Source organism: Plecotus auritus, assembly GCF_963455305.1.
Source record: "Plecotus auritus genome assembly, chromosome: 10".
NCBI lineage: Eukaryota > Metazoa > Chordata > Mammalia > Chiroptera > Vespertilionidae > Plecotus > Plecotus auritus.
This window is the reverse complement of record NC_137785.1, coordinates 48,921,119-48,992,441: the sequence shown is the minus strand read 5'-3', so window position 1 is coordinate 48,992,441 and position 71,323 is coordinate 48,921,119. Positions and strand designations below refer to the sequence as shown.

The 71,323-nt window shown below is 54.3% G+C and overlaps 1 protein-coding gene across 1 annotated transcript; it reads right to left on the bottom strand.

The window, feature by feature from the left end:
* Positions 1-35,883: 35,883 nt before the first annotated feature.
* Positions 35,884-36,783, bottom strand: LOC308236435 (electron transfer flavoprotein beta subunit lysine methyltransferase-like; the record flags this gene model as incomplete). Its single annotated transcript, XM_080646110.1, has 1 exon — positions 35,884-36,783. Exon 1 carries the CDS (start codon positions 36,682-36,684, stop codon positions 35,884-35,886), a length of 801 nt encoding a protein of 266 aa, XP_080502236.1. The 5' UTR covers positions 36,685-36,783.
* Between the last annotated feature and the right edge of the window lie 34,540 nt (positions 36,784-71,323).

The window sequence follows — 71,323 nt, the reverse complement described above, 5'->3', positions numbered from 1 at the left end:
GCCCAGGGGTCCTCAAACTTTTTAAACAGGGGGCCAGTTCACTGTCCCTCAGACCGTGGGAGGGCCGGACTATAGTTTAAAAAAAAAAAACTATGAACAAATTCCTATGCGCACTGCGGGCCCGGGACCAGTCGGCTGCTAAGCAGGACAGGCAGCGGCACCCGGCGGGCCAGATAAATGTCCTCGGCGGGCCGCATGTGGCCCGCGGGCCGTAGTTTGAGGACCCCTGGTAGCCTCTTGGAACCTGAATGTCTTCATCTCAGAAACGGAGGTGACTCTCAGGATTATCACAGAAATAACATGGCTCATTCAAATCATGTGTGGTTCATGTCTGTTACCTATACCCTTAGCGTATAGGTAACAGCTTCCCGTCCCTCATCAGATGCCACCTGTGCCTAATCTGTTATGCAACTATTAATCTGCAGCCACCTTCCATCTTACCTGCTCCATCCCCTTCACCAAGTCTATAGAAACTGTCTCGTAGAAAGAGTTATATGACATTCATGGGAAAGGCATGGGAAAGATTACCGTTTCATCAATGAATTCCAATGACTTCCCTCCATGACATTTCAGGGCTGGCAAGAAATTGGCTTTTCCTAGCGAATCAAATGACATTTGGAGAATTATATTATCTGTCTTATCACGGGGAGATAATCCGTCTAGCCTTTAACTATCTGACAGTCAATAAATTCCAGGAAGAGACCGATGGAGAGGTAAGCCCTCCAGAACAGCCTCTGAGACCTTGTCTAGACGGAGTCACACTGGAGCCCGGGATGGGCTGTGGAAGACACTGAGCAGGATGGGGCCCAGGAGCACTATCCCCAGTGGATTCTCATCCTCGGGGGGCTTCCAGAGACGTTCTAACCCTCTCCTTATATTGCACAGAGCGGGAAGCTGGGGGGCCCCCAAAGGGGAAGTAATGTATCCACGGAACTGCCGTACCTGGAACTTGAACCCAGGGCTCCTGACTCCTAGTCTGAAGCTTGCCCCAGCACATGCTGCCACCTGTCAGTTAGGAACTGGGATTGCCCCATCATCAGAGACAAATCTTGGCTCCACCACTTAAGGGCGGGTGCTGGGCCCTCAGCAGGTTGTTTAGGCTTAATTTCCTCATCGGTAACATTGAAATGATAAAGTCAGCCTCCCCGCATTTCAAAAGATGAGGATGTGAACAGCCTGGCACAATTCCCAGCCCTCATTGGGCACTCATATGGGGTTCCCATTTTCTTTCTGTCTTCACTTAGGTTCCCCCCAGAAGCAAATCTTGGCACAAGGATTTAAATGCAAGTAGTGAAGGCCTGGAGTGGGGGGCAGGGGTGGGTTGGGAGAGGTCAATGCGGGAAAAAGAGGGCATATGTAATACTTTCAACAATAAAGATTTTAAATCTGACAAAAAGTTCATAAAAACTAATAACAGTAAATAAATAAATACAAGTAGTTTATTGGGACATGATCCCAAGAAGCACCCGTAGGAGAGGAGGGAAGTGAGACAGGAAGGGGATAGAACAAGCTCATCCAGGACATGCAACTAAGACATCGTTGATACCACCAACGACCTCTGGGAGGCAGTGCAGAGCATGCCTCAGAGTCCCCCAGTTCCATCCCAGTCGAGGATGAAGAAGCTAGTTTATCAATTCTTCAACGCATCCTTCATTAGCTAAGAACCGACCTTGGGGGCATCAACTCCCAGCACTTCCTGCCTATCCTGAGCACAAGCTGAGATGCCAGAGGAAGCCCTAGGGAGGACAGTTGCAGAGGGGAGCCATCTGTGTGCTCAGGAATAGGAAGTGCCAATGGAATGTGGGCGGGGCTCTGCAAACAGCTGCTACAGTCCACCCCTTGCACCACTCAGATCTAATTCTGCTCCACTGGAGTTCATTCTGTTCCGGCACTGATTTTCCAAGGTGGTGACTGGCCACAGTTTCTTTTATAAATAAACTAGGAGCCCAGTGCACGAATTCATGCACCTTGAAAGGAACTGTGGGCCGCGAGACTGCAGTGGGCACAGGGGCAGATCTCGGCCCATCCTCCGCACCCCCACCCGGCCTCTCCTGCCGTGGCCCCCGGTCTCCTGTGTGCCGGCAGCCCCGCTCCCACCGCCCCCGCTCCCACACACCGACAGTGCCGGCCCCGCTCACAGCTGCTGATAGCGCGGAGCAATTGGGGCCAGCACCAGCAGAGCAGTGGCTGCTGCCCTGATTGCCCCTCAGGAGCAGGGGGCAGTGGAAAAGCCCTCAGGGGCAAGCGGGCTGGCAGCCACCGCTTGCACCCACTGACAGCGCCGAGAGATCAGGACCGGCGCCAGCAGCGGGTGCGAGTGCTGGGCGGGACCTCAGTGCACAGAAGCAAAGAATTTTCAGTAACCACCAGAGGCTCACTCCGATGACAGCAACCAGCGCCCCATCTTGGTCTGGAGCCTCTGCTCACCTGCTCCACCATCCCACCACAGCCAACGCCCACCATGTTCCTTGTTCTGCCACCTGCTGTTGATGCCCACCATGTTCCACGCACACCCCTGGTGGTCAGTACATGTCATAGCGACCAGTTGTTCAGTTGTTTGGGTGTTCCGCCGTCCGGTCTATTTGCATATTAGGGTTTTATATAGAGAGATAAATAAATACACAACAGAAGGATTAGTGGAATAGGCTACAGCTCCTGCTGGACCAGTTGGTCCTGAGGTTATAATTAATAGGCATCATAAATCTCCTTGTTATGGGCTAAGTTGTGTTCCCAAATAATGCATGTGTTGAAGCTCTAACCCCCAGCACCTCACAACATAGCTATTTTGTGAGGATCTTTAAAGAGATAATTAGAGTAAAATTGGGTCATTAGGGTGGGCCCTAGTCCAGTATGACTGGTGCCTTTGTAAGAAGAGAAATTCAGACAGATAGATGCTGGTACAAAGGAAAGACCACAAAGAGAAGCTGGCCATCTATAAGCCCTTAGAAGAAACCTACCCTGCCAACACCTTGACCTTGGACTTCTAGCCTCCAGAACTCAGAGACAATCATTTTCTTTGTGTGAGCCACCCACTCTATGGCCATTTGTTATAGCAACCCTAGGGAACTAATACATTCCTCTGTGGCCCTTTCTAGAATGCCCTGGGCCAGCTCTTGCACTGGTCTAGGCTCTTGCCACTCCTTCATTCCTAAGGGTCTGAGTCCCAGGTACTGTGCCCTGGTACTATGCCTATTATTGTTTGTTCCTGATTCTCTCCAGGTTTGCAAGCACCAAGAGTAGCCCCAGTAGGTCCCCTGAATTCTAGACACACTCATTCCTGCCCCCACTATGTAGCAACCACCCTCCCTCCCTGTGGTAACCAGTCAGAACCCTGCCAGTACCACAACCCCTCTCCCCGGCTGCTGGTATGCCACCAGCATGGGGAGCCCAGCATGACCAGGCAAAGCTATAGCTTTAGTGGAGCTTTAACTGTGCCATGCAGTGTGGTTCTTTGTACAAAGGAAGGGGAGGCGCCCAGGCGATGGCGATGACAACTGCCTCCTCCCACCCATCCCCGATGCCAAGGTCCGCGTCCCCTGTTATTGAACCCATTGATGTCCTCCTTGGTATTTCCACCAAAACATGTGCTCAGTTTGTCTGAACAATGAAATCTGCTCCAAGACGCCCTCCGCTCTGCTGAAGGGACCCCAGCCTGAGGAACAAGCTCCGAGAAATCTGGTGCTGGAGCTGGGCTGGGCGGGGCGGCTGGACCCCCCTCCCCCCGAAAAATGCTCTGCCTTTCAGGGTGTGAAGTTAAAAGGAGCTTTCTGGAAATGGCTGGGTTTACTCGGAACCAGAAACGAAACATTTGTTCCCTTTCTCTGTATCTTTGAGGCAGTAACAGCTGTGAAGGCGACTGGGGCGACATTTATAATCATAAGCCGGGTGGTGAAGTTTCATCTGCCAAGGCGTCTCGTCAGGGGATGGAAAAGAGCTGTCTCGAGGGTGACGGGATGTCAGCGGCCCGCGCCGTCCCCCAGCCGCTGGGTGGCAGGGCTGCGGGAGCTCTTTGAAAACATGAACATGCTGCCGGCACACTGCCTGACCTCTGCCCTGTCTCCACGTGGGTGACGGGATAGAAGGGCTTTCGATTGATTCTGACATCCTGCCTTATTTAATGGCCTCCATAGGACCCACTCCCTAACTCTCTTACGGCCAAAATGAAAGAGAAATAGGCCTGGGGATGAGCTGGGCGGTGTCAGACGGAGGACGGGAATCCCGGGGCTGGAGCCGCAGTGAGATCTCTGTGCGTTTCCTTTCGTTGCCCAAACAAGGTTCCGGGTCCAACAGCTTTGATTGAGGAGGGGCAGCCGGGCTGGTCTGTAACTGAACCCAACTGCTCTCCAAAGCTGAAGGCTGGGGAGGAGCGTGAAGGACACTCCCAAAGACTGAGAACTGGGAAGGAAACTCTTATTTTGACACAGGACGGGATCATCCAGGATAAAGAGAGAGCTCACACAGAAGGGAACACAGGCCTGGCCCCACCCCGCGGGCCTCAGGGGCTCTCTTCAGGTGAAGGGACCCCTCCCTCACAAATGCTCTGTGCGGGGGGCCGGCCTCACCTTACAGACCTGGGCACAGAGGCTCCGAGGTGTGAGTTCACCAGGTGTCTGGTGCATCTGGGCATCTATCACAGAATACTGTAAGCTGGGTGGCTTATAACAAAAGAATTGTGCTTCTCACAGTTCTGGGGGCTGGGAAGTCCAAGATCAAGGTGCCGGCAGACTCGGGGCTGGTGAAGCCCCCTTTCTGGTTCACAGGCGGATGTCTTCTCAGGTGGTAGAAGGGGTAAGGGAGCTCTTTGGGGCATATATATATATATATATATATATATATATATATAGGCACTAATCCCATATACAAGAGTTCCACTTTCATGACCAAATCACCTCCCAAAGGCCCCGCCTCCTGATACCATGGCATTGGATTTCAACCTATGACTTTGGGGGAGGACACAAGCATTCATAGCAACAGCCGGCCACTGCCAGAGTCGCAATGCAAGTCAGGGATGGGGAAGGGGGGAGGAACGGGGTGGGGAGGAAGTCTTAAATGTTCACTAGGAATGTCTGAGCTCAGGTTCCCAGGGAGCCAAAGGGACCAGCAAGTTGGAAGAGTGGCCGACGCAGAGCCCCAGCAGGACTGCCTGGGACCTCACCCGTCACTGCTGCCCACACGTCAGTCCCTGTCACTGCCACCTCAGCTAGGACTTCCGCACCCCAGATGCTTTAAAGGCTCAAGTGAGAAAGGCGCATCTCACAGGCAGCATCTTAGCTCTAAGCTCATACCACCTCGGGGCTCTGGGGAAGCAGGACACGCTTCTTGTTAATCACGGCTCTGTCAGCTGTGTTGGAGGTCACAGCTGTCCGACCCATAGCCGGGAGCCAATTGCATTAGGTAGAAAATGGCCAAACTGGGTCGTTGGGTGCAAAGAATGAATGTTGTCAGCTGTGGACCAGTGTTTGTTCCCGAGCTACAGTGGGCGAGACGAGATTTCTCAGGGGCCGCAGTGGGGAAGGGCGATGCGTTCGTTTCCCGTGACTCCGGGCAGCGTGTCAAGCCCTTTAGAAGAGGATTCTCAGACACTCCAGCTCTCTGTAGACCAGCGACGGGGCGGAGGCCAGGAGCATGCAGCACAAGCAATTTGCAGGATGGAGCGGTTCTGCCAGCCCACGCAGCTCCCAAGCCCCTCCGCACACGTGTCACCTCGGTGCAGGGGTGTTCCTCTTTCCCCGGGGCTTCTGTGGACGGCCATGCCTGGTCAGTGCTCCAACAGGCAGCGCGTCCCAATCACACAGCTGCCGGGGGCCTGTTCACACTGCAGAGGCCGGCCCCGCCCAGACCCTCGGACTCTCCACGTGGTTTACAAGCATCCAGGTGGTTCTGGTGACCTCTGATGAGAAAACAGCTCTTTCTTTTTAGATTTTTTTTCATTGAGTTTTAGAGAGAGAGGAAGGGAGATGAGGAGAGAGCGAGCAAAACATCTATGTAAGAGCGAAATACTGATCAGCAGCCTCCTGCACGCCCCCTAACAGAGATCGAGCCCACAATCCGAGCATGAGCCCTGACAGGCGATCGAACCGGTGACCTTTCGGTGCACAGGACAACGTTCTACCAACTGAGCCACACAGGCCAGGGCGAGAAAACAGCTCTTTCTCTCTTATGCTTGGCTCAGGCTCCAGGACCCCAGACCCCAACCAAATTTCTCTTCTCCTTGGTCGAGAAACGCATCTGTAATGCCTTCGAAAAGCAGCTCTCACTCCTGACTTTTAACATGACAGCAAAAGGAGTCAGCGCGCATGAGCGAGGCCACATTCTGCAAGGTGAAGACGTTGCTCAACTTATTCTCCAGGACTTACAGGCAAATCTTGTTGCGTGAATGCTGCAGGGCCTCGGTGGTTTCCGAGCTGCAGCTCTTCCCCTCTGAGAACTGGTAATGACCGTAGCCAGGACAGCAGAGGGGACAACCTCCAAGATGACCTGGTCTGCACATTTCTGCATGAACCACACTGTCTATGCTGGGACGTCTGCCCCTGCGTCCTGTGTGCTTGCACATCTGTCACATAGGGCAGGCTCCAGGGACCTCTGCCTGACAGTAGGCACTGCCAGGTGCTTTGGGGCAGCCCACGTTCCTCTGCACTCGGATCTGCGTTCTCTCAGGACCATCACCAGCCTCCCGGGTACTGTGGCCCAGGGCTGTGCCACCTTAACCCTGGAGCCCAAACTGAAACCCACGGAGGCAGTGGTCCCTCCTGTGTGATCTCATTAAGCACACCCACGAGCAATCCCTCCAGGCTAATGGTGAGGTAGTGAGTTCCCTGTCGCTGGAGGTACCAAGCAGAAGCCGATCTACGTGCATCAGGGTAAACTAAAGCGCTGGCCCTCTTGGCCACGGAAGTCCTTCCAGCTCCAGGTGTGTTTGATTCTGTGCATTTCACATTTCGCTCCCGCCCCTGCATCGTCAAAACATCCAACCTCTGCCCACCCAGCTCTCTGAGACACGCAGGCTGGCTTTGCACAAAGTGGTGAAATACAGTTTGACTATCTCCTACGTGTCGGAACCAAGAGAGAGAAACATTATCCAACAAAGAACTCCTTTTCTGTGATTTTTAAGCCACCTTGTGTCTGAAACCAAACCACACATAGAAATGCTAATAAAAGCTTGCGGCAACGGCATAAACTTCTTTTTATAAGGAAAGGTCTCCTGAAGGATCAGAGGTCCCTGCTAAATGGCAGAGGGATGACCCGAGCGCCCCGGGGGCGGGTGTGAAAGCGGCTTCCTTGGGTAACCTCGCGGGAGGGGTCCTGAGAGAAGCAGCAACCCGCAAAACAACAGTAATGAAGTCATTTCGCCCTTTAGCCTAATTTGAAGAGGCCAGGCTGTGGGACCTCGCTCCCGCTTCGCATACTGAGTGCGAATTGCAGCAGAAGAGCTGATATGGCGGCTGCACCCGTCACAGCCAGAACAAATGCAGCACAGAAGCATAGGAGCTGGCCCCCTGCTGCCCCTCGGCCTCATGCTGCCCTGCACCCGGGACTCGCCTCTCTCAAACATGCAGTGACTTTCTGTGCATCCGTGCTGCTGCACATGTTCTCTCTGCTCTTCTCTCCTCATCCACCTCAACCCTGCTCTAAACCCAGATTCCAAAATCACCTCCTCCAGGCTGTCTTCCCTGACGTGCTGTGTCATGTTGAATACACCCTGCTGGGGACCCAGGAGCCTCCCAACCTCTGCCCATCCCGCCTTAGCACATCCCTCACTCTGCCGCCCCGATGGCCTATCCTGCTAATCCGGAAGCTCTGTAAGGGTGGGGACCACACCACAGGCACCCAGTATTCCCAGTGTACAGCAGGCCAATCAACGCTGGGGATGGAAGGTGAGGGCAAAGGTGGAGTTATCGCCCTACGCAGCCACTCAGCCAAATGTTTGGACACAGGATCTCCTTGGAAGGGATGCAGATATAAAAGGATGCGCTCTAACCATCTGCGATTTTCTGGAACTTCCAGAGATTTAGGTACCAGGCTCATGGCCCGACAGGCATAGCCACCTCCGCTTACACTTGGGGAGTCAGGCAGAATCAAAATTTCAGCCCAGCTGGCCACCTTGCTGTGTGGTCTTGGGCAAGTGACACAACCTCTCTGAGCCTCAGTTTCCCCAACCAAGATACAGAGAGAACAACAACTCCTCCCGAGGGGTGTTGAAATGGAATGAAATAAAGTATGAGCGGGAAAGCACCTGGCACCAAGGTTCTCCATCCATGCCAGGCTCCCCCGTCCTTGCAGGAGGTGTTAGACCACACGCACCTAGATCTTTCCGTCTATAGAATAGGCAAGCATGGTGTCCGCCTCTTATTTCACCACTCGCAGAACAAGCTTATGCAAAAAAAAAAAATAAATAACGTTTATAACGGGCTTCATTTATTCCAAGTGTCATGTCAGTGTGGAAGAGTCATCCATCCTCCCTAAACAATGCCGGAATTACCATCTGTCATTTCTAAGAGGATTAAGAGATTGTCATGGGCGTGCGATTAGCATGGAAAACCAGGGCCCCTGGAAGAGGCACGTCTCCCCAGGGAGGGAGGAGGGGCTGTCCTCTGCTCCCGGCTGCCCAGTGGGCCCCCAGCATGTGTGTGAGAGGCTCTCCTGTAAGGCCTGCCACAGCTTTTGAGGCTGGTCGTATACACTCCACGTTTCGCTGATGAAGACACCAAGCCCTCCGGCCCCTCGGCCACGCTGCTGCAGACGGACAGCTGCGTCGCGGGAAAGGTGTGAGATGCGCCATGCCACAGAGGAGCAGCCAAGGGTGGGCATGCCTGGAGCATGTGTGCCCTGCACTTCTCAGAAGGGGAAGGGGAGCCGAAAGGGGCCAGATTCACGCCACCCTCCTACAGCCCTCCTCAGTGCTGTGAAGGGCCCATGTTTGCAGCCACATAGAAAACGAAAACAAAAACCAGCTATGACCATGTACTCTTAGAAGACAACTCTCAAGGGTGTCTCAAGGTCAAAGCAAGGTGATCGTGCACCCCAGACTGCCTAGGCCAGTCCCAGTTTACGCCAAGTAACGGTTACTACAGCCCCCACGTGCTTGCAAAAACTCCCCCAGGTATAGTCATCCCAGGCCTGTGGTTTTTCACCGTGGCTACACCTAGAATCGCCTGGGAGCTCTGTAAGTATTGCCATCAATCAAAGTCCAGGGGGCGGGATCCAGGCGCTGGTCACCGTTTTTAAGCTTTCCCCCAGGGTTCTGATGTGCAGCCAAGGCTGAAAACCACTGGCCCGGGTGGAAGACACAACCTTCCCTGGTTGAATCAGGTCCCCGGACAACAGTGGACAAGGGGACCCCAACTGCCCTGCCCCTGGAGGAGTTGGGGCAGCGGAGGAGGGAGCAGGAGGCTGGCCCCGCGGACCCCATGCATGGCCCGCTCTGCCGCTGTTTGCTCGCCTGTTGCGCTTACCTGCGTCTGGAGGCACTGGAGGCTCTGTGGGGGTTCCCGTGGGGCGCCTGCCCAGCCATGAGCAATCATGAGCGCTCACCTGGCTCCCAGAGAGGCCACGGGGGAGTCACATGCTTCACCTTGAAGTGAAGGAGGCATGAGTGGAGAGAGAGATTCTTCCACGCATTGTGGAGAGCTTCTGCCAGAGAATCCCATCGAGGAGTGAGGAGTCGGGCGCAGAGCAGGTCTGTAGCGCCGACGGATTCTCTCCACTGATCAGGCTTCATGCAGGAAGGAACATAGGTCTCTGGCTTCTCACCACAGACCAGGGAGGTCCCTGGGGCGAGAGGGCCTGCCATACCCTGTCCCAGCCACAGAAGTCAGGTCCCCAGGCAGCGAGCCTGGGTTTGGGATCACGTTTGAAGCTCTGGCGTTGATGCTCCCGAGGGAGACGCATTTCCGAGAGTAGAAAATGAAGGTGGAGCCCTGACCGGTTTGGCTCAGTGGATAGAGCGTCGGCTTGCGGACTCAAGGGTCCCAGGTTCGATTCCGGTCAAGGGCATGTACCTTGGTTGCGGGCACATCCCCAGTGGGAGGTGTGCAGGAGGCAGCTGATCGATGTTTCTCTCTCATCGATGTTTCTAGCTCTCTATCCCTCTCTCTTCTGCTCTGTAAAATATCAATAAAATATATTTAAAAAAAAAAAAAAAGAAAATGAAGGTGGAGGTTTGAGAGAGTCTGCTTCTTCCTACAGAGGGAGGCAAACATCGCATCAGCTACACCTGGACAGTGTCAGTAGCTCTGATAGGTTCTAACTGCATAATACATCACACCTGCCAGCGTCTTTCCGCCTACCCCTTCAATGGTAAATTAGGAGAACCTGTTCCATGAAATACTGTCTAGGAAACTTCAGTCTCCATGGAAAACCTGTCATTTGTGGGCGCAACATTCACAATTTTGACTCATATTACCAAATATGTTGCTTCCCCATAAAACCTATGACCACTCACACTACCACCTGCAACATCACACACACGCACACATCCCTCACTCTCTTTCATTAATATTTTCTTGTGTGGCTTCTGGGTTTTATATCACACTTCAGAAAGCCTTTTCATTGTGCCTTCAGTATGAGATCTTGAAAATATTTGATGGAAATATAGTCAAAGAAAATCGTGAGCTAACGTCGTTCTTTCTGCAAGGGATGATCATGTGACCAGGAGAAAAAGTCGACAAAACACATCATCCATTTTCAAGGACTGTCCACCATCGAGCTTCCCATCCAAGAAACGGTTTCCTGTAAGATGTTCTGTAACAGAATCCCCAGCTGTGTAATTAAAGACCTCTGCATAATACACCACACCTGTTGAGCATCGACCTATGAACCAGGAGGTCACAATTTGATTCCCAGTCCGGGCACGTGCCCGGGTTGCAGCCTTGATCCCCAGTGGGGCGCATGCAGGAGGCAGCCGATCAATGATTCTCTCTCATCATTGCTGTTTCTATCTCTCTCTCCCTCTTCCTTCCTCTCTGAAATAAAATAAAAATAAAAAGAAAGAAAGAAAGAAAGAAAGAAAGAAAGAAAGAAAGAAAGAAAGAAAGAAAGAAAGAAAGAAGGAAGGAAGGAAGGCACGGTTCCTACATCAGAGTACTCCTAGCCAGAGTGATGCTTTATTGGTGCAGGAGGAAGTTACAGCACAAAGGGAGGGTGGGTGTTGCCCAAGGTCAACAGCTAACTAGTTGGTTTCCAAGCCAAAACCAGAGCCCACGCTTGCTGACCCCCAGCCCAGCGCCTCTCCCCGCTACACACACACACACACACCCCAACCCACTATGGCTTCCAGCCCACTTCCCTGGGGAAGTCTCCTGCTGAGAACTCGGCTTTTCCATTCTATCTGGGATGAGAAGAGAACAGGGTGACTTTGTAATGTCATCAAATATTAAGCTTGACTTTCCCAACTCCTGACATCCAAATTGCTAGCGAGCTTGAAGGCCCCAGGGGAGCCTGCTGGCTGTGCTCATAGAATGGGGGCGAGCAGCTAGGGAGGAGGGGCAGCCCCTCTCACATTCGGGAGGAGATGAGGAGGGAGGGGGAGCCTGCAGAGCCGGTGACCAGGGGCAGGAAGCCAGGGACAGGGCAGCAGACAGATGGGGCAGGTCCTCCATTACAATGTTAACCCACGGGCATCCTAAGACCACACATATTTGAAGTGCCATCCCTGGAAGATGGAGCCCATGAGGCTGTTCAGGTTACGGTGTGATGCTGCCAAAACTCGAAGACACCGTGCATCTCTCGTCCTTTGGAAATATTTTGAAAGGGAAGTTCTCTGTGACATGGAACACATTGTTGGAGGCAGGAAAATAAACTTTTCTGAGAATAACACCAAAGTGTGATCATGATGTGAGAGGTTAGAGTTAGAAAAATCTCTGGAGTTTAAAAATAAAAATGGGCTCTAGAATTAGACAAAACCTAGACTCGGTCTCTGGCTTTGTAAATGCTTCCACTGTGCAGGGATGAGCCTCTCAGAACCCGGCTGCCCCGTCTGTAAAAGGAGGCCAATGGCCTTCCTCCAAGGGTGGAGTGGAGTGTGTTAGAAAGCACCTAGGCCCGAGCCGGTCTGGCTCAGTGGATAGAGCATCGGCCTGTGGACGAAAGGGTCCTGGGTTTGATTCTGGTCAAGGGCATGTACCTCGGTTGCAGGCTCAATCCCCGGCCCTGGTCAGGGCGCATGTGGGAGGCAACCAATAGCTATGTCTCTCTCACATGGATGTTTCTCTCTCTCTCCCCCTCCCTTCCAGTCTCTCTAAAAATCAATGAAATAAATGTCCTCAGGTGAGGATTAACAAAGGAAGGAAGGAAGGAAGGAAGGAAGGAAGGAAGGAAGGAAGGAAGGAAGGAAGGAAGGAAGGGAGGAAGGAAGGGAAGAAGGAAGGAAGGAAGGGATAGAGAGAAATAAAGAGAGAGAAAGAAAGAAAAAGAAAGAACCTGAAATATAGCCTGGCCCCGGTGGGGCCTTAGGAGCTGGTCATACCTCTCCCCTCTCGGAGCTTGAAATGGACCTGAAGGCTTACTTATCTCAATGCCTTGCTGTTTCATACGGGGAAACTGAGTCCCACCTGGTGAAGCGTCTCCCCATGGCCCTCAGCGCGCTAGAGAGAGAACCAAATTCAAGTCTGTGATTCTCTGGCAATGACCTTGCCCCACCTCCTCTGAGGTCACGGTTCGATTCCCGGGCTTGATCCCCAGCATGGGGCGTGCAGGAGGCAGCCAATCAATGATTCCCTCTCATCACTGATGTTTCTATCTCTCTCCCTCCCTTCCTCTCTGAAATCAATAAAAATTTTTAAAAATGTTTTTTAAAAAAAATGTTTTTCAATAAAAAAGAAACACCTCCTCTGGAACATCGCCTCCCTTCGTCTCCACACAAGCGCAACACCTCTGAAATATTTGGCGGGAGGGCCAGGCTGGCAAGGGGCTATGCATTGCTGCTGGTGAGCCCGGCATCCTCGCTTTCAAAGGCAAGGCTGACACCCCACCCTGTGAAGTGAGGTGATCCCCTGTGACCTCCCCAAGAAGTCTGGGTCTGGTGAGAGTGAGGCCAGAGGGAAAGAGAAAGCAGGGCAGAGAGAGAGGGGGCTCTCAGAACCACGAGGGATCGCAGGGAGATGAAGGAGATTTGCCATGACACTGTTTTCAAACAAGCGTGGAAGAGAAGCCGCAGACACTCTGCCTGGATGCCAGAACCAGAGAGGGAGGGCGAGAGCGCTGTGAACCCGGAGATGCACCGCAGTAGAGGAGTCTGTGTGGACAGACACCGCGAATTTGCCAAAGGGAGCGGAGCCCCAGCCAGGCCACGAACAATGGGATGGTGGGCGTCATCCCACCCAGAGTAACGGCAAAGCGCTCATGCTGTCACTTCTTTCTATCCTCTACCTGCGTGGAAATTTTCTGATCTTTGCGTTGCCAAATACAAGTAGAATTTAAATAGCAATTTTTGTGCACTTTTGTATAGATCTAGTGTTTCTAATAATTAAAATATTTTCTCTCTAAGAAGCTGCAGGATGGGGTGGAACCACATGCTGCCCCCCCCCCATCCCACACTCTGCCCCAAGGGTGACCCTATTGCTATGCAACCTGAGAAACTCCCGTGTTTCTCCTCTGTGGCTCTCACACTACTGTCACACTCAGGACACTTCTGACACCAGATGTGTGGGTTTCCACACATGGAGCAGTTCTGCAACACCAGCTGGGTGCCTACAATTCAGTCCCGTTCTGACACCATCTACCTGGAAGCAGCATCAGATCCGCCGGTCAGGGCTCAGTCCCTCAAAACCGCTCCCGCTTCAGGTACCAACTGCAAGTCCAGATTGTCCACTGTACTTCGGGCCAACTGGCTACAAACCGAGGTTCCTGTGACCCCTCTCCTGCGGTTCGATAATTTATGAGAATGGCTCACAGGACGCAGGGAGACACTGACATGTTTACCAGTTCATTGTGAAGGATATAATAAAGGATGCAGATGAGCAGCCTGTTGAAGAGAAGGGGGGAATGCACAGGCGAGTGGAGGTGCATGGGGAGTGGAGGTGCAAGGGGGAGTGGAGGTGCAAGGGGGAGTGGAGGTGCATGGGGAGTGGAGGTGCACGGGGGAGTGGAGGTGCAAGGGGGAGTGGAGGTGCAAGGGGAGTGGAGGTGCACGGGGGAGTGGAGGTGCATGGGGAGTGAAGGTGCAAGGAGGAGTGGAGGTGCAAGGGGGAGTGGAGGTGCATGGGGAGTGAAGGTGCAAGGAGGAGTGGAGGTGCAAGGGGGAGTGGAGGTGCACGGGGGAGTGGAGGTGCAAGGGGAGTGGAGGTGCACGGGGGAGTGAGGTGCACGGGGGAGTGGAGGTGCAAGGGGAGTGGAGATGCACGGGGGAGTGGAGGTGCACGGGGGAGTGGAGGTGCAAGGGGAGTGGGGGTGCAAGGGGAGTGGGGGTGCAAGGGGAGTGGGGGTGCAAGGGGAGTGGGGGTGCAAGAGGAGTGGAGATGCACGGGGGAGTGGAGGTGCACGGGGGAGTGGAGGTGCAAGGGGAGTGGAGATGCACGGGGGAGTGGAGGTGCACGGGGGAGTGGAGGTGCACGGGGGAGTGGAGGTGCACGGGGGAGTGGAGGTGCACGGGGGAGTGAGGTGCACGGGGAGTGGAGGTGCACGGGGGAGTGGAGGTGCACGGGGGAGTGAGGTGCACGGGGAGTGGAGGTGCACGGGGGAGTGGAGGTGCACGGGGGAGTGAGGTGCACGGGCAGGTGGAGGTGCACGGGGGAGTGGAGGTGCACGGGGGAGTGAGGTGCACGGGGGAGTGAGGTGCACGGGGGAGTGGAGGTGCACGGGGGAGTGGAGGTGCACGGGGGAGTGAGGTGCACGGGGGAGTGAGGTGCACGGGGGAGTGGAGGTGCATGGGGGAGTGGAGGTGCACGGGGGAGTGGAGGTGCACGGGGGAGTGAGGTGCACGGGGGAGTGGAGGTGCACGGGGGAGTGGAGGTGCACGGGCGGGTGGAGGTGCACGGGGAGTGGAGGTGCACGGGGAGTGGAGGTGCACGGGGGAGTGGAGGTGCACGGGCGGGTGGAGGTGCACGGGGAGTGGAGGTGCACGGGGAGTGGAGGTGCACGGGGGAGTGGAGGTGCACGGGCGGGTGGAGGTGCACGGGCAGGTGGAGGTGCACAGGGAGTGGAGGTGCATGGGGGAGTGGAGGTGCATGGGGGAGTGAGGTGCACGGGGGAGTGAGGTGCATGGGCAGGAGGAGGTGAGTATAGGATCTGAGGACATGAGCTGGCAGAGAAAAAGGACTTGGAGACTGTGGCTCTCCACTTCCCGGGGTCTGTGGCAGGCGTGGTATTAAGTAACGAAAGTCTCGCTGGCACACATGACAGGCTGGCAAAGCGCCAAGGGATGTTCACTAAGTGATTGCCTTGGTGTCCCAGCAGCGCGGACCCGGTCTCACTCCAGCCATTAGAGCATCGCATGGAGGACACGGCCCGCCAGGTCTGTGCTTCCCTGTAAGGCTGTTTGGGGGAGGGCTCTCCATTGTGCTGTAAACATGTGTGTTCTTGTGACTTGGCACCATGGCTCACCTTTCACCCTCAACCAACAGAGTCCACCCAGCCCCACAGCTGGCCTGCTGGACACTGGCCAGGAGGATGTCTCTTGGTAGTTGCAACAAAAAATAAACTGTCCACATTGATCAAAATGTTCTGGCATGCTGGAGCCAGGGACCCACCGAGACTACCCCTCACCCACAGGTCCACGAGACGGGGGTTTTCAACAGCTGGCATTAGCAAGTGGGGGGCTTCCGCAGCTCCCGCTGGGCTCCTGCAGAGGACCCAGATCATGTGGAAATGGCCGTGGCAGGCCGACATCCTCCAGAAAAGGCTGTCCTCCGGGGGACGCTGATGATTTGTAATCAAATTGTGTTTCATAAAAGAGAAAGTGTCCAGAGGTTTCGTGTTGGCTGCATTCTTGCGAATTAAAGGTAATGGAGTTAACAGAGAACAACTGTAAGTCAGATGCCAGGAGGTGAGATGAGCCCAAGGTAACCACCTCTTCGGATGCTCGTGCGTGGAATGCGGGTCCTGCTCATGCAGCAGCCAGGCTGGAGGCTACCCTTGCCCCAAACCATGGGTTTACATTAAAACCATCTCCGCTGCACCCTAGCCATGTGCTTTGAGCCAGTCTCTGGCCCTGCTTCTCATCTTTAAAACAAGGAAGGTCTGCAGGGTAACCAGCCGTCCCTGTCGGCCTGGGACTGGGGGTGGGAAGGGGAGATGGGGAGGGAATATTCCCAGGGCACAGGACTTCAGTGCTAAAATCAGGAAAGCTTGGGACAAATCAGGACAAGGTGGTCCCCCTATTGGCCTTCCCAAGGTCCCTGTGGTTCCAAGGTTCTGCCATGATCTGACTAACTCTAATATCTTGGCAATTGCTAAATTTCAAGAACCCTTGAGCCTCCAACAAATGTGTTCCGAGCCCAGGAGAGTTTCTAGCACACAGTAGGGACTCTGCAAGTGCCGCCCCTTTCTGGGTTCCTGGCCAAGCACTGTCACCTCTGACCTTCGAGTCCTGTGCCAGTGAAGCCTCCAGAATGTTACAACCCACCGTCCTCAGTGCCACCCCAGGGCTGGCAAATTTCTATCTTCCAAGTGAAAAAATGGATGCCTGCCAAAGCAGTTATGAGATTTGCTTGAAGCCACAAGAATCCTATATAATAAAGAGGTAATATGCAAATTGACTGCCACGCCCTTGCACAAGATGGCCGCCCCCATGTGGTCACAAGCTGGCTGGCAGGGAAGGGCAGTTGTGGGCAATCAGGCCTGCAGGGGAGGGCAGTTGGGGCGATTGAGCTGGCAGGGGAGCAGTTAGGCGTCGATCAGGCTGGTAGGGGAGTGGTTAGGGGGTGATCAGGCTGGCAGGCAGAAGCGGTTAGGGGCAATCAGGCAGGCAGGTAGGCGAGCAGTTGGGAGCCAGCCGTCCCAGATTGTAAGAGGGATGTCCAAGGGGTCCCAGATTGGAGAGGGTGCAGGCTAGGTTGAGGGACACCCCCCCTCCAGTGCACGAATTCCATGGACCAGGCCTCTAGTGTTAAATAAAGGAGCTAGGAATCCACCCCAGGTCCTCTGTCCCACGCTTAGTGGCTCCTTGGCCAGCCCAGGCTGTTGTGTGCCTCACATGCACACACCAAGGTGTGGGCCCCTGTGTGGGCCCCGGTGGCTGCAGACCAGTGAGCTCAGGCCTCTAATGCATTTGGGCCCCCCATACCCAGAAGCACCTGCTCTCTGCCTGATCCTTTTCTCCGGAGCTCCCCAGACCTCCGTGCCCACTCACAGCTACATGGGCATCTCACTGCCCAACGGAGGAGGCATGGTCAGCTTCCCAGCAACCTCATGTCCAGGTGTTGGCCTTGCCCCACAGCATGTGTCACCCGGGACTCAGTTCTTAGTCCCCCTCCTCACTCCCAACAACTGCCCAGGAGGAAGGGAAAGGACCTAGGAGGGTAGACAGGGAGAGGGAAGGGCAGGCTGCCCCGCCCTGCCATAGTCAGGGGCTCTGGGAGCAGAAACCCCGGCAGCAAGGCGTCCTCCGAGGCCCAAATTGGGCTAGAGAACCCTGAGACTCCAGGCGAGGGAGAGGGGACCCCAGGAGGCACGGAGCCAGGAGGAGGTGGCAGTGTGTGATTTTTAATTTACTTTTTCTTGCCCTGAGACAAAAATTAATTTGAGTTGGGGAAAAAAAAAAAAAAAAAGAGTAACTTTTCACTTGACTTTTGAAAGTAAAATTTCTGCAACTCTTTTTCCACTTAACAGAACATTTCCTCAATTTCTAAGGCACAATGTTAATATGCACTGAAGATGGGGAATTCCCTGGGCTCAGCTCACATATCACTGAACTGATTTTTTTTTTTCTTAATTTTCTAGTCATACTGGCTGGGTTATGCTAACAGGAGAGTTAACAGCTAATTTTGCTACAGGGAAGATAATAACAGGAAATGATCTTTAATAATGAATTAAAGAGACTCCTTGGATCCTGATTCCTTTTATTAGATAAGGTCAACAGCATCTTAAATGAGCAAATCTATCCTAGGCCAGCAACGAGATCGGAGAAAAGTGTCAGGCTGACTTACAGGATCCAGCGTGAGCTCCTCGACCAGATGGTAGAGCGTCTGGCACAGCGGTAAGAGCAGGAGTTTCAGGTGCAAAACCAGAACTAACCCACACTGGTGGTGTGACCTTGACCATGCCCCGCCTCTGTGACGTTCTCTCTGGAGCTGTCCATGGGTATTATAATCCCCTCCCCCACTCCTTCTGCAGCTGTGTGATCATCCTGAGGAAATCGAGAAGCCCGGCACCGTGCTTGGCTCACAGTGGGTGCCGCCCGTGGATGGCACCATTGTGCCTGGCCCACAGATTAGACAGAGGATAAAACAGTTTCGTGTGCACTATGTATGATAGCCCGAGGCTCACCTCCCTTAACACAGACCCTCCAGACCAGATTCGCCTCATTGTAGGACAAGGAAGGTCAAACATCTCCCAAGGCGATGCTCTGAGCAAGAGGGAGGACCGTGATCCTGAGGCAGGTCTTTGGACTGCAACTTATTTCATCTGCAAGGTTCTCATTCTTCAAACTGGTTGTCTCCACTTCATTTTTTATTTTATTTTTTATTGATTTCAGAGAGGAAGGGAGAGGGAGAGAGAGACAGAAACATCAATGATGAGAGAGAATCATTGACCGGCTGCCTCCTGCATGTCCCCTACTGGGGATTGAGCCCGCAACCCTGGCAGGCACGTGCCCTTGACCGGAATCAAACTCAGGACCTTTCAGTCCGCAGGTCAATGCTCTATCCACTGAGCCAAACTGGCTAGGGCTGGTTGTCTCCACTTCAGACCACACAAATATTCTAGTAAAAAGCTTTTTCAGAACACATCACCAATCTGAGCATCATTATTTATTTATAAGGCATATATGTGTTCTACTCTACCAATAGCCACACACACACACACACACACACAGAGTCAAACATAGCAAAACAGAAGAAACAGATACAAACTAAAAGTAGATGGAAGTTTAAAGTTCGGGCGGGAGGAGGAAGATGTAGATAAACTGGAGGAAAGGGGAGAGCCAGGCAGAGTCCAGGAAATCAGCACTGCCTGGGGGCCGGGAGCGGCTAGTCCTGCCTCCTGGTTTCATCAGGGAGGCAGCGGAGGGTGGCAAGGTTGGGGGTGTGCGCAGGCCATGCACAAGTCACCGCTCCAGGCTCCCTGCCTGGTCCCTTTCTACCACCAGATAGAGGAGGGCTGGTGCTAATGCCAGCTGGCCCTGGGGAGCCACTGAGGATGTTAGAGCGAGGGCAGCGCAGCACACAGGCTGCTTCTGAATGCCTACCCAGGATCTTCCTCGGGCAGTTGTTTCATCCCAGCCAAAGCGCTGGCTCAGGTCCTCTTAGCCAAAGCCCACGTGTGGAGGTTCCGGCTCCCAGAAGTTTCCAAAGCGGGGGATGTAATTATGATGTTTTAAAGCAAACAAACACTCACCCGGGTGGGAGGAATGCATATTTATTTGACTAATTAGAGGGAAATTCTCTGAGAGGAGACACAATAACATTGGCTTTTTCTTTCTTTCGGTAATCCTAATTGACATTTTCCTTTGACATTTTATTAGTAGCCCATCTTTATTTTTATCGCCCTCTCAACAAGGTACCAAGCAAAGCATCACACCCACCGGCAATAAACGCGTGTGACTCACGCACCGCGGAAATAGCAGTGGCTGGAGCCCACGAGCGCCAGTTATCAGGCCGAGGCAGGCGGGAGGGCAGCACAGTTTATCGTGCACTGTGTCTGCCAATTTGCTGCCTGGCTACCGAGAGCGCTGGTTCTGCTTGACCCGGCTCCCAGAGAGGCCACTGTCAGCCCCCCCGCACCAGGGCCCAGCGCTGCTATCACACCCCAAGGACCGAGAAGGACACGCAAGTCAGCAGGCATCCAGCCCCTCCTGCTACTCCCATACGCCTGCTGTTCATCCAGGGAAACTGTGGTCTCAATTCACGCAGTTAACACATGTTTCTGAGAACCCAGGATGCGTCCAGCTAAGATGCCAGGCACAGTGTGCCTGAAAGAGCAACTTGGAATCCAACAGATCTGGGTTCGGGGTAGTCTGAGCCCCGCTTTTCCATCCATAACATGGATATTAAATACCTACACCTCATGGTGTTTCTGAGAATTGTCGGGAAATTACATGAAGCTCTTAACACACGGCGGATGCATTCACACCTCCCAGGAAGAATTACTGACAGCCGGCGGAAAATACAATTTACATAGCTCAGGGAACCTCACAGCAGGGCACAGTGGGTACATAATAAGTGTCCTGTTAGATCCCATAAAAGCTCTTAGTGTTGGACAGAGAGGCAGAAACACAAATCATTATAACATGCAGCTGGCTCCGAAAGGTTGGGCAGTAGGGAGCCACTGAAGGTCGTTGAGCAGAGGCGTGTGATAAGAGCTGTCCTAGGCAGAGAACCAATACGGCCTGTGGCTAGGCCACATGTGTAAAATACACACTGGATTTCCATGACTTCATACCAAAAGGAAAAAAAAGAATATAAACCTCATCAATAGTTTTTATATATCGATTACACGATAGTATTTTGAACATATCAGGTTACATAACATATTATTAAAATAGTTTACCAACTTCCTTTGTGGCTACTGGAAAAGTTTAAATGGCATGTGGCTCATGTTATGTTACGATTGCACAGCATCGCCCAGGAGTGTTTGCCGGACAGATCAGAGCAGAGAGCAGCTGGACACACAACATCTGGGCCATGTCATTCCAGCCAAGCTGTGCTGTCCTCTCGGCCCAGCCCGCCCTCCCCTGCTGCTGGTCCAGGGTTAACTGCAAAGACCCAGCCCCTGAGTGTGCTTGACCATGCTCGGAGGTTTACAGAGAGCATCGCGCCGTGCTCTCGAACGCCGTGTTATCCAGGACAGGGATGGGCGCCTACGTGCCTGGCTGTTGGCCTATGACCTGGTGGCCGTAGCCCACATGAGCGGCAGCCATGTCACAGGTAAATGACAAAGCAGCGAGCCTTTTCCTCTCCGACGGGCACCAAATGATTTGTTTTCCTAGGAGCATTTTCCTTGTGGAAAGCTCTCCAAAGCCTGCAAGACTGATCGATCCCAGCAGATCCCATGTGGGGTGCTCCCAGGGACGGAGAATGGGCCAAGCACATACTGTTCCCCTGCACTTGGCTTTGGTCTGCACGCCCCAGGCTCAGATTTGAAATTAAACTAATAATGCCGCTGTCCTCCTGAACCTAAGCCTCCCCCTTTCTCCCTCAGCAAAATGTGCAAGCTGGATCGCAGGGTCTGGAACGTTCTGGGGAAGGCCTGTTACCAGATTGGTGATGTGCCTGTACTTTGCAGTCAGGGGACCTCTTTGGGAGCCCCAGCTCTGCCACCTGCTGGGTGCACTACCTGGGGCAAATTACTTAGCCTGACGGAGCACCTGGGGATGTTTTGTAAAATGGGGATGCAGAGAGAGGCCATCTTATGGGTTGTGGGGATGGTTAAATCAGATAAGGGGAGAAAGAAGCAGAGTGCAATCGTTGGCACCTCGTAAGCACCAAATAAAGTCATCAATAAATGAAGACCCACGGTGTGTCTTAGAAATGTTGGTCCAGGCCTCAGAAGGCATTGGTTAGCACTGGGGTTTGATATCTCTCCCAGCTGCTAACTCGCCCTGAGGGATTCCGAGGGTCTGTACCCGGAAGAGGCAGGGGCAGAGGGGTGAAGGTGTCTTGGGAGACAGTCAGCCCCATGGGCACAGCTGGGACTGGGAGGGTGGAGTGGGGGTCGGTCAGGAAATCTGGACAGGATCTGAAGTAGGATCAGGAATGTTGGGGACGGAGCATTGACACTCACCCATTGTTAAGCAAGAGCTAAGATGGCTACTGAACCACGCCCCCAATGCACACACCCAATTAATTCCCCCTCCTGAGTGTGGGCAGAACCTGGGAATATGGCGGTACCCACTCCCCCGACTAGGTCACATTACCTGGCATATGCTGTCTTTTAGTTCATCACAAGGAGCATTACCTTGGTGGGCCTGGCCTAACCAGGTGACTGTGAGACGAGGGTTTGGAGGTCCGAGATGGAGGAAGTCAGAGAGAGGTGCCCTGCTGCCCGGAAGGAGCACACAGCGGAGCTGCGAGGAGGGGCCAGCGGCAAGGACCTGCAGGCAGGCTCCAAGAGCTGAGCGCGGTCTCCTGCCACCTCCGAGGTGACAGGGACCTCAATCCCACGCACAAGGACTGCCGGACACCGGTGCACTTGGAAGAGGTCCCAAGGCTCGGGTGAGGACAGAGCCTCAGCGGACCCAGAGGTCTCATCCATGGAACCTGAGATAATAAATGTGTGTTGCTTTAAGCCATGTGTTTGGTGATTTGTTACGAAGAATAAAAAACTAACACACCCATTCTGGACTCCATTTCACCCCTCCCTCTCGGATCAGAGAGTGTATTTGGTCAACCCTATTTGCCTAAACCCATCAGCTGAATCCCACCCTCTCTCACATCAGTGGTTGGTCCACGGTGGCCATGTGACCCAGCTGGCCCAATCAGAGGGCAGCCCAGAACATCAGCCAGGTGGCTGGGGAAAGAAACCGCCTCGGGGTGTAGGGTTGGAGGGAATGAACAGCTGCTGAGGAGGGCAGCCCCACAACCTCCTGGACTTGGGAGGCACACTGCTCCTAAGGACCCCCAACCTTGCACTCTCCAGAATTCTTTTAATCTCCTGTATTGCTTAAGCCATTTCGGTTGACTTTTCTATCTTTGACACTAAAAGCATCCTGGCTGACACATGGGGTGTATGAGCATCCCAGGTGCAGGCCCTGCTGTCCCACCAGCTGCCTCACAGCTGCCTTGCCTAACAGCAATAGCAATAATGCCTCATGCTGTCCTTTGTCCATTCAACAAGGGCTGATTGAGGACCTATAAGTGCCAAGAACTGCATGGCTGGGATGGAGCAGGGAAGGGCACCCCAGCCCCTGCCTTGCAACGTCACAGCCAGTGGGACGGCTGCCATGCAGACGCCCAATTACAAACTGTACCCCTGGTGCAGACGCACACGTGCCTTGGCCAAATGGCTGAGTGTCGAAATCCGGATTCAGTCCCGACTGACACCAGATGACACAGTCCTGGAATGCACTTCTGGGATGAGAGGACAGTTCTGGCATCTTGCTGTAAAATGTTGTTATTGTTACAATTTCATCATTTACGCTTTAGCAGCTTGAACATTCTTAGGGCAGGAACCATAATTCCTCCGGACTGTCAAAAGTCAGGTGGCTTCAGGGCCTCTCAGCTCGAAGTTGTGATACCAAATAAATGCTCCCTCTCAAATGAGGACAGGAGAGAAGCAAGATATTTGGGGTTGCCTCATCTTTCCCCAACACCTTCTCTTTTCTTTCTATGCTATATTCTTTAGTACATCTTGAACAGATCAATCAGGAACTGCACATAATTTTAGAATTTGTTTCTCCCTATTCTGAGATAGCAAAGATGACACATTCCACTTCCAATTCATCCTCCCAGGATATGAAAAAATTCCCAAATATTCTCTTGAAATCCTCATGACCTAAATAGAATCCTAGGTAGGATTAAATAACTAAAAATTAAATGCCATTATTAAAGTTTATTTTGCTATGAATATATAAAGTTTTGTGTAATTAATTCAGGTACAATAGCAATTCTAGAAATATTATAATTGCGATATAATCTAATTTCTATTATTCTGCTCTGCATTATTATTTAAATTTTATAAACGGTTGGCTCCGAAAGAAAGGAAATAATATTCTTTTTAAAGTTATCTCATTAATACTCTCAATATTTGCATTAATTGTTTCACTATCTCCCTATTTATTTGTCAATTGAAAGTATGTTAAGGTGACTTAGTAAATAAAATTAACTTTCATAGTCAAAATTAATTATTGCAGTACTTTACTCTTACAATAATTTACACTTTAATTTATAAAATTTCAAAATATAAACAAAAATAAGTGACCCTCTGATAGCTCAAGAATGCTTACCTATATCTGAAAGTGAATATTTACATATTAACCATAAATACAAAAGCAATATAGTCTCACATTATTACTTAATATTTATGTAAATTAGATAGGATGATAGCCTGCACTGATGACTCACAATTTCACAGATTCCAGAAATGGCACTGCACTAAGCATTTGCCTGTTCAGCCACCCAAAGCTGAAGATCAAAGTCAAACCCTCTTTCATCCCTGCATCAGTGAGGGTCCAGCCAGGGAAATGGAAATCCCTTGAACAGAACGAATACAGAGAACTGGTGATACAAGTGTGATGGTTCATTGTATGTGTCAGCTTGGCTGGGCCGCAGGGTGTCCAGATATTTCATTTAACAGAATCTGGTGTGTCTGTGAGGGTGTTTCCAGATACGATTCACATGTGAATCGGTAGACGGAGCGGAGCAAATCGCCCTCCTCCGTGTCGGTGGGCCTCGTCCAATCCACTGAAGATGGGAATAGAACAAAAAGGTGGGAGAAGGGGGGATTCTTTCTCTCCGCCTGTCTTCCAGCTGGGGCATGTGTCTCTGGACTCAGACTGGGGCTGAAACTATACCATCTGCTCTCCTGGGTCCCCAGCTGGCCAGCTGCTGATCTTGGGTTTCTCAGCCCCCAAAATCCTGGGAGCCAATTCCTTATGACATATATCCTATATAATAAAGAGCTAATATGCTAATGGCCGTGATGCCCTCACGCCGTAATGACCGATCAGCAGGAGGCTGCATGCGCAGCGAGGTGCACGTGGGTGGGCGGGAATTGACACTGCGTCCCTGCCCGGCACCCACCGGGGATGTGACGCTGCGTCCCACGGCGGCGGGGCGGGGCTTGACGGGGGTGGGGCTGGCCAGGTCTGGGTCTCGCTCAGTGGCAGTCAGACATCTCCTGAGAGGTCCCGGATTGCGAGAGGGTGCAGGCCAGGCTAACGGATCCCCGCCCTTCCGTGCACAAATTTCGTGCACCGGGCCTCTAGTTTTATATATAATTGTATAATTAAACTGGGACCAGTGGCATTCGGAGGCCACACGGGGTGTGTTTCACCCAGGGGAGGGGCAGACATCACCAGGAGCCCTGCAGAGCCAAGGGCTCGGAGGCCCCAGGAGAGCAGGAATCAGGGTGTAACACCCAGTGGAGAGGGAGGGAAGGTTCCACAAACCCAACCTTGGCTGCTTGGGCTCCCTGAGGTCACTCCCGTGGGTACCCAGGTATTTTACCCAAATGCCAATGAGAAAATGACCTTTGCAAAGCTGTGACTACAATCAGAGCCTGTTCAGAACGGCGCTGAGGAGACCCCTGAGTCAGGTCCTAGGCGCACAGGGACTCTGGGCAAATGTTTACAGAATAAATAAATCAACAGAGTGGGGGAAATTGGTTTGGGATTTGTCAAAAGTTCTGATTGAACTGAACTCTCTTGTCAAGACTTAAGAGATCATTAACGGATGGAAAAATCAATATGTTTTAACTGGCTGTTACGTGCAAGGTACTCTGTTAGACACGTGGAGACAACAGAGCAAAGAATGAATGGGCCCTGCCCTCCATCTGCTCCCAGGGTAGGGTCATGGGGAACAACCCAAAGGCCCTTGGGTTTGAGTCTTGGCTCCCCAATTCAATAGCTGAGGGCATGTAGGCAACTGTCACAGTTTAGAGTCTTTAAGCCTCGGTTTTCTCATCTGTGAAATGGGGGCAGAAACATTAACCACCCGGCAGAGCTGAGTGAGACTAAACTCGATGATGCTCGAAACATGCCTACCAGTGCGTGGATGAGAAAGGCAGCTGCTGTTTGTCTAGGGCAGTGGTCGGCAAACTCGTTAGTCAACAGAGCCAAATATCAACAGTACAATGATTGAAATTTATTTTGAGAGCCAAATTTTTTAAACTTAAACTTCTTCTAACGCCACTTCTTCAAAATAGACTCACCCAGGCCGTGGTATTTTGTGGAAGAGCCACACTCAAGGGGCCAAAGAGCCTCAAGTGGGTCGCGAGCCGCGGTTTGCCGACCACTGGTCTAGTGTATGTGTCGCCACTTCACCGGCCCCCGGTGAGCCCCTCTACAGCAGGCCGACCAACTCCAGGCTTCATGACGGTTGGATGTAGGGCCTTCCTGTCATCTTAATTACATCTTCAAAGATCCTATGTCCAGTGCGGTCATACACACGCACCCCACGGGTTAGAAACTGAACATGTCTTTTTCAGAGACACTATTTAACCCGCAACAACCAGGAGCACCCTTTCCTCCGATGTCCACGTGGTTCACTCTTTCTTTAGATTCATTTCAGACTCTGTTCCAACCTGAGCTCCCCAGAAAAGTGTCTGGACCCACCTCAGCTGTGGCGGCCCTCCCCACGCCAGGCCCTCGCCCTGCTTCACTTTTCTTTACAGAACTTGCCACTCGCTGCTATGTTACATGTATTCATGTTTGTCATCGGTCTCCCCGCTAGAACATAAACTTCCCAAGGGCGATGGTTAGTCTAGTATATAGTTGGCACTCAATAAATGTCTGTGGAATGACTGGGTCCATGAGTGATGGTACGTTAGTGACTCCACCGGGCCTGGCGTGTTTTCTAAGAGAACCTGAAAGGAACTGAAAGCCAGCCTCATACACCCACAATTTCTCTGACACACACACATACTTACCTGCACACAAACACACACATACACACCCTAACACATACACATTCACACTTACACAAAATCCTCACACATATACTCCTCGAGATCCATGTATGCACACACACGGAAGAACACATGCACACACATTCACACACAACGCTCACCTGCACTAACAGACATTCTCACCCTCACAGACTCACACACAGACGTACACACGTGCACACTCACACGTGTGCGCACACATTCCCCGACATGAACTCGCACGCACACGCTCACAGCTGGGCCATGGCCCTGCTCCTGTGCCTCCCCTGCTTGTCTATTCAGGAAGATGAAATAACCGCTGGCAGAAAGACAGACTGTAAAACCCTCGGTCTAATCCGGGCTCCCCGCCCACCCATTCCCTTCTGATGCTGCCATCAGGCGCGTCTATTTCTGCAATGTGCCTCTGATCTCGGCGAAACCGCAGGATCAGTCACCCGGCCTCACACGCACCCTGCTCGCCCCGATGGGGCTCCCTGGGCCTGATGCCATCTCTCTGGCGTGGCTGATTCTTTCCTCCCGCACAGGACACGGCGCGGAAGGGCTGGAGCACCAAGGCCAGGAACGTTCCCCAGCGGCCACCACGGGCGCGGGCACCAGCATCCTGGGTCTCCCTGCTGTGACATGGGGATAAACATCCCTGCGCCTCGGGACGCAATGGAGAGATGAAGCTGAAATCTACTGGAGTCCAGAGAGCAAGACAGAAGGAGCCAAAAAGCAAGTGGAGACCGGCCGGCGTGGCTCAGTGGTTGAGTGTCAACCTGTGGACCAGGAGGTCGCGGCTTGATTCCCGGTCAGGGCACGTGGTTGTGGGCTCAAACTCCAGCGTGGGGCCTGCAGGAGGCAGCTGATCGATGATTCTCTCTCATCACTGATGTTTCTCTCTCTTTCTCTCTCTCTCTCTTCCTCTCTGAAATCAATAAAAGTTTTTTTTTAAAAAAAAAAAAAAAAAAAAAAAAGCAAGTGTAGGCGACTGCAGAAAAGGTGTGGGAGCGGGGCAAGCAGAGGGAAAAACGGGAGGCCATATCTAATTTTGCGTCTGCTCGGCTTCTCGAAGTCTGAACATTTGCCAGGCAGTTCTGAACCCCGGCTTTTTAAAGAGCCTTGCCGCACCCCACTCTCGGCTACTCTGTGCTTGATGGTCACCTCTTAGGGACCCACCAGTGTGAATTCTGCATGTACATAGAGACTAATATGTCTAAGTTAAACCACATAAGACCTGTCTGCCAAATGGGTGGCATTTTGAGGCTGTGCGTTCTCATGAGATGCAGTCACATGACAAAGCTTAAAATAAATGTTCGGCGACCTGGGCCTGGTTCATGACCCTCCCGGGGGCCTCGGGGCGGGCACTCCGCAGGCCCTGGGACGTTTTCTGAATGATACTCCTCCCCATCAGCCAGGTCCTGGCACCTGAACCAAGTGATTCAGGAGCCTTAAGTGAAGGGACTTGTATGTATTCGTTTCCTAGGGGTGCTGTTCAAACAACAGAAACTTACTCTCTCTCAATTCCAGAGGCCGGAAGTCTGAGATCCAGGTGTGAGGCGGGACCATGATCCCCCGGAGCCCAGGGGAGGGTCCTTCCTTGCCTCGCCCAGCTTCTGGGGGCTTCCACGCCCCTTGTCTGCAGTGGCATTGTTCCCATCGCTGTCTCCCCTTCATATGGCCTCTCCCTGTGTCTCGGTGTCTCCCTCCTGTTCCTACAAGGACTCTTGCCATTGGATTTGGGGCCCACCCGGATAATCCAGATGATCTCATCTTGAGACCTTTAACTTAATTACATCTGCAAAGCCCCCTTTTCTCAATAAGGTCACCGATTCTGGGGCTTCAGGCACGGACCTCTCTTTGGAGGCCACTATTGGATCCACTACAGGACAATTGACAGACCTAAGGCAGGCTTAAGGCAGACCAACAAGGGAGGAGCCAGCAACTAGCACCCTAGGCCTCATGGGGTGATGGAGAGAGGGGGACTGGACCATGGAGAGTGTGATGAGCACGGTTACCTCTCAGCTCAGCAGTGGGGAACAGGGACGAAACCCCCAGTTCTCTCCCTTCTGTCCCTGGTCCCCTGCTGCTGCCTCCACTGGTCAAACTGAACCCCAGTCCAAGGGGGCAGGGATCCCAGGTGATCTGGCCATGGTGGGCAGCACCTTGGCACACGGGAGCCTGGAGAAGCATCTGCAAGGGCGGACGTGAGTATCCTACGCACCCCGTTTCTTGCTCTGAAGCCCTCTGGCACAGGCAGTTTCCCCGTGAATGAGCACCGCATTCTAGGAGAGACGAAGACTGGGTATCGGTGGAGTTTGCATCCCTTTCAAGTTGCTCAGACTTGAGCCTCTTGTGCTAACTCCTGAACCTTTTCCCTTCCCTGTCCTAAGTCATGATGGCACCTCGTGGGATCTGGCCAGACCCCCACCCCAGCCACACCAGAGAGGAAGAGGCCGAATGAGTGAGACTGATGGGGTAGGACAGGAGAGTCCGTGGTCCTGGGACTGAACTGGGCTGGAGCCAGCTGCCCGGTCCCCTTTATGGACCGAGCAGGGAGCCTGGAGCCAGAACACAGCCGGGCCGAAGCTCACGGCCAACGCCAGGCACCCCGCCCAGCACACTGCCCAGCATCTGGAGCCAGGACATCAAGGAGCTGCTAACACTGAACTCGATGGCCTAGGACCCACCTGGCAAAGGGGCCCTGCCCCCACCAGCCCTCCAGGATTCCACCCAGAAGTGTCACCTTCTCCCCCAAGGCCCAGGCGCAGAAGCCCCGCCCCCTGGGCTGCTCTACCTGCTGCCACGGAGCCGCCCGGCACATCACATCAGCCGCTGGTCCGTCAGATGCCAAGGAACAAAGGCACCGCCACCATCACCCCCGGCTCAGCGGAGGGGCCTGGTGGCCCTCCGAGGACTGTCACATGCCCTTCTCCAATTTGACCTCCCTTATCTCATCTGTAATAGATAAATGCCCCGCTCCCGGAAGGGAAGTGTTTTCACAAACCGAGCATCATAAACCAGAAAAGAGCCGGCCGTCAGGGTCAGAAAGCAGTGCCCGGGAGGGGGCTCAGAGCCATGCTCACGGCCCTCACCCGCGGCCCCTGTCCAGGGAAGAATGTTCTGGAAGTGCCCTGCTCACTCGGTGAGCACGTTTAAGAAGGCCTGCTCTGTGCCAGGTGGGAGGATGCAATGCCTGCCACCCTCCCGCAGCTCCCAGCATGCGGGCAACTGTCTGAGCTGCTAGCAGCCAGCCCAGAGAGATGTCCTTGTCGCCCGGCATGTCCTGGGCACAGGTCCTGGACTCTCTCTCCCCACCGCCTGTCAGCCTCTTGGAAGGGCCGGGGCAGGCTGACCAGCGGGAAGCGTGGTTAAATCCGCCCTCTCCGCGGGAGCTGCACATTCTCATTTTGCCTTGGCAGGGACGTGAGCGCCAACGTGCCAGGCCATCGTGGGGGACCGAAGCACAGAGCCAGGGGCCGAGGGCGGGACGCGGAAAGAGGACGCTCGCCCGCCCGTGGGACTGCCTTCTCCCCCCTGCAGGTGAGCGCTCAGAGTTAACTCCTAAGACCGAGGGCCAGGGCCCTGCTCTGGGGGCCCAGGACTCCAGGGGAGAAGGGAACCCTGAATAAGACACCAAAAGCGAGGGGCCTCTGTCCTGAGTCCGCTCTGGCTCCCACCACCGGGGCACTGCTGCTCTAATGGTGAGCACAGGCCTGTTCACATCATCCCATCCGGTCCCTGTGAACCTTCACCTCAGGCTTGGAGTCAAAGGGCAGAGCTGCCAGCGAGAGGGTAGCCCCCCTGCTTGCCTGAACCCAACTCCTGATTGCGCCTCTCAGACAAGTTGCTGAACCTGCCTGAGTCTCAGTTTCCTCGTCTGCAGGGTGGAGCTGGTAACAGGACCGACCTGAGAGGCCTGTGGGGTCAAACGGGCTGAAACCGGAAGGCGCACATAGTAAGTGCCCATTAAAAGACAAATGTTGGTATCATTGCTACTATCATTGTGGTTTTCAAATGAGGAGCTGAGGGTCCACGAGTGACACCCAACAACACACAGTGAGCTGGGAGACCCCGACCCAGGGTGCAGGGCAGGCCCCCCTGGGTGCCTCCCGCGAGAAAGCCTCCACATTCTGGTAGACAGGGCTCCATCACAAACAACATGTCTTCCAGTCACCCAGAGAAGGCTGTAAAACACGGTACTGGGCACGGATGAACACACAGCCTTCTCTCTGAACACACAGCCCTCCCTCTCCGTGTCATTTTGGGGGGAATCCTGGCTGTGCGACTTGAGGGAGGTGACCGTGCCTCTCTGGGCTGGTTTGCCACCTATGAGAGGGTAGAACTAGATGGTTCCGCCACAACCGGAGACAAATCCATTTCAACCCCACACCCCCATGGCCCCTGCCACCCCACATCTCCCAGCCCCGAGCGAATCCGACACTCAGCACTATTTAACGAGGCCTGTTGCTGCTGAGGTCAAAGCCAGGGATGTCAACTTGGTGGAAATTTTTAAGTCATGGAAACAGAACTTTCAGGGCTGAGGGCGGAACACGAGCCGTTTCGACATGTATTTTTAGGACCCTGTACAGGCTCGAAGTGCCTTTGGTTCGCTTAGAAACAAAACCATGTGTGCCTCAGGTTTGCCTGATCCAGGCATGGGCGTGCCCGGAATAAAAGTGGTTTCCCCCACCGGCTTTTCTGATTTGTGGGGAAAAGCCAAAAGGTTCTTCAGAACAAAGAGAAGGTCCTCGCCTCCCCCTGCCCGTATTCTGTTCTCTCCTTTCTCCTTGGCCTTCAGTCCCTGCTCTGAGGGGGTGTCTGAGGGGCCCTGGGAGGTCTCCAAAGCCAGGGCAGCCAGTCCTGACCGCAGCCTCAGCCCCGCCCTGCAGCTGGAGACAATGGCTTCCAGATGTGCACAGGCCCGGAACTGCCCCGGCAGCCAGGCTGGGGGACCCTGCAGGAAGGGCCCAGCCCAGGGGCAGGAGGCTCCCAGGACCCACCCGCCCACCTCCCTGAGCCAGACATCCCTCTGGACCATGTCAGGGAACACTCCTGAGATGGGGTGTCGTCCCAGCCTCTGCTCTCACACCCGCTCGCACCTCTCCCACAGCCCACTGGCTGGTTCTGTCCCCCAGGAAGGCTCGGGCCCCAGGACCGCTTTCGGATCTGTAGACAAGAGTGTGGGGCCACGTGGTGTGTATGGCCACGTCGTGGCGCAGCGATGGCTCTGGGTCTGCCCAGGCGGAGGCCCCTGAGGTCTCCTCATCGCCACGAGGCCACCAAGCACAGAGCCGCTTACAGCGCACACACCTTCTCTCCTTGGCACCCAGCCAGCACCCCACTCAGTAGATATTCGCTGCCCACTTCCAAATAAGCCCATGAGCTCCAAACATTAAAGGGCTGGGAAGCAACAGAGCCGGAGGGGGAGCCACGCCTGTGTGACTCCACAGCCTGAGCCCTGAGACTCTGGCCCAGCCTCCCCGGGCTCCAGGACACACGTCGGGCGAGCAGCAGATGTTGGGTGCGCAGGGCACCGCCCCTCAGCCGCACCTGGACGGGCACAGTGGGCACCTGCTTTGCTGAAGGTCCCCACGTGGGCACAGGCAGGCCGTGGCTGAGGGACATCAGAACTTGAGGACCCAGAACCCACACGCATACACGGGACGACACACGCGCACACAGGAACCTCCTCCTCTCCCTCTTCCTGTCTTTAAAGCCTCCCGGGAAGGTTCTGGAACTTCCTGTCTCTGCCTCTTGGCTGTGAAGGACTCTGGCCTTTCTGGAAGTGGACAGCATGTTAGTGATGGCGATTACAGCGTATTCACACCCCCAGGCGGTGCTTGCACGGAGGCGCACGGACAGGAAGTGCACGATCGATTGCATGGACGCAGCTCTCCCACAGGCAGACAGCGCCTGCAGGCGACTCAGACACACACACTCCCGGCCGCCTGGCCTCCTGCAGGCCCTGGGCCCGGTCAGCCCTGCTCACCACAAGCCCAGAGTCTGAGCAAAGGGAGGACAGAGGGAAAGAAAGTCACAAGAGAACAAAGGATGAGAAGAAGAGAGAGGAAGGTGGGAGGGGATGGGGGGGAGGTCTGCAGCAGGCCCCCATCTCCACCCCAGGGAGTACACCAGGGGCAGCCCGTTAGCCTCCAGGTCTGGGATCAGACCTACAGTAAATCGGGTTCTTATGAGCTGTGTGACCTTGTGCACATTACTTAATGTCTCCGAGTCTTGGTTTCTTTTTCTGTAAAATGGGGAGAGTGGAGCAGCGTGTCAGGGAGACGCACAGAACACACAGAACAGTGTGAGGCACGTGGAAGCTGCGTGATGAGTTGGAGGAAAGACCCCACAGGGCTCCTGCAGGCCCCGGTGAGGCCACACGGGTGCCGTGCCAGGCAAGGCGGGAAGTGCTCAGGATGTTCACCGCCACAGTTTCCAGTACTGCAGTCATCTTCAGCATGCGCTGGGCCCCCTTCATCTCCGTGGCCATTGCCTCATCGGACCCTCCCACAACCTTGCAAGGGCTTATATCTTTATCCCTATTATGCAGGTGGGTTAGGCCGAGGCCCGGAGAGGTGGAAATCGCTGTTCAAGGGCACACAGCTGGCCAGTGGTGAAGCCAGGATGGAGGAGGCCCCTGGAGCCTGCATCTTTTCCGCTACATCACTACAGGGTGGGGCGTTACAATGTAAGATGTGATTTTTAAATATTAAGTGAAGGGATGATGCTAACAACTAACCTTTACTGAGCAGTTGCTGTATGCCAGGACCTGTGCGGAATGTGTTTGTCCATGAACTCTCACGACGACCTCATGAGGTATTAGTATTAGTCTTATCATCCTTATTTTTTAAATGAGGAAACCGGAGCACAGAATGGTTGAGTAATGTGCCCGGGTCACCAGCCAGTAAGAGAAGGACCCCATTCAAGCGCAGGCCGTGTCCCCAGACCTGTGCTCTCAACCCCTCAGCTGGAGACAGATCAGCCTCAGACATACGGTGATACGGAAATCCCGAAGACGTTTTTAAAAATACATCGCCGAATCAAAAGCAAGGTGCAGGACAGCCTGTGTAAGGTGCCGCTCGGTTAGCAGGGGGCACGGAGACATGGGTGCTTTCATCTGCCCAGAGGGTCCGGAGGCTACGCAGGAAGCTGGGGTACCTGCCGCCTGGGGACGAGCCCCCGAGAGTCTGGGTTCGGGGATGGGGCGTGGAGAAGGGTGCGGGGGGAGATTCGCACTCTGCACCCTTTACAATTTTCATAGATGCCTTGGAAAGTGCGAATGTGTTAGCCGCTCTTCAGAAAGAATTTATTTTCATTACGTCGTCAGCTTGATGGAAAGGGAGGCCTGGGCAGGTCGAAGGTTGTGCCCCTGTCTGGAGGCCCCTCCCCTCCTCCCCAAAGTTGAGCAGTATGGGGTGGCTGGCCATGGCCTTTCCCGGTTACCTCTCTCCAGGCCAGGACTCAGATGACGCAGAGAGGCCTGCATGTGTGACCTGCTGCGCTCCCGTTGGAGAAATGACCTTTGCATCCTGGAGAGCGCTCTAGAACTTTCTATAGCTCACTCTCGCCTCTCCTAGGCAGGCGGACAGTAGAAGGCCTCTGACCTGCAGGGCAGGGCCCCTGGTCCAGGCTGCCTGCCCTCGCTGGCGGTTGCCCTCGCTGGCGGTTGACCCCAGCAGGACCAGCTTCTCTATCAAGGCAGTGATCATAGCCTGGGCGGAGCACCCCAGCTCTAAAACAGTGAAGACCCGAGGACTGCGTGCCCCCTGCCAGCCTCAGGCCCCACAAGCTGCCCACAGCTCCAGGCCACACAACCTTCCTCCTCAGGGCTCCCCCCACCACCACCACCACACACACACACACACACACACACACACCCTTCCCCAGAGCTTCCCCTGCCCGCGACCCTGAGCCTCTGTGGCACCTCCCGGGGGGGGGGGGGGGGGGGGGCCACACAGACTCCCACCTGCTGCCATTTAGGTCTAGTCGCAAACACCGTACAGTTTCACACACTTCAGAGGCGCGTGCTCTTTGAGGGCCCACAGCTCTCAAAGGTCTGCATCTCCAGGCACTGGATCAAAATGCACATCCGAGGCCCACCTTGGACAGTGGGCTTCAGCGTCCGGAGTGGAGCCTGAGCGTGCACACTGAACTCTCCCTGGCTCTGATCCAGCCGGTAAGCGGGCTCGGGGACAGCCCTATCTGGTTGGTACTCGGAAGCCCCAGGGTGCCTGTGGGGGTGTCCAGGGAGAGGGGTCTGGGGCAGGGTGACAGACAGTCCAAGGCATAGGAGAGCGGCTCCTCCAGAGAGGAAGGAACAGAACCAAACCCAGAGTCTGCTGCTGAACCGCAGCCAGAAAGAAGGAGACGGGAGAGAGGGGAGGGGGGAGGGAGGGCAGCTAGCTCTGACCTGGCACGTAGAGGGACCTGGATATGCTGCACACGGGTTCCAGGACTCGGACCCAGAAGGCTTGGGGCAACGGAATGGCAGATGTGCAAACTGAAGGGCAGTAGATCTCAGCCAGGTCCCACCTTCGGCTGGTGGGGCAGCTAACCCCCCACAGTGAGGGCCCGGTGGCCCGGGGCTGGTGCTGGTTAGAGCAGAGCCCAGGCTGCACTGGGCTGGGTTGTAGCGGCAGCACTGTGGGAAGGCAGACAGGCAGCCGGCCGCGTGGCCACAGCGCCCCCTGGCGGCCCTCGGGATCCCAGCGCCCTGCCGCAGCATCGCGACCTCCCAGAATGGCACTCTGACTGAAGGTCACCACCTGCCTGTGCTGGCCAGGGCATCCCAGGCACCCCGCCCCGCCCCACCCCACCCTGCCCCACCCCGTCCCACCCTGCCCTACTCCGCCCCGCCCCGCCCCACCCCACCCCGCCCCGCCTGACGAGCAGTGAAATGGCTGTCATCCGGTGTCAGGCCGCAAGCAAACAAAGTCCCCTTTTCTGTATATTTCTTTTTATTGTTACGGCATTATGACCACTGGGTTTTTATTATATAGATAGCAGTAAAACTAGAAAAAAAATTACAGATAAAGAATTGTATATTTGGCATAATACAGAACTAGTTACATGACAAAAGTCTAAATCTTCATATTTTGAAAACAAGATTTGCCATTTCACAGGAACTGCATTCTTCAAACTGGAAAGTCTTCTAGGGTTGAACCCAAACATAGGTCAACCCATACTTGGAAGCATTTTGACAATTCAAGGCTGGAAATCCCACACTGCGCTTGTTGTCAGTCTATTGTTTTCCTGCCTCGTAGGTTCTGGAAGTGAATATTCTACCACTTTGTGCAGCTGATGCTGAATGCTGTGTCCTCTGAACTGGGGCCGGCCAGGGTCACCGATCAGTACTTGAGTTTTGTGAGTCCAAAAGCAGTCCTTCAGCCATCGATGAAGACTATCTGCAAGGTCTTCATCATAAAACATATCTCCAAGCACAACAGGGTCCCACTTACCTTGTTCCAAATCCAAAGTGTTTTTGGTTAAAATGGGAAAAGGTTTCAGTTGGTTCAATTCACAATTTAGTGTGATAGCCATTCCTGCAACAGGGTCTGTGTCGTTGGCCAAGATCCTCGATGCCCCACTCATCTTAGCAGCGATAGCCGTAGCTCCGCATCCACCCCCGAGATCTAACACAGATTTTCCTCTGACAACATCAGGGTTATCCAAAAGATACCTAGGCAGGGCTTGGCCTCCTGGCCGGTAGATCGCCCAGTAAGGATCTCTGCGGGGCCACAGGTCAGCTCTTTCCCACCAAAACTTGCATCTGGGGGTCAAAAGCCGCAACCGGATTTCAGGGGTGAGGCTGCCACGGCTGGTGACTTCAGTGTTCTCCTCCAAGAAGGCTTTCGTCTCAGGGTCCAGAAAGCTCCCATTCCCTCTCCAGGGACAGTGGCCCCAGGGAAACAAGGAAAGACCGCTGCTTCTCGCGGCCTTCTGAAAGACACCACAGGGGTTCACTGGAAACAGTGCCAACGTCCTCCAACCTGGGCTCAAAGCCATCAGTCCTTTTCCAAACCACAGGTTCTGTCACCGCCGCTGATAAGAGCTGCTCCTCAGGGGCAAAGTATAAGGATCTGGCTGCCAACTTGATCCCAACTGGAATCTCTACATTTCTGGCTTTGCTAACCGCGCCCTGGGAAGCTAGCATGCAGGGCTCGTCTGTCACTCGCCGTGGCGCGTCTTTTCCTGCACTTTTCCCAGGGGCATGCAGGCCCCCTCCGTATATTTTTAAGGGGCAGCAGGTGCCCTCTCCTATCACCGCCCCCCACCAGTGAATGGATGTTCCTCCTTGTGCCATTTTACTTCTTCTCCAAAACAGTGGTACCTAATGTGGAATCTCAAATCCCCCTGTCCTCAGAGGGCCCTGGTTTCATCTCAGGCAGTACAGGGCATGTCTAAAAACTCCCTTTTTTCTGTGCTGAGTTTAGGCTCCTCAAAGGACACAGCCCACCTCCTGCCGGGCATTTTAATAACAGCTAACACCTCGCACCTCTTCACTGCTAGGAGCTACGGTAAACCATTTCCAAGTATGATTTCTCACATCAACTTATTATTATCCACATACGAATGAGGTTGCTGAGGCACAGAGAGGTGAAGGAAGTTGCCCAAAGTCACACAGTTAGAGGGGAGGGCAGGATTTTAACTCAGGCAGTCTTGATTCCAACAGAGAACAGGGGATACAAGGAAGGGAGGGTGGTAAAGAAAGAGAAAACTCCCTTGTAAGACGGGGCAGGGCTGGAGGGCCCGGTGCCTCCTTTCCCTGTGAGGGTCCAGAGCGCCTTGTTCAAAGTCTCTGACTCCTTCAGAGAGCCTGGCATCAGGGATCAGACTAGGAAGCCGGGAATCCCGGAGTGGGCTTGCCCACCGTGAACAGCCCAGGCCGAGGTCCGGGCAGCGGAAGGAGAGATGGGGAGGAGGGGAGTTCTGCCCCATCCCCACCCGCCCACCCAGGCCTTACTGTCCATCCTGGCTGGCTGGGGATGGGTCCACCATGATGGGGAAAGAAGGAGGCTTTGGAGAAGAATGGAACATGAGGCTTTTGCCCGTTGAAATTATTTCTCCAACCTCCATCAAATGCCTGTGGCCCGGTGCCTCGCTGTGGCTTCACATTCAGCAGGGTCCTCCCCGCCCCTGCCCCCAACCCCTACCCAATGAGATGCAAGAACAGAGTCCTCAACGCCATCTGATAATTCCTTTGCCTGACTTTGAGCACGAGAGGTCCAGAGGCCATACCTCTCTCCTCCTGGCTGAGATCTGAGATCTGCATGGTCTCGCACACACCTCTCCTGGCGGCCTGCTGTCAGCAGGCTGCAGCGCTGAGCCCTGTGCAAACGACAGGTCAGCAGGGGAGGAGGGGGAACGAGACCAAGACGGGGCCACTGCAGGACGGGGCTCCTCGATGGAAGACTGGAGCCCTCTTTGAGGTGAAGAGACTAACGTGGGATCCAGCTCCCTGCCTGTGGATGAGAGGGGTACGAAACCAGGCAAGGCCTCCACGGTGCCAAGTGGGCCTCAAGCCCCAAGACCAAGAGTGGGGTGAATCTTGGGGAAATCTCCAGAGGGAGGGGGCAAAGCGAGGAGAGTGTACCATTTGCGCACATCCCAACAGTCTGATGGCTCCCTGCTGTTAACCACCAACTCTATCGCTTATTAAAACAAACTACCGGAGTTTCTCTGCCCTTCTCCCTTATGGTAGCTCACCCACTAATTTCCCCAGAATACCCCAGAAATGAAATAGGAACGTATTGACACTCAGATATATTCCCCACCCCCAACTACCACCACCTTGGTTATAAATGGCTGGGCCGTGGTGCAGGCATGCTGGGATCTTAGTTCTGTGGATCTGTGGGGACAAGAAGAGTGTGGATCCAGCAGAAATAGAGGTCTGGCGGACCCTTTTGATGTCTTCCAAGAGTAGCCTCGTGCCTCCTCTTGCCAGCCTCAGGGCCTCTGCACATGCTGCTCCCTCTGCCTAGAACTGAGCTCTGCTCACCCCTTCCCTTCCCATCAAATGGCGAGTCTTCCTTCAGCTGCAGGGAGAAAGTCACTTTTTCAAGGAAGCTTTCCTGGCACTGGTCTCCCCTGAGTCTATGACAAGGCTTCAAAGCACTAGGGTTCAGGTGGATCCTGTGGGGTCCCCAGAAGGCGCAGCCTGAGGCCAGGACTGGAGTGCAGGTCGTTTATCTGGGAGAGGTTCCCAGGGAACAGGAGTGGGGGAGTAGCGAGGGTGACAAGAGGAAGAAGAAATGAGTCATTAGAGGATGTGTGTGGGCTCCGGGGCTCTGCTCGGGCCTCCTGGGGGGCAGAGAGAAGGCCCCAGAACTAGTTCCCTAGAGGAGAGGAGCATTTACCCCCCAGCACCTGGCCCCACTGGTTGAGAGTTGCCCTGGGGGGTAACCATATTTTCAGCCATGTATCAACCATATTTTCTTCTTTTCTGTATACTTGAAGCTCTGGCACGTGGGGCCTTGATCTTGGAGAGACTTCCCCTCCCAGAGCCAGGGAATTCCTAGAGAGAGCAGATGCCTCCCCTGAGAGCCGGCCTCTGCTAACCAGACCAGTACAGAGCCCAGACCCGCAGCCGTCTCCTCTGGCGAACTCTCACACGCCAGCCAGGACCAGGTGCTAGACAACTAAGGACCACCCGTAGCCCAGAGCCCAAAGCCCGCCAACATTACTCAAATGGCCCTACCCTAAACGTGCTCAGATTTCCCACCTGCCTCACCCATTCCTTCCCGTGACAATCATCCCGGTGTCCACGTGGCTGAGCACACCTGATTAAAGCACACCGCAGGTCCACTCTCACACCTGCCCACACTGCCGGCGTGCACGGGCTGAGAGGGCCCCGCCACATCGAGAAGGTCCTGAGGCAGGAAACCAGCAGGCGCCGGGTGCACAGGTGAAGAGGGAGGTGGCTCTGAGATGTCCCAGAAGTGGTCACAGCCACCACCGCTGGGGCTGACGTCAGAGCTGGCCAAGGACCGTGAGGAGCAGGGCCCAGGGGGACACTATAAACCTGACCCTGGAAGAGGATGACTGACAGTCCAATGTAACGCATTCAAAGGGTCCCAGTCACTTCGGTTCAGCAGTCAAGTCCATCCCCAGTGGGAATCCAGTCACTAGCTGAGGGCCCCGTACACAGTCCAGTCACCCAGGCGCCAGGACTGGCAAGAGCTGGGTCGGGTGGCAGAGCTGTCAGCCCAGTAGGGAAACTGGGGCACAGACTAAAGGGGCTCATGAAATGCTAGGTCTTCCCCCCAATGCCTTGCATTCAAACAGAACTCCTCCCCAGACCCAGGGCAGAGTCAGGTATGGGTGGCGTGGTGAGCAGAGACCCAGAGATCACACTGGGCCGGGCCAGGGCGAGAAACCCAAACAGAAATTTAAAAAATAAATCCATAATTCTCTTCCCCTAGTCTTCAGAATGTTCCAGAAAAGTCTTTCCTGGAATCAGATTCATCGTTTTGAATGGCCACCATGGGCAGGTGGGACCAGGGTGCCACACCTCGGGGACATCTTACACCTCATAAACACCATAAATGTGCTTACCACACATTTCCAGCAGATGGCAGTAAAGACACCCGTGCTAAAAAAAAATCTCCATTACCAGAATTTTCTTGAGCAGGGGCTGTTCCTGCCTAATGTGTGTAAGTGTGCGACTACCTCAACAACGGGATGGGGCAGAAGTGACCCTGTGTGACTTCCAAGGGTGACTCCTTAAAGGTCACGCAGCTTCCTCTGTATTCTCTGAAACGCCCTGCGTGGAGCTCGGAGCACCATGGCAGGAGCTCCACTACCCTGAGGCTGCTTGGCTGGGAGGGAGGAAGCCGAGCTAAGTGGAGAAGCCACATGTGGGCAGTCTTCCGGTCATCCCAGCCCAGATAGCAGACATGAATGAATGAATGAATGAATGAGCAAGCCTCCAGGTAATTCTAGGCCCCACCTTCAAGTCACCCCCCAGTTTGGAGTCTTCCCAGCTGACAAGCAGTCCCCACTGTACTACCTGAACTCTGACCCACAGAATATGCGAGCGCAATTAACGTATTGTTTTTGGCTGCTGCGTGTTGCTGTAATTTGTTCCGTGGCAGTGCTGACCGGAACAGGCAGGGTCCAGGGGCGTGCTACATAAATCAAGAGGTGGAAAACCCTTGCTATTCGTACAGACCTAAGCTCAAATGTAAGTTCACTATCGTCAGTTGCTTCATCTCCCTGAGCCTCGGTTTCCTCATCTGTAAAGTGGGGACAACACCTCCCTGGTTGTGCAGATTTAAGCAGCTGCTAAAATTATCCCCATGAACTCTGAGGGAGACGGGCTGGTGCAGATGTGAGGGCTGGTGTTTTGTTTAATATGTTCCTGTGCATTTTAGAGAGAGAGGAAAAGAGAGGGAGAGAGAGATAGAAACATCATTGAAGAGAGGGAAATATCATTTGGGTGCCTCCTATGGGAGATGGAGCCCACAACCTGGGCATGTGCCCTGACGGGGAATCGAACCAGTGACCTCTTAGTGCATGGGTCCATGCTCACCCACTGAGCCACACCGGCCGGGCTGTGAGGACTGTTTTGATTACGACACCCGGCATCAACTTACGGATGACAAAACCAGTTCTGACATTAATGAAGATTCCATGTCCTTGTAGACTAAATGAAGAATCTCGGGTGTGGCCCCAATGGCAGAAATCAGTGACATTTCATTTATCTTCCATATGTTTTGGCTTTAATTGGTGATTTTTAATGCATGGAGAAATTCACTGTCAAAATACAGAAACAGTGCACACAGATACGCTGAAGAGTCAAACCCAGCATAAACTCTCTAATGACTTTTCCGAAACGGTGACTGAGCTTGTGTCGCAGTTCAGCCATCGGGGCTGCTGCTACGGGAGTCTGGAAACCTGGAAAACAGGATTCTAAGCGTTTCTAACTGGGGAGAAGGAGTGACAGTGCCAGGCAGCGTGCTCGGTAGCCTGTCACGTGGCACTCCAAGCACGGGGAGCACAAACGAGCCTGCACGGGACTCCCAGGTGGCAGATTCTGACTCCAGGAGGAAAGCGTTCTGCTCATTTCCGCACGTTACACGGCACGGCCTGCGCAGGACTCCGGGAACTGGGGCCCCTGAGGCTGGGCGGCCGGGTGAGCATCGGGAGAGAGCTCTGAGCAGGGACACGCCTGGGTGACCCCCAAAGACGTCAAACATCCCTGGATACCAACAGGTGGATGATGGCAGGGAGAATATGAAGGCTGCCACGGAGGGCAGAGAGGGGCTCAGGTGAGATAGTTGGGGGGTTCTCGGGATCCCCAGGTGAGGTTTAGAGGTCCGACAACAGCAGCTGGAACCAAAGGCCAGAGAAACAGGGGTGGCTGCAAACAAGCAGACAGGCAGGGCAGGGGGCTGGGATGGCGCGCGAGAGGCCAGATTTCATGCAGGCAGGATAGCAGACCCGACCGGAGAGGGCCGCTGGGGGCTGAATGGGGCCACTCACTCTCGGCTTAGGAACAGGTCCTGGGCACCTGCAGAGCGCCAGCCGCAGAGAGCAGACATGCGTGGCCCCTGTGGGAGGAAACAATCTCTTCACCAGGAGGGGCGTGGGGGCCTGGTGCCCTCCCCGCCCTCCAGGGCCACCTGCTCATCTCCGGGGACTCGGTCATTCTTAGGGGTGTCTGCCCCTGAAGCCGAGAAACAGCTAGAGCCCGGCCGGCGGGCTCAGTGGCTGAGCGTCCACCTAGGAACCAGGAGGTCACGGTTCGATTCCCAGTCAGGGCACACGCCAAGCTGCGGGTTCAGTCCCCAGGAGGGGCGTGCAGGAGGCAGCCGATCAATGATTCTCCCTCATCATCGATGTTTCCATCTCTCTCTCCCTTTCCCTTCCTCTCTGAAATCAATAAAAATATATTTAAAAAAAAAAAAAAGAAGAGAAAGAGGCAGAAAACGTGTTTCCTCTAATAAGTAAACTCTCCTTGCCTCATCCTTGCCTCCAAGAGGATTCTGATAGCACAAAGCCAGGCGGGTTTTGTTGTGTGTGTGTGTGTTTCCATAAACAAGAGCCATTTCCCCAGCCTCGTGTTAAACAGAAATCTGTTCTTCAGGACAACTCTGGTGCTTTGAAAACAAAAACCTGCCGATTGTCAGGGCCTCTGCCGTCACCCAGAGGACGGGGACAGCTGCTCTCAGCGCAGAGCTTGCAGGATGGGGGGTGGCCATCCCGCCCCACGCCACCTCCCTGCTGATCGCGGTGTCAGTGTCCCATTCAAAGCGCCATGGTCCCTCTCCCGCCTGCGTCCTTGGCATTCCAGGGCCTCCGCTCTCAGCCGGGCCCCTAACACTTGTAAGCGACGCTCCGTCGGCGCGTGCTGCGCTCTTTCCTAACGAGGTAACTAATATCTCAGAGGCAGACATCCAGAAAATGAGCTGTTCCGCCCCAGCGAGGCTCGTCGCGGACTGGAGGGCTTGTTCTTTTCAAACTTCCCCAGCATCCCCTGGGTGTGAAAGTAATAATCCCCTCTCGACCGATGGACTGAGTCAGAGCGGTCTTGGAGCGGGAGCCACAGCAGCGGAGTACAGAGCACTTCGCACACGCACAGTCCGGCACCACTTCTCGGCGGCCCCACGTGCTCCTGCTCGCCCAGGGTCAAGGTCCACATTCATCCCACAAGGAGGCGCTCCACCAGGCCCGTATCCAGGGCCTCGCGGGCCCCAGACAGGGAGCAGGTTGGTTAGAGAGCATGAGCTTGACCTGCAGAGAGGAAGCTGGGTACCAAGCTCAGTCACTGGGTGAGGATACTTATGGGCCGGGGGAGGGGGAGGAAGTGGCCTTTCGTGGTCCCAGAAAAGCCATCAGGCCCAGGGATGCAGTTGCCATGGGAATCAGTAGGTGCTCAGTCCACAGCAGGGGCTGAGAGGTGTGACCCAGCAGGCCCTTAGCTGGGGGCAGGAAACCATGGTTGAGAACCTACTGTGTCCCAGGCACCAGGCTAGAATCTAATCCTCCCCAAGACCCTGTTTTACATCAGCTTCACAGCAACTTCTGGGCCAAGACAGGACTAACCCCATGTTTACTGGATGATGACACTAAGGCCCAGAGGGACTGAGTATCCACCCAAAGTCACCCAGCGTGCAAGTGGCGGAGCAGGGCTGGACCGGGGCCCTGACCCCGGAGGCTGTCCCCTTTCTGCCACGACAAGGATGCCCACCTGGGAGCAACCTGCTACCTGTTAGCCCCCAGGTCAGACACACAATGCAGCTCTGAGTCTCCAAAAGGACCCCCACAGAGCTGCTCTGCAGAGAAACGCAGGCAGGCAGTGCTGGGGAGCCCCCTCTGAAAACACCTCACAGGGCAGCAGGCAAGGACAGGGGGCCAGCCAGGAGTCCCCAGTCACTGGCTCCAGAAATGAACCCACACAGCCAATGATGGCTCTAAACCAGGGGTGGGCAAACTTTTTGACTCGAGGGCCACAATGGGTTCTTAAACTGGACCGGAGGGCCGGAACAAAAGCATGGATGGAGTGTTTGTGTGAACTAATATAAATTCAAAGTAAAGGAGCAGAGGGGAGAGCAAGAGAACCCTCCGCTCTTTCGGTTCCCCGGGCCGGATAAAACAGCCAAACGGGCCAGATCCAGCCCGCGGGCCGTAGTTTGCTCACGGCTGCTCTAAACCCTCCTCCCGGGGAAAGCTGATCACATCAAAATGCTGATCAATAACTGATGAATCGCCCTATGCAGACAGTGCCAATACTGTCTCCCTGGACATCACAGCGTCACTGGTGAGAGGCAGCCTCCCCGCTCAGATCCCTGCCCCTCCACGCACCCCATGCCCTTACTGTCACCCCAAGGAAGGGGGCGTGGTCATCCAAGTGCTCAGACCTGAGCCATCACGGGTGAGGGGTCACCATGTGTGTTACAGTCTGTGCCCCCTGCATCCGAGAGTGTGTCCATTTGGGCATTGTAACAAAAATGCCCTAGAAACCACGGACACTTATTTCTCACTTCCAGAGGCTGGGAAGTCCAAGGCAAGAGCATCGACAGGCTCAGGGTCTGGTGAGGATTCCCTCCTGGGTCAGCGATGCCGTCGGCTCCCTGTGCCCTCCCATGGCCGGGCCGAGGGAGCTCTGGGGTCTCACAGGCACTGCTCCCACCCATGAGGTCTTACCTTCACGGCCCAACCACCTCCCAAAGGCCTCACCTCCAAACATCATGGTAGTGGGGGTTCGGTTTCAACCTGCGCTTTTGGGGGGTGCATCCAGTCCATGGCAGCAGTGAACAGGCAGCGGCAGGCTGGCCAGTCTTATCCACGTGGCCTTGACCTGCTTTGCAGACGTGGGCCTCTGATTCCTCCGAGGGAGGCAGGCCTCCTTTCGGCCCGGTGGCCACGTGCAGCTCCCCAGGCCCGTCTGCACCAGAGGCCATCGTGCGCTTGCCCAGCTTCTAACAAGCCTGGGTGGTGACCAAATCCCAGGGCAGAGACCAGGGGACCCCACCCCCCAGGCTGCGGGGAAGACCCGCCTGGGCCTGCAGGATCCTCGCCACGGATGCTCCTTCTGGGCCGGTCACCACCTGATTGCTCCCCTCTCAGGTGGACTACCTGGTGGCCAGGAGGTCCCTGTCCCCTAACAGATGAGAGGGTGGTCAGAGCGGGTTCCCTGGGTGGACAGCCTCCTTGTGAAGGACACTTACTGCTGAGTGGTCCCAGGAGGTCCACCTGAGAGGGAGTGAGAAAGGCGGGGCGGGGCAGAGGGGGAAGCCGTGGGTGAGGCCTCAGGTGATCCCAGGATGGTTCCCTGGGAATTGTCCTAAATTCAGGCCGTGGGGACCAGGCTTCCTAACCACCCCTCCTCCACCAGGCAGTCCTTAGCTCTGAGGACTGTGGGTGAGGCGGTTCCCCAGGGTCAAGGGCAACTTCCAGTGAAGGAAGTAGCTGCAAGATGCTCCCAGAATCTGGGGAATGGGTGCGAAGGCCCTGAAGGTGCCCGGGCGTCCACGGCAGAGAACTCACCGGCCCAGGCAGGCGGCGGATGGCGCCTGGAGGAAGGCGGTGTCTCCTCTCACTTCCAGTCCTGGCAGACCCCCCCCCCGCCCCGCCCACAGCCCTCCATGCCTCCCAAGGTCCCCGGGGGCAGCCTCCCCTCGCTCAGGCCCCAGCGGGCCTCCTTCAGCCGGCCTGTCTTCCCCACCGAGCTGCTAACAGACACATCAAAGTCGCAGCACGTCACTTTCCAGAAGCTTTGAAACCCGATTCTGAAATGGCTGGGCCCAGGCAGATTAAAAGTCTCCCGATTGAAGCATCAGAAGGCCGCGGGCATTGGAACCGAGTGGGTGGGCTCGCCACTACCCAGCAGTGGAGAGCTTTTGTGCGCCAGGCAGTGGAATAGAAAAGCCGGGATGAAGATGCGTGGTGTGTCCAAGCAGCCGAGGCTCAGCTCACACATCTCTGAAGCGGTAAGTGTCAGGGCCCCAGCTGGGTCAGGAAAATGAGCAGATTGCCAGGAAGACGCCAAAGAAATTCATTCATTCACGCAATCGGGAATTCCCGCGGAAATAACTGATGTGGGCCTACTGAGTGCCAGGCACTGTGCAGAGGGAATAGGACAGACCTGCCCTTACCTCCAAGTTGTGGACAGCCTGGTGGTGGAGCCAGACAGACAGTCAAGTGTGGAATGTGCTGAGATCCCAAAGCACAGGGGCCATGGGACTCAGAGAAAGTCAGGGAGGGCTTCCTGGAGGAGGCAAAGCCTAGCTGAGCCCCCAATGGATGTGCAGGAGAGAATCTGGTGACGGGGAGTGGGGAAAGGAGAATATGAGTGAGGTGCGAGGGAAGAGAGGTTTGAAAGAGTAGTGGGGAGGAGTCAGGCTGGGAGGACACGGGGTGATCATGAAGGCCGGGAAAACACGGTGGACTTCATGGGGAGGGCAGTGAGAAGCCTTGGAAGGGTCAGGAGCTGGGGCATCTGTGGGTCAGGGTAATGAGCCACCCTGCCAGCCACCGAAGACCCACCTCTGGGTTCAGAACTCTGGCCCGAGACTGGAGAGGGCCGGTGGGCAGAGGGGAGCTTGGAAGACCTGGCCCTGCGTGGTTTTGTTCTTTTGTACAAACCCGGCCCCCTCTCTCCTAATGCAGGGCCTCACTGTGCATGGGGAGGGGATGGGGGGCGGGGGGGGGGGGGCGGGTGGAAGAGCACTTCAGAGTGTGGCCTCTGAGCCAGAGCCCGCTACTGCCACCCCGGCTGCCTCTTCCTGCCTGGGAACCCCTGGCTGCCAGCACTGAGCTTGGTGCGTATCGGCTGCTCAGCAGATCAGTTCTAAGACCAGGCCTGGCCCCACAGTCTGCTCCCCAGTGGGAAACAGCTCTTCCCAGACGGAGGCCTGCAGGAGCTCCGTGACCCAGGCCACTGGCCGGGTGCGGCCTGGACGGCGGGTCCTGCGGGATCTCCGAGCCGGGAAGGGTCGGGGCGCCTCAGGAGGCCTCCACAGAGAAGCAGAGGCCTGGGGAGGAACGCGGCTTCGGAAAGGGGCGTCGGCAGGCGCACGCCGACTAGACTAGCAGATGAGAACGGTGCACAGGGAGGATGGAGGGAGCCCGCTGGGGTCAAGGATGGCTGGCGGCTGCCCGCAGGGAGGGGGGAGCTGGCTCTCCTGCCAGAACATTGAAAACGAAGCCGACAGACCAACAAGATGAATTCCCCCAGGAAGACGACTCAAAGCCGCATGTGTGACCCGAACGTTGTGTAAATACTGGAAGCAGATGAGCGAGAGAAGAATTCTGTGATTGGTCCAGCTGACGTGGGCCCTGGAGTTCCTGCCTTTTGCTTGTGTTTAAAGGATGGAAATCGGGGCTCTGCCAGAAAAGGAGGTGCTCCAGGTTTGGGCAAAGATTAAAATCTTATCGCCCAGCACCCTCAGTAAGTACCTGGGGAGGGATGAGAAAGGGAGGAAGGGAAGGAGGGAGGGAGAGGAGGAGGGAGAGAGGGGAGGAGGGAGGGAGGGGAGGAGGGAGGAAGGGGAGAGGGAGAGAGGAGAGGAGGGAGGGAGGGGAGAAGGGAGTGAGGAGGGAGGGAGGGGTGAAGGGAGTGAGGAGGGAGGGAGGAGAGGAGGGAGGGAGGGGTGAAGGGAGGGAGGAGGGAGGGAGGGAGGAGGGAGGGAGGGGAGGAGAGAGGAAGGGGAGAGGGAGAGAGGAGAGGAGGGAGGCAGGGGAGAAGGGAGTGAGGAGGGAGGGAGGAGGGAGGGAGGGAGGAGGGAGGGTGGGTGGGAGGAGGGAGGGAGGAGGGAGGGAGGGAGGAGGGAGGGAGGAAGAGGAGAAGGGAGTGAGGAGGGAGGGAGGAGGGAGGGAGGGAGGAGGGAGGGAGGGAGGAGGGAGAGAGGGGAGGAGGGAGAGAGGGGAGGAGGGAGGGAGGGAGGAGGGAGGGAGAGATTGGAGAGCTCCTTACTGTTGTTCAGGCGCACCCCTTGCCTGCAGGTGGAGAGTGACTGGCTCCCTGAGGAGACCCGCTGCTCTCACCGGTGTGTTCACTTTGAACTTCAGCAGAAGACGGGGCCGTCCATGCCAGGAGGCTCCAAGGTTAGCATTGCCAGGACCGGGTTATGAACACCTGCAACTGAGAACTAACTCCTGCAAGAGGGGGAATGGAGCGGCAGGGCGGGGCAGGAGGCCTCCCCAACCCCAAGGAGAAACGCAGCACAGAACCCCTGGCTCGGGCGGCGTGTGAGCGGGTGGGAGGGATGGCTCCGCACGCCGCCATCCCTGCTCTGCAGGCGGTCTCAGTTCGTGACAGAGAAACAAGAGCAGTGCACCCAGACAGCCCTAACTGGGCCGGGGAGGTTTGGGGGGACAGAGCAGGAATCACTGTTTAACCTGCGGTGGGGCGCAGGGATCTGGGGAGGTTTGTAAGGGGGTGCTGTTGACTTAGCGGTTAAGAAAGCCTCTCCATTGTCACATGGGATTCTCAAAATAGGGCTGTGTGTGCCTTAGGGATGCCTGGTCGCCTGTTCTACAGACGAGGAAATAGAGACCAGCAGGTTTAAGAAATACAGCTCAGTCATTAAACCTGTTCTCTTTCCCAATGCTCCACTGTCCCTCAAAGGGGCACTCAGAAGACACTCCATGCCTTGAATCAAATTGCTGCATCTCTCATCGGAGTGGGAAGTCCTTGCTGCAGGACTTCCATGTCTCTCTCCCCACGGTGCTCCAGCTCCCCCAGAGCCAGGCCCACAGCACCAGGCACCGTCCCCTGCAAACCAGACGCGCTTAGCCAAGGGAGGACGGGGGAGCAGTGAGGGCAGGGGGAGCAGTGAGGGCAGGAAGAGGACGACGACGAGAAGAAAGCAACAGGACACAGCAGTCCTTGGCTCCCCCTAGTGGCCCTCCGGGGCATCGGCGCCCAGCAGGGCAGTGTCTCCAGGAACCCAGGCCTCTGGCCAGAGAAAAGGAAGGTGGAGCCCAAGGCCGTTAAGGAGCTGAAATTCCAAAGGCAGTTGCTCCCCTGGGAACCCTGGCAAAGGGCGATGATTATTTAACTGGAGCAGCGACAGGAAGGCGTGAGGAACCGGCCAGGGCCCTCCTAGGCTGGTTGCTGCTGTGGTCCCACGAGCGGGGTTCAGCCCACGGCTGGTGGCTGTGCCTTAACTAGCTGGGCCCTAGAGGCAGGGCAAGGAAGGCAGCTTCGTGAAGCTGTAGTGGGACGTGGGGGGAACCTCTGGGCATCCGGCCCCAGGGAGTGTAACGGCACGCCAAGTGCTTCCTTTACATGCAGGTGGCCTTTGACCCCCACACCATTCCACGCCGGAGGCTGTCACGATCCCTAGTGCGGAGCGGAGGAGACCGAGGCTCAGAGAGACGAAGGGACGTACTTGAACGAGCTGAGTTCCGGAGGCGGAGGCAGACCCACGTCTGTCTGACCACACAGAACTTCCAGATGCCACCTGCCCGCCCACTCTCCCCTCCCCTCCGGGCTCTCCCGTGTCCCCCGTCTCATGCCTCTGCACCCACACTCACCACGGGCTCGTCCCAAAGCCGCCTCTGAGGCCAACACATGGCCCCTTCTGTTCCCAACCAGACACCTGGGTCCCACCTGTCGCACCCATAGGGAGTGATGCTTCTCTCCATGACACTCACCATCTGTCCTTTTCTAGCGACGATTGGATTGCGTTATTTTGGCCATAATTGTGTTCTACTTACATCATGGCCAATGACCTCTCAGCGGCATCCTGGATAAGGGATGAGATGCTCCCCCCCCACCACCACTACCACCCCCCCCCACCCCCGTGCCCTCTGCCCTGCATCATCTTCCCTCTCTGTGATGCTCTTCCTTTCCACACGGCTGTCTACCTGGGCAAAGGCTCTTCAGCTTGCAAACCCTGGCTCAGTGGTTGCTCCTCTGAGATGTCCCTGAGGTCCGCGCCCCCGCCCCCCATCCCCACCCCCCGCCAGCAGGGAAAGCAGTGCTCTCTCCAGGGCCCTCTCAGTGCCTAGCGTGTCCACCTGCTGCACAGACCTCTCACCACTTTCCATTTAACGCCGGGAGTACACGTGTGTGCCCTGGTCTGTGAGCCCTGGAGGGCGGGGCTGTGCTTGGTTACTGACAGCATTCTGGGAGCCTAATGCCGGCCCCAGGAGTGGTGGCACTAAAAGAATTTGTGTTGAGCCCTAACAGTTTGGCTCAGTGGATAGAGCGTCGGCCCGCGGACTGAAAGGTCCCAGGTTCGATTCTGGTCAGGGGCATGTACCTTGGTTGCGGGCACATCTCCAGTAGGAGGTGTGCAGGAGGCAGCTGATCGATGTTTCTCTCTCATCGATGTTTCTAACTCTCTATCCCTCTCCCTTCCTCTCTGTAAAATATCAATAAAATATATTTTTAAAAAAAAGAGTTTGCATTGAGTGAGCGAGTAGGGAGATGACATTGCAGGTTTCAAAGCAAGATGTTGCAGGGCTGGGATGAAGTCCGTGGTGATTCGGGTATGACTGAGAGCTGCCCATGGATTTTTTTTTTTAAATTGATTTTTAGAGAGAAAGGAAGGGAGAAGGATAGACAGATAGAAACAACAATGAGAGAGAAACATCATCCACTGGCTGCCTCCTGCACGTCCCCAACTGGGGATCAAGCCTGCAACCCGGCAAGTGCCCTGACCGGGAATCAAACTGTGACCTCTTGGTTCCTGGCTCAATGCTCAAAGCTGAGCCACACCGTCCAGGCTGCCCATGAATTTGATGACTCCATCTCTGTCCTGGCTATATCAGTAACTCTGGATGAGACATCTGACCTTTCTCTAACCCTCAGTTTCCTCATCAAGAAAATAGACTTAATTGCAACACACTGCCACCCTCTAGCCCCCTCCCAGGAGCCAATGACACAGCACAAGGCCCTCTACGAGAGTCTCAGCTCTTTGATCCAGCTGCTGGGTTGTCCCCAGGGGTTGGGGCACTTTAAGGAGCTTGGTGCCAGAGGCCCATATTAAACTGAGCTTCCAAGAATGAGTGAAACGTGGGTGGACGGATGGAGAGGGGAGGAAATCTGTCCCAGTTGGAGAACATGATCTGGGGAGACCTTGGCGGGAGGGAGAAGGGCAAAGAAATAGTCCCTCCTGCGCACCTGCTGTACGCACGACATGTTCCACTCTCTCGCTTTACACGCCCAGGATCACCGATAATCAACGTGAGGGGCGGCAGTCAATGTCTGCTCACCACTGACACCTTTGAGAACATGAAGAAACGAGCTACAGGCTGGGGGGGAATATTCAGACCCACAATACACACAAAATTCCTCCTACGCATCAACAGGAAAAGGACAACCAACCCAATTTTTTAAGTGTCAAAAGCCTGGACTAGACATCACAAAAGAAAATATAGGAATAGGCAATACGCACGTGAAAAATAAGCTCAGGATCATTCGTCACCACAGAAAAGCAAACTAAAGCCCCACGAGACACCACCGCCTGTCCGCTGGGGTGGCTAAGGAAAAAGATCCCCACCAGCAAATGTTGGCAAGAACACGGAGCAACGAGAACCCCCTTACACTGCGAGCAAGTGTGAAGGGCGCGACCACTCTAGAGAATGTCTGGGTTTTAAAGTCAAACACACACCGACCTGTAGCCCAGCAATTCCACCCCCAGTATCTACCCAAGACGAATGGAGATACAGGTCCACATCGAGCTTTGTACATGAACATTCATAGCAGCTTTATTCAAAATAGTGCAAAACTGGGAAGACCCCCAATGTCCATCAGTAAGGGAAGGGATACACACACCATGGCGTCTCTGTACACCCGAATACTATCAGCAATACAAGGAACGCACTGTCCCTATAGGCGACCAGATGGGTAACCCTCGGAAACGCTGAGCTGAGTGGAAGAAACAGTCCATACACGTCTACACTGGTACAATGCACACAGAGGACTATAGGCTGTACAATTCCACTTCTACGAAACCCAAGAACAGAGCGCGCCTATGCTGACACCCATCGGAACAGAGGGTGCCTCCCCTGGGGGTAGGAATTGACGGAGAAGAGACAGGAAGAAGGATGGGAGGGTTCTGTCTCTTGCACTGGGTCTAGTTACACAGGAGAATGCATTTGTCAGCACTCATTGAGTTGAGCACTAAGCTCTATGCATTTGAATTGTATTTTAATGATTCATCAATGAAAATAAAAGCGTATAATCAGACCATCTAGGTTCCAACCCTAGCTGCGATCCTTACCAGCTGTGTGACCCAGCTTAATCTCCGAGACTCCACTTCCTTGTCGATAAGGTGGACTGTGACGGCTCCTACCTGGGTGTGTCACGGCTACTCCCTGAGATAACTAATCGGGAAGAGCTTGCGGGGGCACTGAGAGCATCGGCAGAGCATGCAATACGTGTGAACCCAGGCTTGCCCAAGGTCCAAGGTGAGGCAAGTGGAGTGCGGTTCAGGCCACCATGACCCAAGGGCGTGGTGCAGACAGACGCAGGGAGAAGGACCAGGAATGAGCCAGGCACCAGAGCCGCCAGCCCACCACTGCCCCCAGAGGCTGCAGAGAGGCCAAACACTTAGGGAAAACCAGCACCCGGAGCCCTGTGTGCGCTGCAGCCCAAGACAGAAATCGAGGTTGACACTGTCAGTTAGGACCGAGTCGTGTTTCTGGGCTGCTGGAGACCACCAGGAGAGGACAGACGGGTGCTGCCAATATTTATGGTGGGAGTCAGTTCCCAGCACGGAGAGCCGGGGACAGAGACTCGGATAGTGGATGGAGTGCTGTGGAGCCATGGAGTGCTGTGTGGGGAAACTGAGGCATGTGCACAGGCCGTGCATCAGGCTGAGGGTGGGGTGGCTTTCTCTCCCTGGCTTCCCTGAGCCCATGGGTGGGATGGAGCCTGGCCCCACCTGCCAAACATGCAGGGCCCCTCCCTGGATGAGTCCCTTGCAGACCCAAAGCACCCACCTCCCGCTGATGTTCCCGGGGCTCACCCCTCTCCAGGGCCCTGAGGTCAGAGGCCATGGACCTGGCTTGTCCCATCGCGCCTGTGGAAGGGCCCTGTCTCCCCAAAGGTCACTAAGTAATGTGTGGTCCCAGCACGGGGTCCGCTGCACCCGGCACCTGCCACCCTGATTCTACAACCTGATTTGGGCTGGTTCACAGCGCGGGGCGACCCCAGCACGGACACCCACAGCTGCAGGCAGGACAGTGAGCACAAAAAAAGAATGAAAAAGCCTTGCCATTATGTATCAAGCTCCTGTGAGGGGCCCTAAAAGGTACTTCACAGACATCGCCAATATTCCCAATGACCCTAAACGTTTCGTTGTTTCCACACCAGGAAACTAAGGTTCAGAGAGGGTAAGGAATTAGCCTGAGGTCACACAGCGGGTTAGCAGCAGACGTGAGATATGAACGCAAGGCTTCCTCCAAAGCCCATGTCCTCACGTGCCGCGGACCTCCTGAGGGTCCCTCGCCCCGGGGGGGATGTGACCCCAGCCCCGCACAGTAGCTGGTGTTGACGCTGGTTCATCAGCCCAGGTTTCGGGAGCACAGCCTGCTTTATCATCGCATCAGTGGCTGGCTGGGCCCAGGGGTGACTCAGTGAGAGCCCACTTCCCAGGAGCAGAGGCTCGGCCATCACCACCCAGACGTGAAGCCACACTCCTTATTTATTACCGGAAGCCAGGAGGCCTCTGTTCCGCAGGCAGATGCCAGGCTCCCCTGAAGGTCTCACACGCCCTGTGTCCCCACCATGGTCTCTGCAGCTGAGAACAGCTGAGCACCTACTACGTGCCGGTCACACACTAGATGCCAGGCACCACACGAGACATGTGGAGGTGGATAATAAGCGGGGAGGGCGGGCAGATGTGGAAATAGGCAAAGCTAAAGGGTGGCAGACTGTGAAAGGGCTCAGGATTCATGGAGCCTCCCCCTCCCCGTGGCACCGACTGGAAATCCCCCCACGCACACAAGGACCACAGTGGCTCCTCTCCCCACGGCCAGCAGGAGAGCACAGCTGGCTGGGTGGGGCTGGCCAAGCCGAGGTGGGAAGGACAAACCTCAGAAAGGACCGAATTTTGCAATTTAAACATTATTAGAGGGGGGAGGGGGAGGGGGGAGGGGAGACAGACAGACAGAGCCGTGAATCAAACAAACAGCATATGGGGCAGGGGCAGCGGGTAACAATCCTCCTGGCCCTGAAGCATGCTGCTCCCGCTCCCACACGCAGCGGGGTAATCGCAGGGACGTGTAATCAGCGGCTGTTACTACGTTGGCGTGTGGGATCCATGCTGATAAATTCCGGTCTGTGAGAAAGGCTTGGACAGGAAGGCAGTGGGAAGATGGCGGGGGCAGGGGTCTCCTGGCTGAGCCTCGGACCTCGCAGTGGCCAGAGCACACCCAGGACCCGCGTCCACCACCTCCCACCAGCCTCCACGTCTGGGGACTGACCTTCCTCCCCAGAGTCGGATCAGTGCACCCTGCTGTCTCCTCCCCGTCAGACCTTACCTCCCTTCCCCCCGCCCCCCACCAGCCTCTTCCCAGGGCAGTCTGGATACTCACTACTCCCCATCAGCTCTCAGAAGACGTCGTGCATGTTAATAAATTCAGGACACTTTGGGATTCTGAGCAGCTGCTTATTTCAAAGCATTATTTCCACACAGTCCAGCGGGCAAACACTCCTCGGACCTGAGACCAGCGGGCCTCGGCTTTCAGAGCAGCTTATCTGGGTCTAGGGCTGGGGTGAGGTGTTCCCCAGAGCTGCCACCCACCCATGCACAGAGTAGAGACCTGCAGGCGGGGGGAGGGATGCTGGGTCTCCCTGAGGGTGTCTAAAGCATGAATCTCAAAGCATCTTCCATGAGCCACCCGTGTCACTGCTAGGGCCTGTAAAAACGCAGATTCCGGGGGTGCAGTCCTGCTGCATCGTGGGGGGCGGAGGGGCCTGAGAATCTGTTTATTAGCCTGAACACACTTCCCCGATGATTCTGATTCACGCACAAGTTTGGGAAGCCCTAATCTGAGGGCATGGCTAGCGGGCACGCAGTCACAGTGAGAAGGGCCAGATGCTAAGAGGACACTTGTGCAAAGGCCCTGGGGCCAAGCTCCTGCAAGATGCCAGACCCCGTACATGCACAATCCATGTGTGCGCTACAGGCAGGCAGCAGGGTGGGGGCGGCCCTCCATGTCCACTTTGCAGGTTAGGAAACTGAGGATCACAAAGGTTCGGGTCTCAGTGCAATAGCATCACTTCCTCCCAGAGACTGTGACCGCTGGGATACCTGAGCCCAGTCACTCCGTCACAAGGATGTGTCCACAGCACTTAAACCTGTTTGAAATTACTCTGTGTAGTAGTGTGTTTATGCCGACAGTGGTGACCTTGACCATCCTGTCCTTACGGCCCCGGCACCCAGCACCGAGTCTGGCACCCAATCACTGTGCCCTGAAGGACAGAGGCAATGAGGTCAGGGTTCACAGCCAGGTTTGGTGACACCAGAGCTGTCCTGGATGGTGGCCCCAGGCAAGGCCATGGGCAGGGTGGGCACAAGTCAGCAGGCATCACCTCCAGGTGCCGCCAGTCAAGGAAGCATAAAGCAGGCAGGGTCCACTTCCTCTTATGCTGCTGAGGAGGTGATGCCAGGTGAAGTGAGGGGCCAGGCCCCCCAGCAATGAGGACCAGGCATGTCCCCACACCCTCTCTCTCCCCTCCTCTTCCCAGGGGTGGACTTCTTCTCCACAGGCATTCCGGGAGCGGAATCTGGCCTTGGACCAAGGTCAGCCAACACCCAGCCTTCCAGGGTTCAGGAAGGGTCCGCTGAGCTGGGTGGGGCGGGGGAGGAATGTGGGCAAACAGCCCGGTCACGGCCATCGGCCAAACACAATTGCAGCCGAGCCTCCTTCTCGGAGAGACTAATATTGATGCTGCATGTTGAGCAGCTGCGGCAGCTGGTCCACAGCGAGGCCTGCAGACCTGCCCGCCCACACCTGCTCCCCGCCCGCGCCTGCTCAGGCCCAGAAAATGGACAGTTAGCAGGCAGCAAATGGCACATCCAGGCCACTAATTACTCCACTGCCGAGACCAGGCCTGTTGTGGGGGAAACAGCCGAGGGACAGTGACCCCATAACGCAGCTCCTCCCGTGCACGGTACTCTGCTTGGCCCCTGGGCCCTTCCGTCCAACCCCATGCACCTGGGCCTGGGCAGAGGCCACGGCAGAGCCGAGGGGGCAGCTGTCAGGGAGAACTTCAGGGGGGCACCACAGGACAAGGGGGCATGGCTGGTGCAGGGGACAAGGGGACTGCTCTGGGGGAGGGAGTGGCACAGGCCTGGCCAAGCTTCAATAGGGAGGGTAGCGCCCCGCTCCTCTCCTGGACTCCAGGTCAGTAGGAGCCTTGGTTCTCCACACCTGTCAGAACGGCTTTGAGGGAAAAGTCCCAGGTTCCGGGAAACTATCAGAGGCCTTAATGCCGGTTATTAACCCAAACCCTCCTGACGGGCTCCCGTTGCAGGCCCAGCACCAGGCACAGCGGATGTCAGGGACCCACCCCGCCCCACCCCGTCCCTGCCCTAAGGACCCTGAGTCCCCATAGACTCGCCCAGCCCCAGGCCACGCTCTCCCCAGCCCTGACCACAGTGGCCTCCGCACAGAGCTATCTCTCTATGTAGACCCGAGCTTCCAGAAGGCGGGAGGCAGGAAGGAGTGTTTCCTGCATCCCTGCCCACGCCCAGCCCATGCTGGTGCAGGCAGACAGGCCCGTACTGAGTGGTAGGCATCGGGCTGGGCGCTTTACCTATGAGGCAGCATCGCCACTGTATCAGGCAAAGTGAGGTCAGTAAGGCCGGGGGACGCGCCGAAGTCACACAGCACACACAGCACACACGGCACACACGGCGTCTCGGGCCCTGCACCCAAAGAGGCGTAAAATACTTACAAACACGGGTGCACACTCCTGTACTCAGTCCCCCGTCCGCATACACACATAGGTCCATACCTAGGTACACGCACACGTTCCATAGACGCAACCCACCACCACACAATGGAAGCTATGGGCTCGAATTCACACACACACACACACACACACACACACACACACACACACACACACGGAGTGCTGTCCCTCACAATGCCCAACTTGGCAATTGCACCCACCGCTTATATTTAGAGCATTTCTCTGGCTCCTCAGTGGAAAATAAATCTCTTTTCACACTTTCCAGATGTGTTACCCTTAGCCTGGTGCCAACTTCCATTTAACAAATGGCACCCAAGGAAGACCAAGAAGTAGAAAGGGAGGTGTCCGCCCGGCAGATGGGGTCACCGAGCTCCCCAGTGGGGTGACCTGTAATAGCCCAGCCCCCTGGATTGCCACTACGCGTATCTGTGTCCAAATTTCCCCTTTTCATGGGGACACCAGGCATATTGGGTGGGGACCCATCTTAATGAATGCATTTTAATTTGATGACCTCTGTAAAAACTCAATAAGGTCCCATTCGACCAGCTGGCATGGCTCAGCGGTTGAGCGTCAGTCCATGAACCAGAAGGTTCGATTCCTGGTCGGGGCACATGCCTGGGTTGTAGGCTGGACCCCCAGCAGGGGGTGTGCAGCCGAGCAATGCTCCTCTCTCATCACTGAGTTTCTATCTCTCTCTCCCTCTTCCTTCCTCTCTGAAATCAATAAAGAAATTTCTTTTTTAAAAATAAGATCCTGTTTTCTGGTCCTGAGGGTTAAGACACCAACATCGCTCTTTGGTGGGGGAGGGCGGAGAGGAGACACAATTCAACCCATATGACCCCAAGACCAAACCACCTGAATAACAAGCGACAGAGGCTGGGGTTCAGCCTCGCCCCACGGTTCCCAGCTGAGCAGGAACATGGCCCCTGAGTCAGCAACATGGCCCCAATTACAGAGGCCCTAACAGTTTTCCCAGAAAGCCAAGGCTCTCGCTGTCCACCACGTATTTATTATTCTTGCAGAACAGCCTTCCTGGCAGGTGAGTGGCTTTATTGGTGTTCCCAGCCGAGAGCGGGCGCAGCCTTTTGTGTGGAGTGGGCTCGTTAGAACTGCATCCGTGAGGTCCGCGTGGGCTCATTTCAGAGTTCGTGAATAAAGGCAACCTTTCATAAAACCGTAGGCTACAACTCTAAGCGAACAAACCACTGTCCACAAACACTCTAACAAATGTAGTTTCCCATAACAAACACCCATCGCCTCCAACGTGGAAGCCTGCAGTCCTTGGGACTATTAAGCTAAACCTTTCAATATTTCGGGAACGCTCCTGGTCCCCCTTGGGAAGTACGCTGGGACAGAAAATCAACTCTGTGATGACAAGAGGCAGAATAAGCACGGGCGTCGCTGGAATGTCGCGGCGACGGGTATGTAAATACGTGCAGCACTGCTCTCGTCCGTCTGAACGAAGGCTGGTGGCTAATCCAGGGTGTTGTATCCTCCAAAGTGCTCGTGCCCTCTCGAGGCACCTGCTGCTGAGGCTGGCAGCCCCTGGCCTCCACTTGATTTTAAACAAGTCTGATTCTAGAGTTTATCATTTCTAATTCGACACAGCCACTAGGAAACTCTCCCGGGGCCCCTTTCAGAACTCATGACCTTGAGGAGGTCTCGGGGCACCTTCAGTATGACAGAACGTGCTGCGTGGTGCATGAACAAAGGCTCGGGGGCTGGTCTGCCTGGGCTGGAATTCCACCTCTGCCCAGCACCAGCCACATGGCCTTGGGCAGAGTACGGTCATGTCTTTGCGCCTCAGTTTCCTCATCTGTAAAGTGAGGACAATAATAATACCCAGTTCACTAGATTGTTGTGAGAGGTAAATGAGGTAATATTATGGGTTCTGGATACTATGGTGGGTGTGCCTCCCACTTGGAAAAGGAAAGTCTCACTCCCCCAGCTGCTGGGCCTGCTGCCAGAAGGTGGCCTTTGCCTTTGGCTGTCCACTCTCTTTGGGGAATTGTCTCAGCTGCAGAAACCTGCCCAGGCCAAGGTCACACGTCCTTCCGAGGGCAGCCTGTGTGAGTGACGGATCAGTGAAGTTGCCTTGTCCCCACTCAGGCAACTCTGGAGGACCATGCAGCTGCAGTTTTCTATGGGCTGGCTGGCCCCCTGCCCAACCCTGCTCCCCACCCTCTGGAGCCTGGAATGCTTGAGAACGGGCTTGAGAGGAAACTGAGGAGTCACACAAGAACCCGATCATGGCTGGTCCAGAATCTCTGAGCAAAGAACTCGAATCTCATTCTGAAGACGATGGGGCACCCACAGGAGCTCCTGAGCAGGGCACTGGCCAGGCCAGACATGGTGTTTGGAAATATAACCCAGGTGGCTAGCCTGGGGGATGAGATGAAGGCGTCCCCTGGCCACAAGGCACATCTCTCTAGTCTGGGCTGGTCATCTAGGGGGCAGCAACCTGGGTATTGCACATCTAAGTGACAGTAAGGTCTGGCCAGCATGGCTCAGGGGTTGAGGGTCAGCCTATGAACCAGGAGGTCATAGTTTGATTCCCAGTCAGGGCACATGCCCGGGTTGTGGGCTCGATCCCCAGTGTGGGGAGTGCAGGAGGCAGCTGATCGATGAGTCTCTCTCATCACTGATGTTTCTATCGCTCTCTCTCCCTCTCCCTCCCTCTCTGAAATCAATAAAAATATGTTTTTCTAAAAAGTCAGAAGACAAGCATGGGTTTGAAAAGGACAGAAGGCCCACAGTTGTTGAAAACTGGAGAGCTGGAGCAGTTTCCTTCTCAACAGCTGTGGCTACAGGCGTTTGGATGTGAATCGTTAATGGAATGTGCTTCTCCCTGCTTCTCCTTGTGTTATATCAACATATGAGGTGGCCGCTACAGCATCTGAACGATCCCGGGACTTGCTCAGCAAACGGCAGCCGGCAGCCACGAGCCACAGCTGGACAGCCCGTTTCTCGATGGAATTTTCAGCCATAACAAGGCCCAGCTGTTCGGGATGGTTTTGTTGGTGCTGAAAAGATGCCAGGGCTTAGCAAGGGACTATCGAGAAGGCGGTGTCTTAGAGCGGGTTCCCTGGAAACAAACGCTGGGGTGGGGCTGTGCTCACAGGAGGTTTGTATCAGGGTGGGCTCCTGGGAGACACACTGGAAGGAAGAGAGGAAGGCTGGGCAGGGCTGGGCTGGGCCGGGCTGGGCAGAGGGAGAGGCTGACCTGCAATACTGAATCAACGGAGGCTTCAGCCAATCTTACCAGAGGTTCGGAGCCGGGAAGGCCTCGCATGGAGGCTAGCAGGCAGGCCCTGACGTCTCGTGCACCAGCCACTCATTGCCACAGACCTTCATGTGGGAGGAGCTTCACACTGCACAGGGAAGGTCCCACCAGCCCCGGGCCATGGGTGACAGGAAGTGAATGACGCGGTTGTGAACTGATATACTCAGGGCTACGGGATGGTGTGTGAGCCCTAAAGGAGGGAACTGAGTCAAGCACCCCAATATCCACCACAGTGAGGACTGAAATCAGCCTTCTGGTCCATGTCCCCCACCCCTCCCCCACCCCAAAATACAGACCGTGCAGCCAGAGATGGATTTGGGGACAGGCAACAGAGGAGGGGACTGTTTGCCCAGTTCAATCCCCAAACTGGGGCTTCTGCAGTCGTCGGGGTCGGCAAAGTGATGGCCATGCTCCGGGCTGCCTTGCTGGACATGAGGCCAGGAGCCGGGGAGCAGCCACAGAGCCCAGCTGGGGACCCAAGGTAACCCCAGAGAGCCAGCTCGACTGTGGATAATCCATCCAGACAAATGTCATCAAATCGTTTATACTGGTTACATGTACATCAAGGTACCACCAGACTCAACAGGGAAACTTTTCAAAAAGGTGCATGACCCCCAGTTCCCGCCTCAGAAAGCCTGGGATGGGCCTTCAGGTTCTCCTGCCCAGGCCTTTGTGAGACCTTCCTCCTAGACCAGCCTGAACGGATCAGGGTACGGACTTGTGTGAGCTGGGGTCACAGACGCAATGCCGAGAGGGCTCCGGCGGCCATCACTACTAAGTGTCCTGAGTTGAGCTGGGACATCATGCGATTAAATGGGAAGAGCGCACGCCCTCCCCTAGGGGGCGCTCAGGACTCAGTTCCATCCGGTCCTTGGGAAAAGGGAATGGGGTCTCGGCCAGACCAGAGCTTTCCCGGTAAATTAGAAAGCCAGAATTGTGCGTGAAATGTCCTGATTTTAACCATTTCATAGCCACCTGAACCCAACCCGCAGGTCTGATTCTGTTCTAGGGACACCAGTTCATGATGACTTCCGGTGTAGATCACCCCAGATGGAGCAGGGAGAGGAACCCTAGCTTGAACTGCTGGAAGGCCCCAACCCAGTAGCTCAGTTGGTTAGAATGTGGTCCCAGTTCTAACTAGATTGTTGTGAGAGTTAAATGAGGTAATATTATGGGTTCTGGATACTATGGTGGGTGTGCCTCCCACTTGGAAAAGGAAAGTCTCACTCCCCCAGCTGCTGGGCCTGCTGCCAGAAGGTGGCCTTCGCCTTAAGGCTGTCCACGCTCTTTGGGAAATTGTCTCAGAACCAAGGTTGTAGGTTCGGTCCCCGATCAGGGCACATACAAGAACCAACCAACTGCTCTGCACCACTCTCTCCTCCTTCCTCTCAGTGAAAACAAGCTGCCGTAAGTTCAGTGGCGGGAAACAACACGAGTGTGTTATTGTACAGTTCTGGAGGTCAGAAGGCCAGAATGGGTCTGGCTGGGCTAACATCAAGGTTTCTGCAGGGCGGCCCTCTCTTTCTGGAGGCGATCTCCTTCTGGGGAGAGTCTGAGTTCCTGCCTCTTCCAGCCCAAATCCCTTTACTCCATCTTCAACGCCAACAATGGCCTCCCTCTGACACCCACTCATTCTCTCTTCCTCTTCACATTTAAGGACCCTTGTCATCACCCTGGGCCCACCAGGAGAATCCAGGACAATTTCTCTATTGTAAGGTCAGCTGATTTGCAGCCCTGACTCTTCGGCAGCCTTAGTTCCCCTTTGCCATGTGGTAGAACGGACTCCCAGTCTCCAGGGATTCAGATATGGACTCATTGGGGAGGCACTAATTCTGCCTCTCCAGCCCCTAAATTAGTATCGAGGGGCCTGCTGTACCTAATGGATAAGTCAGCCTAGGACATTCGTGTTCCCACTTTACAGCTGAGAAAACTGAGGTTCAGAGAGTGCAAGCAATTCCCTGGAGGTCACACAGCACGGAGCTGAGATGTCAGCTCAGCCTTAACGGCCTCTGCAGTGGGGGATGGGGTGGGCGGCTGTGGTCAGGGTCCTGGGGAAAGTCACGCCGGCCTAACAGAGCCACCTCCACCAGCAGAGAGGGCTCTGCGAAGGGCCTGGGTTTGGTGGGGAGGGCGGGCGGCTAGATGGCAGGAGCGTGGCCAGCCCTTCAAAGCTCCCATTACTCAAGCAGGAAGGCAATGCTGGCAGGCACTGACAGTGAATGGGGGTGAAGGGGGTGGAGGGGGTGGAGGAAGTGACGGGGGTAGGGGGTGGAGAGGACTCCATGACTGACAGCTCAGCAGATACCATCCTGCACCAGTGTGCTGATTCTTAGTAAAACAGAGTCATTTATCTCTGACGTCTATGACCGGAGACAGAAATCATGTTGGGGGAAATGTATTACTTTTAAAATACCCATTTGTTTCCTCCTCATCACGCACCAGGAAGCAGATGCAGGTAGGAGTTATTTATTTGAGGTTCCTATTAACTGGCAATTAAGTTGCTAACACACTATGAAGAATGCAATGAGGCGGGTGAGAGCATCCTTCTCGGGCTGTGCAAGCAGGGCTGCGAAAGTGGCCAGAGACCCCGCTACCCCCCTGTGACAGGGGACTGTGACCCGGCGAGCCCACAGAGGCCAATAGTTGGCGGCAAAAGTCAAGGACCCTGAGCTCTGAGACTGGGAACTTGGGGATTCAAGAGGCACCAGGGAAGGTGATGGTGGATCATCCTTCAGCTGCAATGGAGCTGGCAGCAGGACCCGAGCATGGCGAGGAAGGGGAAGGCTCCAGGAGTTGAGGGTGGGGCCCCAAAAGCTTATTGTTCACCCCCAGAATGGTAATACCTGCCATTCCCACAGCGCCTACTGAGAAACCCAAGGCACAGAGAGGGCAATTCACCTGCCCCTGATCACACAGCTCAAGAGCTGAGACTCATGCTTAGGTGGGTGGGCACCAAGGGCAGGAGGGTCAGACCTCCGCTTGCACTGCCAGGCTGGGCTGAGCAACCAGGAGTGCCAGGGGGTGCCCAGCCACCTCCCCCTCCCCCAAATCTACCACCCACTGCGGGCAGCGCTGCCTGGGTCTCTGTTGCTGCCGCCCACCCTGCCATTGACAAGGGTCTCGGGCTGGGAGCAGAGGGGAGGCGGGTGAGGGAGGCAGGGTCACCCCTCGCTAGCTGCCTGCTCTGACCCCTCACAGATGATCCCCCCGATGTTGATTGCCTTTCCGCTTACTTATTAGCCAGGCTGTCATAGCAACAGCTCAGCTGAGAAGATTGATTTCTTCTATTTAAGGTGAAACGAGTTCAGTCTGGAGGCCCCAAGCAAAATCCTCCCATCTGCTGAAAAGACCCTGCTTGATGAAGGCGGAACCGAGAGCTGGAGCCCTCAGGTGAGCTGCGGGCCTTCCCGGCTCCTGGTTCCCGAGGCCGCGCCCTCCATGCCGAGGAGGACAAAGGCACAGAAAGCCGTGTCACCGAGGACAGGCACGGCATCACACCCGCCCACTGGTGAGGGCGTGTCTCCTCCCCTCCGATTCCTAAATCGGAAACTGAGGCACCACCACGTTGAGAAACGCACCCACACGACGTGGCGAACTAGGTCTGTCCACCCCGAAATCTATGGGACGCTTCCCTGAACCTACGAACAGGAGGCGTTTTTCTCCCCCATTAAATTCACTGAGTTTCTGAGACCACGTCAGAAAATGAGTTGTCGCAGAGCCGGCCACGCTTTCCCGCAGGAACCACGTAAGCGGGTTGGTGTGGGCTCCTGATCAATGACTGGCACCCAGTACTTCATAACGATGACTAACCCTGTGTCACAAATATAAATGTACAGTAACTGCAAACGTCTTAGTAATCAGCCGAAACATAAACTGTGAAAGTCCTGTGAAATCTGTCACAAGTCCTAGCACTTGGGAATACATACAATGCGCACATTTGTCACAGGAGAAACCCCAAAGTATTGTAAATAATGCGTACATTCAGCGCATAAAAAATAGAGTTCTTCTGTATCATAAACTTAACTGTAAAGTAATAAGTTGCTGTAGCAGAATTATAGGATTGCGGAGGATGGAGGGGCCTTAAATATTACTTAAGCGAGTCCCTATCGGATGCTGGCATCCTCGCCACAACAGCGCTGCCAGGGTCTTCCAGCCTCCACTTGTACATTCCCAGGGACGGGGGGCTCACTACCTCCAAGGCCTCCTAGTCTACTTTACGTCAGACTTCCCTGTAGCTGCTCCCCACGCATCCTGTGGATGCTTGAAAAGAATAAACACAGCACTTCAGTCAGGGTCTGGCCAGGGCAGAGCCAGCAGGCCCTGAAGGAGGTCCTGCCCTTGGTTAATGCTCTGTCACCTACTAGTTATATGACCTGGCAAGTCATTTCACCTCTAAAAGCCTCCACGGTCCCATCTGTTGGCTGGGCAGTGGTAATAGTACCTACCTACCTATAACAGTGCACTGTTACCAGGACCAAGTGGGCTAACCCATGCTCGCTAGCATTATTTTCATGAACATTATTATCCCGGTCACTGACCAAGTGTCCTCAGTTTCTTCCATATGTGGCTCCCCTGTCTTTGGGCAGTTGCTCCTGATTTTCATTTTAAAGCTCACGTGCAAGGCCTCCAACTCATCCTTGTAATGCTGCATATTGTTATTTTAAACCAGTGGATGGAAAATTGCTAGGAGGAAACATCACGGATATGAGGGATTCTGGCTAAACCAACCTAACAGGATTCTTTTTTCTGTCTTTCTTTTTTTAATATATATATATACAAGGAACCTACTTTAAATGTAATAACATGGATAGATTAAAAGTAAAATGATGAAGAAAAACATTTTAGAGATACTAGAGGCCCAGCGCATGAAATTCGTGCACGGGGGGCGGGGGGTCCCCTCAGCCCAGCCTGCACCCTCTCCAATCCGGGACGCCTCGGGGGATGTCTGACTCCCGGTTTAGGTCCAATCCTAGGGATCAGACCTAAACCGGCAGTCGGACATCCCTCTCACAATCCCGGACCACTGGCTCCTAACTGCTCACCTGCCTGCCTGCCTGATTGCCCCTAACTGTGCCCCATGCTGTCCTGGTCGCCCCTTACTGCCCGCCTGCAGGCCCAGTCGCCCCAACTGCCCCCCCTGCTGGCCTGGCCACCCCCAACTGCCCCCCACCCCTGCAGGCCTGGTTGCCCTACGCAGCCTGCTGTTTGGTCGTTTGGTCGCCCCTCACTAACCCCCCTGCCGGCCTGGTTGCCCCACACAGCCTGTTTGGTCATCCATTCGGTTGCAATGGTCTCTTAGGTTTTTATATAGATAGACATAGACATAGACATGGACATGGACATGGACATGGACATGGACATGGACATGGACATAGACATATTGATTGATTTTAGAGAGAGGTAGGGAGAGAGAGAGAGAAACATCACTGATGGGAGAGAATCACTGACTGGCTGCCTCCTGCACACCCCCTTCTGGGGATCGAGCCTGAAACCTGGGCATGTGCCCTCACCGGGAATCAAACCATGACCTCCTGGTTTACAGGTTGATGCTCAACCACTGAGTCACACCGGCCGGGCCTAACAGGATTCTTGCTGATCAGACCTCACCTGGGGGTTGGTGCAGGATGAGGAACCTGATCAGACTCAAGGATGAGCAGATATCGAGGGTGGAAGGTTCTGGTTAAGCTAACTTGGCAGGGTTCTTACTAAAACTGGATTTTACAAGGAAGTGCACAGATGGGCCAAAGAGAAGGTTCCAGAGCCTGATTTAAGCTTACACTAAAACCCACCACCATTTACACTAAAACCCACTCTCCTTTTTTCAAAGGACAAATGGACCCAACTCTCCCAAAAACAGTTGCTTAGACTCTAAGCAACTGTAAATGTTCCCTGGAGAACAGTCACAAGTGGTTCTGAAAATGCTTGTCAGTTCTCCTCAACGGCCACTAGATGGCAACATTATGCATCATTTGTTTTCCAAGAAAGCAGCTTGGGGAACCAACACCCGCTTCTAAATCAATCAAAAAGTAATACAATGGAGGAGGGAAGGAAGGGGAAGGCAGGGACTTTGAATTCCAGCTCCCCCTCCTTCTCCGTAGCTATGCAACCTTGCACACGCCCTTTAATCCCCAAGCGCTTCTGCACCTATAAACCCTAGCGGCAGGACCTGCTCCGAAGGCAGTGATTAAATCCCTGGGTGCATATTATGCTCTCCTGGGGAGCTTGAAAAAATGGTTGCTCTCCCAGACCAATGAAATCAGAAACTCTAGGTGTGCCTTCCCCCAATCTGGTATTCAGAAGAAGAAAAAAAAAAAAACTACCAAGAGAACTGCAGAGTGCAGCCTGGCGCGGCTGGTTGGGGGTGGTAGGGGGGAGAAGGAGGGAGACACTGCTCTAAGGTGTACTTCCCTTGAAGCTCTTAAAATGTCTTTTCAAATTATTCGCCCCCTTTTAGTTGAGTTATTTATTTTTGTTGTAAGAGCTTTTATAAGAGCACTATCCCCAGAGTTTCTGACTTAGCTGGTCTGGGTTGGGGCCCAAGAACTGGCAGGTGATGCGGGTCAGGGCCACAGTTTGAGAGCCACTGCCATGGAGACAGGGGAGTGAGCTAACACATGCAAAGCACTGAGCCCCACGTCTGGCACCAAGAAAAGCCTCTGTCGATGTCAGTTGCTCTTTTCCTTAACCCATTGCTGTGTTTCCAGACCACATGGGGGTCACTCTGGCACCCGCCTGGGTCCAGCTCTGAAGCTAGACACCCTGACATCTACTAGCTGTATGCCCAGGAATGAATCTCTGAGCCTCGATTTCACATCTGTAAAATGGGACTAAAACCCTCTACCTTGCTAGGATGTGATGAGAGAAGATGATATATGTAAAGTACCTGGCACAGGATAAATCACAAGAATTGGTAGCTAATCGTCATGACCTTGGGTTAGAAAATGATTTCTTAGGTGTGATACCGAAAGCACAACAGACAAAAGAAAAACTATACATATAAATTGGGCTAAATGCCACTTCATTCTATTTCAAATGACACCATCAGGAAGTGATGACAGCCCAGGAAACGAGAGAAACCATGTATCTGATAAGGGACTTACATCCAGAACATATAAAAGCTCTTACAACAAAAATAAATAACTCAACTAAAAAGGGGCGAATAATTTGAAAAGACATTTTCCCGAAGAAGATATACAAATAGCCAATAAGCATGCAGAGATTCTCAACAGCATTAGTCAGATGGGAAATGCCAATCAAAGTCACAGTGAGATACCACTTCATATCCACTAGGATGGTCAGGATAAAAAGCAAACAAACAGATATTAACAAGTGCTGGTGAGAACGTAAGGAAAATGGGGTGTTCGCATACAGTGGGGCAGCTGCTTTGGAGATTTTGTTTGGCAACTCCTCAACGATGAGATTTAAAGTTACTCTATGACCCAGCAATTCCACTCCTAGATCTGTACCTCAAGAAAATTAAAATTAGGAAGAAACCAAGATGGCGGCATAGGTAAACACTTGAACTTGCTGCCTCGCACAACAACTTCAAAACTACAACTAAAAGACAAAATGGACATCATCCAGAACCACAGGAAGGCTGGCTGAGTGGAAATTCTACAACTAGAAGGGAAGAGAAAAGCACACTGAGACTCAGAGGAGCTGCAGAAGGCAGAGGTACGGAGGTGCGAGCACGCGCGGAGAGGGCTGGCAACTGAGTATGCGGCTGTCTTTCTCAAGCAGGAGGGAGACAAAAGCTCCTGACTGCTCTGAACTCCAGTTCCGGGCGAGACTCTAGGGACCCAGACTCATACGGGGAGAAACTGGACTGTCTGGCAGCAGGCGGAACTCGAGAGCAGCTTTCTCTCAGAGGTGCTTGCAGCAATTGCCAAGGGACACTGAGACCCGGAGGCCTCTTAGGGCAGGGCTGACTAGAAGCCATTGCTGTTTGCTCCGCCCTGGGACTCCACCCCATCCAATCTGTGCGCAGAGGCTTTTGCATATGAATGGCCTGGTCCTTTGAAATCTAAACTTACCTAACAAACTGCAGCTGAGTCTGTGAGACCCAGAATATCCAAAAGAAGGCCCAAGGCCCCACAGCAGCTTGCATTGCTTCACAGCTGGGCCTCATCTGGGCACCTCCCAAACCCAAACAAAGAAGAGGAATCTGCAGATCTCTCCATAGCTCCTGCTGGGTGGCCTCAGGCAGAGGCTAAATTAGCACCTCCTTGGAGATCCAAGAGCCAGTGTACCCAGGGGACCATCCAGATTACAACTCCTCAGATCCATAAGGGACACACTCAGGGGGCACACTCACTGAGCACCAAAACCCCACTGAAGCAAGTCTTGCCTCATAAGGGTGTCTCCAGCACAGAAGTTCTCCCATGGTAGACACAGCTGATCCACACAGCCAGTTGGCCTGGAGGTCAATTCCTCCCAGTGATACCAACAACAATCAAGGCTTAACTACAACAAGACTGTGCACACAGCCCACAAAGGGGTGCACCAAGAGTGTCCACCTCAGGTAACTGGGGAGGCTGAGCCACTGGGCCCTATAGAACACCTAGCACACAAAGTCACTCTATCACTCAGGGAAGCAGCCAAAATGTGGAGACAAATAAAGAGGTCACAAATGAAAGAAATGGAGGAAAGCAAACTACTGGAGATAGAGGTCAAAACCACGATTATAAGGTTTTTCAAGAATTTTCTAGAAAAGGCTGATAAATTTAGTGAGACCCTCGAGGATATGAAAAAGGACCAACTAGAAATTAAGCATACAGTGACTGAAATAAAAAATAATATACAGCCAAAACTGGTTTGGCTCAGTGGTTAGAGCGTCGGCCTGTGGACTGAAAGGTCCCAGGTTCGATTCCGGTCAAGGGCACGTAACTTGGTTGCGGGCACATCCCCAGTAGGGGGTGTGCAAGAGGCAGCTGATCGATGTTTCTCTCTCATCGATGTTTCTAACTCTCTATCCCTCTTTCTTCCTCTCTGTAAAAAATCAATAAAATATATTTAAAAAAATAATAATAATATACAGAGATCCAATAGCAGAATAGAGGATTGCAAGAATCAAGTCAAAGATTTGAAATACGAAGAAGCAAAAAACACCCAACCAGAAAAGCAAAAAGAAAAAAGAATCCAAAAATATGAAGATAGTGTAAGGAGCCTCTGGGACAACTTCAAGTGTACCAACATCCGAATTATGGGGTACCAGAAGAAGAGAGAGAGCAAAATATTGAAAACCTATTAGAAGAAATAATGACAGAAAACTTCCCCCACCTGGTGAAAGAAATAGACTTACAAGTCCAGGAAGCACACAGAACCCCAAACAAAAGGAATCCAAAGAGGACCATACCAAGACACATCATAATTAAAATGCCAAGATCAAAAGACAAAGAGAATATTAAAAGCAACAAGAGAAAAACAGTTAGTTACCTACAAGGGAGCACCCATATGATTGTCAGCTGATTTCTCAACAGAAACTATGCAGGCCAGATGGGAGTGGCAAGAAATATTTAAAGTGATGAATAGCAAGAACCTACAACCAAGATTATTCTACCCAGCAAAGTTTTCATTCAGAATTGAAGGTCAGATAAAGAGCTTCACAGATAAGAAAAAGCTAAAGGAGTTCATCACCGCCAAACCAGTATTATATGAAATGCTGAAAGGTATTCTTTAAGAAGAGGAAGAAGAAGAAAAAGGTAAAGATAAAAATTATGAACAACAAATACATATCTATCAACAAGTGAATCTAAAAATCAAGTGAATAAAAAATCTGATGAACAGAATAAACTGGTGAATATAATAGAATCAGGGGCATAAAGAGGAAGTGGACTGACAATTCTCGGGGGGAAATGGGTGTGGGGGTGCGGGAAGAGACTGGACAAAAATCGTACACCTATGGATGAGGACAGTGGTGGGGGGAGTAAGGGCAGAGGGTGGGGTGGGAACCGGGTGGAGGGGAGCTTTGGGGGGAAAAAGAGGAACAATTTTAATCTGAACAATAAAGATTTATTTTTAAAAAAGAAAATTAAAATTAGGTTCACATAAAAACCTGTACACAAGTATTCATTGCAGTCTTATTCACAATGGCCCAAACGGAAACCCGGAGGTCCATCAACTGATGAATGGATAAAGAAATGTGGTACATCACACACAGGAACAGTACTGAGGCATGAAAAGGAATGAGGTTCTGATACATGCTACCATCTGGACGAACCCTGAAAACCTGTCACAAAGACCACAGACTGTATGATTCCATTTGTATGAAATATCCAAAATAGGGAAATCCTTAGTTACAGGAAATAGATTCGTCATTACCAGGGATTGGGAGAAAGGGAATGGGAAATGACTGAACAGGTTTCTTTTGGGGCTGATGCAAATGTCCTGGGATCAATTCGTGGTGACTAATGTACAACTCTGTGAATGTATTTTTAAAAAACAATGACTAGTATGCTTTAAAGGGGTGAGCTTTATGATATATGAAATATACCTCAATACAGCTGTAATTTTTAAAAGGAGAATATCTGCCCTAGCTGGTTTTGCTCAGTGGATAGAGCATCGGGCTGCAGACTGAAGGGTCCCTGGGTCGATTCTGGTCAAGAGCACATGTACCTAGGCTGCAGGCTCCTCCCTGGCCCACGCCCTGGTCGGGGCACATGCAGGAGACAACCAATCACTGTGTTTCTCTCACATCAATATTTCTCTCTGTGTTTCCCAGTCTTTTCCACTCTCTCTAAAAATCAATGAAAAAATATCCTCGGGTAAAGATTTAAAAAAATAATAAATAATCTTACCTAATAAAAGAGAAACATGCAAATTAACCATCACTCTGCTACACCCACAGCCAATCAGAGTGAGTATGCAAATTAACCCAACAAAGATGGGAGGTTAATTTGCATACACAGGCACGGCGCAGCCGGGAGGGGCATGACGCCTGCTATGAGGGGAAGGGGGGCGGCGGAGGGAACTACTGGAGC